The sequence below is a fragment of the Sturnira hondurensis genome, unplaced genomic scaffold (assembly GCF_014824575.4).
Source record: "Sturnira hondurensis isolate 20B ecotype Veracruz unplaced genomic scaffold, ASM1482457v3 Scaffold0017394, whole genome shotgun sequence".
NCBI classification, from domain to species: Eukaryota; Metazoa; Chordata; class Mammalia; order Chiroptera; family Phyllostomidae; genus Sturnira; species Sturnira hondurensis.
In genome coordinates, this window is record NW_028090025.1 from 7,194,483 (window position 1) to 7,266,571 (window position 72,089).

The 72,089-nt window shown below is 39.9% G+C and overlaps 1 protein-coding gene, 1 long non-coding RNA gene and 1 pseudogene across 2 annotated transcripts; 1 reads left to right on the forward strand and 2 right to left on the reverse strand.

The window, feature by feature from the left end:
• Positions 1–4,970: 4,970 nt before the first annotated feature.
• On the reverse strand, positions 4,971–7,503 carry LOC119002075 (uncharacterized). Its single transcript, XR_005069668.1, has 3 exons — positions 7,426–7,503; positions 6,468–6,477; positions 4,971–4,981 (listed from the first exon to the last, which is right to left on the reverse strand). It is a non-coding gene; the product is annotated as an uncharacterized LOC119002075 (long non-coding RNA).
• A 31,675-nt stretch (positions 7,504–39,178) lies between these two features.
• Positions 39,179–40,039, reverse strand: LOC119002008 (dynactin subunit 6-like). The gene has a single exon (XM_037067670.1). The coding sequence runs from the start codon at positions 40,031–40,033 to the stop codon at positions 39,527–39,529; it is 507 nt and encodes a 168-aa protein (XP_036923565.1). The 5' UTR covers positions 40,034–40,039; the 3' UTR covers positions 39,179–39,526.
• Positions 40,040–69,786: 29,747 nt separating this feature from the next.
• LOC119002057 (netrin receptor UNC5B-like) overlaps positions 69,787–72,089 on the forward strand; it is a 2,607-nt pseudogene continuing 304 nt past the window's right edge.

Below are 72,089 nucleotides of genomic sequence, written 5' to 3' on the forward strand. Positions count from 1 at the left end.
GTTTCTGAATTCAGATGTACTCAGATTTTAGACAGGCATTCAGATGCTTGCACTGTATATCACACCCTCAGCACAGGTCTGGACAGCACCCATCATCAAATACAGCAGGTCCTCAAATAGTACTGTTTTGTTCAACATTGTTTCACTATAATGTTGGTGACACAAAAAAACAACAACAAACCTATGCTTCACTGGGGCTGCTGTCTGGGTGGAGTTGGCATGTTCCCCTGTCTGCGTGGGTCTTCTCTGGGGACTCAGGTCTCTTCCCACATCCCAAAGATGTGCAGTTGTTGTGAAATGGCAGGTCTTTGTTGTCCCAGTATGAGCCAGTGTGGGTGTCTGTGAGTGGCCCTCAGGTGGAAGGGCATCCTGTCCAGGCTGGGTTCCTTCCTACCTTGCACCCTGAGCTGCTGATGCCTGGACAGGCTCTGGACCCCTGTGACCATGAACCAGAGTAAGTGGGTTGGAAAACAATGCTCTAACTTATTTTATTAAACTTTCTTAAATATATGTACAGCTCACATTTGTTTCAATCTTTAATACTGAATGTATTTTGGATCTTGTAAGTTTGGTCATGTTTTTGTGACCACAAATACACCCTAAAAGCTTAACTCTTATTTATATCAATTAGCCTAGGGTAAAACTGGTTTTGTTACATGTCATTTTCCTTAAAGCCACAGTTCTCAAGAACCTGGCATTCTGTTAGATGAGGACTTAGTGTATATTAATACGTCTGTGATGTTACTTTTAAACATTCACATTAAGTGGATTAAATAAAAACACAGACAATCCATATTATTCGGGTCAGGTTTTGCTACCAAATGGGTGTTAGCATCAAATGTATGATAACTCCTGGATTTCAGAGCTTTTTGGATTTTAGGATTATGAAGAAGAGAGTGGGGGCCTATGCTATTCTTTTTTCTGCTTTGGTGTGTTTGAGAATTTCCATAATAAAACGTTTTGGGAAATGAGATGATGCATATAACATGCTGAGCACAGTGCCTGGTGCATAGTAAGAACTTAAGAACTGCATAACCATTAAAATTAATTTCATAATGATTATTCTTACTGACAGGCAGTTAGGAGCTACTGAAAATTTTTATGCAAGGGAATGACATGGCCAGGGAAAAGAGATTCTAGAAGGATCCAGGGGCTGTGGCACAGAAAATGGATTACATAGGGTAAGGATTGCAAGGGAGGCTGATTAAGAGGTTGTTGTTTCCGTCCAGGTAGGAGACAATGAGGTCTTGATGTAGAACAGAGAAGAAAGCTTAAATTAACCCAACGGAATGTGGTGAGCATCCTGGGAGAGCAGAATGGATTCTTGTCAGCTTCCCTGACATGCTTCTGAGTGACAGCAGAAGAGAGACATACAAGGTGCTCTGCACATTTAGGAGGGGAAATACACATCAGTCAATTCAGAAATGAGTCCAGTAGGAATTTCATGGCTGACTCAGCCTCCCAACCTGGAAAATAGTTGTAGTAAGAGCAACATTTAGGTTGCAAGGGTTACCTGGAGGCAGAGGGCTTGGTAATCAGGTCCAACTGGGCATAAAGCATAGGCAAGTGGGGCCCCTTTGCAGAAACAATTCCACCCTAAATGCGATGATGCCATGTAGATTATAGGTGCTGAGCCAGAGCTTCTCAAAGATGGCTATTTATTAGGTTCACTTGGGGGAAGAGTATGAACGGCTCTCCACTGTAGACTAAATACACCAGAGTCTCTAGGAGGAAGGCCCTGGCATTATATTTTAAAACGCACTTCCAGGTGATTCTACGATGCAGCATGGAGGCCACCAGGTTTAGGGTTCATGAGGGAGGAGGAAGCCCAACATAGAAAATGCTGTCACCTTGAGTTTTGGTTAGTGTGCAAAGGGTGACAGACTAGAAAATGATCTGAAAAGTGACAAGGAGGGAGGAATAGAAGAGGAACACAAATTAGGTGATTTAAAAAAAAACAAGCAGGAAAAAAACATTGTGAAAGGTTTACATGGTAAGCCTGATGAGCTATCTTAAAGCTATAACTCTAGGGGCGCTGGAGGACGAAGGAGCAGGAAAAGGCCAGAGCAAGAGTACTGGTCCACAGGGGAATGGCAACACTTCTCTAATAAGTGTTGACTGTATTCGAGGTGTGGGATTAAGACGTCAGGGGTCTGACAAGGGGAGGAAAATACACTGCTGCAACAGAACGACTATTTCTGGGGAATCTCTCTGTGGCCTTTGGAAACATTTCTTGGGCATCCCCAAGGGCTCCTGGGGTGGAAAGTTGTGAACACACAGGGTCTGTTTCTTTGCACTTCACTCAAAGCCCTGGCAGGTTTGTATTATTTTCTTTAAAATGGTTTGGTTATTTAAGAAAGATATTCATCATAGAAAGACTTGAGAAATACAGACAAACAATAGCAACATAAGACCAAAGCTACATTCCATGGTCACTTGTAAAAACACCATGACTATGAATTTCTTTCTTTTGTCTTTTTCTACTCTGAGTGTGTAGTTTTTCTTTTTAGACAAAAAGAGGATTATACTACATCTAGCTTTATATATTTTTCCATTTAACAATAGATTGGAAACATTTTTAATATGTTTAAAAATCCCATGATCCTTTTAAATAACCACCTACTGTTTCATTGTACATATATTTCAACACTGCTCAATTCCCTCTTAGTAAGCATATAGGCGATTCCCGGTTGGGTGCCCCCTGCCTCCGCATAAGCATCATTACAGTAGCATCTTCATCCGTGGATCTTTATGCAGTTAGCTAATTTTTGCTTTAGGATAACTTGGTATATATAGCACCAAACCACCTTGTGGTTAGCCCTGCCTTGAATCAACTAGTCCAAACTTCTTTAAACATTTTAAACTCTTCCTGTCCTTGGGTACACAGTTCAAGCAGCAAATTCACAAAGGGGGCTATTACATCAACTCACAGAAAAATGAAACTTCTCCCATGTGAGTATTCCACTCTGCCAATAAGCAGTTTGAATCATTGCTTTCAGATCATTTATTTTATAATCATCAGACCTATTAAAGGGAACTTCCTAGAAATCAAGTAAGGAAGGACTGCAGCAAAAGCTTAGCTTGGTTTGGGTGGTTGTTCTGGCTAAGGGACAAAAGAGCTCTTTTGAAAAAGTGAAACTTAGAGCACTTCCAACCCTGTCACTCCACTGAATTTCGTGCCCTTTGGCCCTTGGTTTTCATCAGCTGATGTCCAACTCAGGCTCATGATCTTCCTCAAAAACCTTCACTCTCCTGCCCTCCAAGCCTTTCCTCAAGAGCTCTTTTTTTCCCAACTGGAATTTCCTTCAGGTGGTACCAGATTTGACCAATAAAATTATAGGATGCCCACTTCAATTTAAATTTCAGATAAACAGTAAATGTTTCTAAGGGTTCTGCAGGTTATTGAGTGTCAGTTGCATGTCTATTCCAATATACATTCCAGACGGGGGAAATAACCACAGGGTGGGCCCAGGGCCCCACTGGCCCCACTGTGAAATGGACCTGAGCTAAAACTCCCAAGGGATCACCTGACTTCCATAAGTCTGACTGGTGTACCACAGTCAGGTCCTGGGTCCCCTGGAGTTAGTGTCAATTTAGAGCCCATGTCCAGTAGCCCCTGAAAGGCCTATTTCCTTTTTTCTGATGCACAGTCACCCTGGTAAAAGGATCTAGGTCCCTTTGGGGAGAGTTTAAGGCTGGGAGAAAGATTATCAGTAGACATTTTTCAGCAGTATAGTGTTGTCCTTTCTCGAGGGGACTCAGTCTCCCTTTCATTCAAGAGGTTCTGGGTCTGTTAACTGGCTCAAGTCCAGGAGTTAATTGAGGAGCTGTGACCCTTTGTTTTGGTGATTCAAGTTAGACTTCTGTTTGTTCAACCTAAAACTCTTCTGTGTATATAGACCAAGTAAGAATTTAGTGGACTACCCTCCTCGTTTTCTAGTCACACTGTGATCAACCACTCAATGCCACATGTCTCTGTGAGTCAGCTTATTCTGATTACTGTTTTGACTCCACTGTCCATTACTACAACCATGCCCACTTTGCCTTTGGTGACTAAGTGCTGCCACTTGGCCCCTGACACCCCAGGATCCAATTATTCCCATTGCATTGAAGGATCTCAGCTTAGCAGGGGATCCCCACTATAATTTCTGATATACAGAGAAGAGCAACCACAGACTTTTCCATGGAATCTGTGCCTCCTCTCACAAATTTACTTCTCATGGTTGCGGTGACCCTCCCAGGCAGGTGAGCACATCTTACACGATAAATCCACTCTGATATTTCAATCTCCCTGAGCTTTTGAATACCTTCCTCTACAGTATACCAAAGCAGTTCTGGTGTTGGAACTTCATCTGGTATTGTCCCATGTTTCAGCCAACTAACCAACAAAACCATTAGAGCTCTTTTTAACCCCCCCTCCCCCACAAGAGGCAACATTAAACCCAGAATCTCTACTGAGTGGCTTCATATCAATAAATTTATGTAGTCTGATTCAATTCTGTATTTTTTCCTTCATGATCCTATACTCCCAATACCTGTTCCCATGCATATTCTCCACATTTCTGTCTGTAAATTAGAAAAAGTCATGTAGTTCTTTTGGAGTGTAGTGCCTCTTCTTATGGGTCACACTTTGAACCTTACTCTTTAGGGCCTGCTGGGATGTAAGTCTAGTGTTAGGTCTAAAAGCAAAGAAGGGTAGTGGGTGGGCCTTGAGGAGAATCAGTAGTGTCTTGCAAGGCAGCTACCTCAGGGGAGAGGGTTATAGCTTCCTGGAGGAAAGCAGGCTTAACCTCCCCAGACTGGTGGTGGGGTGTGGTAGATGGGAGCGGGTAGAAGGGTTAATTCTACTAGCAAAGAAAACTCAGCTAAATTTAGGGGTCTCATGTCCCTAGATTCACTGGAATCTGCTCATACACCCCTATTCCAATTTTCAGGATTTTATCCCTTCCAAATCAGCGTCTTCACTTAAACAGTATCCACCCTGTGACACTGCATGAATTCAATTTGCATTTAACTCAAGACAGACTCTGGCTATGTTTTCAGCAATCTCAGCCCTACAGGAGACACAGGAGATACAGGAGATAAAGAAACAAAAGCTTCAGGTCACTTACACAGAGCCTGAGTTGAGACTTTTAAGTCCTGAGCTCATCCTTTTCTTTTTTTTATTGTTGTTCAAGTACAGTTGTCTCCATTTCCCACCCCCCCACTACTCCCCACTCCAACCATCCCTACCTCCCACCCTTGACCCTAACCCCCTTTGGTTTTGTCCATGTGTCCTTTATACATGTTCCTGAAAACCCTCCCCTCTTTCCCCTCCATTATCCCCTCCCACTTCCCCTCTGGTTACTGTCAGTTTGTTCTTAATTTCAATGTCTTTGGTTATATTTTGCTTGCTTGTTTGTTTTGTTGATTAGGTTCCACTTATATGGTATTTGTCTTTCACTGCCTGGCTTATTTCACTTAGCATAATGCTCTCCAGATCCATCCATGCTATTGTGAAAAGTAGGAGCTCCTTCTCTCTGCTGCATAGTATTCCATTGTATAAATGTACCATAGTTTTTTTATCCATTCATTTACTGATAGGCATTTAGGTTGCTTCTAACACTTGGCTATTGTAAATTGTGCTGCTATGAATATTGGGGTGCATAGGTTCTTTTGGATTGTTGCTTCAGGATTCTTAGGGTATAATCCCAGCAGTGGAATTGCCAGGTGAAAGGCAGTTCCATTTTTAGCTTTCTAAGGAAATTCCATACTGTTTTCCATAGTGTCTGCACCAGTCTGCATTCCCACCAACAATGCACTAGGGTTTCCTTTCCTCCACATCCTCTCCAACACTTGTTTTGTTGATTTGTTTATGATGGCCATTCTGACTGGTGTGAAGTGGTATCTAATTTTTTTAAAAATTCTTGTTCAAGTACAGTTTTCTGTCATTTTGGTTTTAATTTCCATCTCTCTGATGGCTAGTGATGCTGAGCACTTTTTCATATGTCTCTAGGCCCTTTGTATGTCCTCCTTGGAGAAGTGTCTGTTCAAGTCCTTTTCCCATTTTTTAATTGGGTTGTTTGTCTTCCTGGAGTGGAGTTGTGTGAGCTCTTTGTGTATTATGGAAATCAAACCTTTGTCCGAGGTATCATTGGCAAATATATTTTCCCATACATCTGGTTCTCTTTTTATTTTAATGCTGTTTTCTTTAACCATGCAGAAGATTTTTATTTTGTCTGAGCTCACCCTTTTCTTTCCTCACCTTCTCCATCTCATTTAGGAGCAACCAGCCAATCGCATGATACTCTTTAGTTTGATAAGAGTCTTGTAAGGTCTCAAATACATGGTCTCCCAGAACCTTGCCTTTTGTAAGTATCTGATTAGGGGAATTTGATAATTGGGACAGACTTAACACTCAGAAATTATTCAGCTTATCTGAGATTTAAATTGAACTAGGTGTCCTGTATTTGATCTGGCCATTCAACCTAAGGAAATCTCCTTGTCCTCCAAAATCTAAGTCCTACATTCTTTACAGATTGCCCCAGGTGGAAGTTTTACTTTTTTGATTTATTTATTTGTTTGTTTGTTTATATAATTTGCTGACAACTTATGATGTGCCAGGCACTTCTCTAAGTGCTTTATATGAACGGACTCATTTAAGCCTAATTATAGCTCAGAGGTGGATACTATTACTACCTCTATTTTTATAGATGGAAAACTGAGCCTTAGAGAGGAAAAATAATTTGCCCAGAGGAGTTGGGATTTTACTCTAGACAGTCAGGAACCTGGGCTCACATGGATAACACTGTGCAACTCTGTGGTCTCTTCTGAAGGGTCCATAGAGCTGTGTGTGTACATCTCATGCCTTGCTATCTGCCTGTACTATCAGCTGTGGGATCATTGGTTGTCAGCAACAGTTATGTTTTACTTCTCATCACACCCCCAGTGTCAGGAAACTGTTATTTAAAAGATTATGCTTATTATTCAGCCTTAAAAAGGGATGAAATTCTGACACATACTGCAACATGGATGAACCTTGAAGATATTATGCCAAGCAAAATAAAGCAGACACAAAGGATCAAATGCTTTATCATTCTGCTTATATGAGCTTCCTAGTATCGTCAAAGTCATAGAAGCAGAAAGTAGAGTGGTGGTGGCCAGGGGCTGAGGGAGGGGAGAGATGGGAAGTTATTGTTGCACAGAGAGTTTCCGTTTTGATGATGAAAAGTCCTGAAGATGGATGGTGGTGAGGGTTGCACAACAAAGTGAAGGTACTTAATGTCACAGAATTGCATACTTAGAAAGAGTTCAAATGATAAATTGCACGCTATGTATATTTTGCCACAAAAATGTTACAGACTTTATGGAAGACAGCATGGAAGGTCCTTTAAAAACTGAAGAAAGAACTACGTATGATCCAGCAATCTCTATCTATCTGACAACAAAATCAGGATCCTGAAGAGATATCTGTGCTCCTATGTTTACTGCAGCATTATTCACAATAGTTGAGACATGGAAACAACTCAAGTGTTTATTGAAGGATAGACAGATAAGGTGTAGTATATACATACATACAATGCAATATTATTCAACCTTAAAAAGAAGAAAATCCTGACATTTACAGAAACATGGATAAACCTGGAAGACATTATGCTAAGTGAAATAAGCCAGCCCCAGAAATGCAAATACTGTACAATCACTTATATGTGTAATCTAAAAATGTCAAACTGAGAGAAGCAGAGAGCGGAACAGTGGCAGAGAGTAGTAGGGGTTGGGAAATGGAAAGATGCTGGTCAAAGGGTATAGAGTGTCAGTTACACAGGATAAATAAGCTCTGGGGGTCTAATGTACAGCATGGTAATTATGGTTAATAATAACTGTGTTGTATACTTGAAATATGCTAAGACAGATGTTAATTGTTCTCATAAAAATGGCGACTGCATAAGGTGACTGGTGTGTTCATTAGCTTGGCTGTGGTAATGACTTCACACTGTATGTTTATCAGAATATCACCCTGTATACCGTAAACATATACAAGTTAAAATTTTCAATTACCTCATTTTCAGACCATAAGACGCACCCAGGTTTTAGAGGAGGAAAATATGAAAAAAAATTGAAGCAAAAAATGTGGTAAAATATTTAATAACATAAATAATATAATATTTCACCAATGTCAATGTAAACAAAACTCAACAGCAGCATTAACAACCATTATTCCTCCCAAATTTGGGGGGACGGAAGAGAGAGAAGTGCATCTTATATTCTGAAAATACGGTACATTTCAATAAAGATGAAAAAAAGTTATACTTTAACTAGCACAGGAGGTAAAAGACCCAGGTTCAGAGTTCAGGTCCATCTGTGTTGGATTGTAGCTCAGCTACTTAGCTGTGGGAGTTTGGGCTTGTCATTTCATTTCAATTTCAGGGAGTTGATGGGTGATAATGCACACATCTTAGGCTAGTTGTGAGGAATGAATGACAAAGTCTACAGAGCACTTTGCCCAGTGTTCTCACCCTTGACTGCACAATAAAATTACCTGGGGGGTCGGGGGATGTTGGCTACTGATGCCCACACACTCACAGACCAATTAAATCAGGTATCTAGTATTATGTCTTTAAAACTCTACTATGAAAAGTTTCAAAGCCCTAGCCAGTGTGGTTCAGTTGTTGGAGCATTGTCCCATGAACTGAAAAATTATAGGTTCAACCTCCTCTGATCAGGGCACATGTATAGGTTGTGGGTTTGAGCTCCAGTTGGGGCATGTGAGAGGCATGAGATTGATGTCTTTCTCACATCGATGTCTCTTTCTTCCTTCCTTCCTCTTTCTTTCTTCTTTTCTCTCTCTCTAAAAGCAGTGAAAAAATGTTCTTGGGTGAGAATAAATTTTTTTTTTAGTTTCAAAATACATAATAATATTTCCCATACACCATCAACCACATCCAATATTTATTAAGATTGTAGCATTAGAATATAACTTTTTTAACACTTAAAAATTATTAGGATAGCATAATACCTGGGGCATAGTACTTGTTCAACAAAGTAAGCTATTATTATGACTTTTATTCTCCTTCTCATAATGAATTTGGTTGCTTAGGAGCCTTGTCTTGAAAAATGAAGCTCTGAATAGGAGAGGTGCCTATTGATTTCACTGGTAATCTATGGCCCCTACTTAAATGTTACTGAGAGGGTTTGCTTCTTCTGTGAACCATCCTTGAAGCATTCTTCTTTAGAAATGGAAAGAAATCCATTTGAACTGGTAATAACTTTCGTTTTTTAACTACCACACTGCAGTGGAATCACACAGTAAGATAAGATGAAGAGAAATAAGTAGCACGGGGAATATAGAGAGGAGAGAGAATGTGCTAGGCCCCTGGAAAAGTGCTTTTAATCTAATAATGACCAGTTCTGGCATTTCCCTACCCACACACCCAGGGAAGACATTACTAATCAGTCAATGCTCTCTTTTCCCACTGAACCCTGAGGCTGCATTGAAATCCTTCTTAAGATGATGCTCCAGGTACCCACCCAAATCAATGTGAGGTGGCTTAACAGAAAAGACCTACTTGTTATTCCTTTTGTACCCTTTTTTTTTGTGTGTGTATGTCTTAGGTAGGCAATACTATATACTGAGAAAGAAAAAAGAACGTTCTGAGAGACAGAAACAACAACTCAAATTCCACCACAAAAGACAAAGTCATTCCCATGATGTTATCTAAGACAGGGAGTCACAGAATCCTTCCAAAAGTAGCAAAAGGGAATCTGTAAGACCCCAGGTTGGGCCTGGCTTGCTGCTCAGTGTTCACAGCTGGTTTGAAATAAAAGTGCTCCAATGCTCTTCTGGTTACAAAAATTAGCTTTGCTTCATGCTGCTAAGCGGCTCTGAGTCCTAATGTGTATTTCTCTATCTTTAGGTTGAAGCAGTTAAAAAAAAAGGAAAGAATGTTCAAGAAGAGATTAGGAGACATGGGGGTCTATGGAACTAATCTGACCAGGGGCTGAAGATGACAGTAACAGTAATAGTGAAAATGCCCCACGTACTTTTTCTTTGCCAGGCCCTGTGCAAAGGTGATCTATATGGATTTTCTCATTTCTGCCTTACAAAAAACCCTTGGAGTTAGGTCCTATATTTCTGCCTTTTACAGATGGAAGGCCTGGAAGCTCAGGGGAGTTAAGGAACTTGCTTTGGGCCACACAGTTTGCATATCATAAAGCTATGGGATTTGAACCTGGGTATGTCTGATGAAGAAGCTGTGATCTTCAAACTATGCAATTTAGACCAGCAGTCTTTTGTTCAGCAAGGAAAAATGACTTCAAGTATTAAGCATGTCTCTTATCACCTCGCTGGGGGCAAAGACTAATTCTTTGCATTTCCGACTGTATAGCACAATTGGTTGAATAAAATCCATGCACATTTGGTTGAATTAATATTTGGTACAATTTGAGGCTTTCAAATTCAGTGAATATGCTTGCAGAGCAATTGTGGTTTTTTTTCTAAATCTTCTGTTGCTTAATTTTGGTTTTAGATTCCACATATAATTGAAACCATATAGTGTCTTTCTCTGTCTGACTTTTCACTTAGTATAATACCCTCTAGATCCATCCATGTTGCTGCAAATGGCAACAATTCATTTTTTTAATGGCTGTGCAATATCTCATTGTGCACATACACATCTTCTCTATCCATTCATCTATCAACAAACACCTAGGTAGCTTCCATATCTTGGCTATTGTGAATAATGCTGCAATGAACAAATGGGGAACATGTATCTTTTTGAATTAGTATTCTTGCTTTCTTTGGATAAATATCCAGAAGTGGAACTGCTGGTGATACAAACAGTCTGTCCAGACCACTGGGAATGGGATGAAGGCAGGGAAATAAGAGAGGTCTCCAGGGAAGATACAGCTAGGCCATAGGGATGGAACTTGGAAGTCTTCTTTCAAGATGGAACTCTTCTGCACTGAGCCACACTCCCTGGGCACTGAGGGAGTGGCATGCAGACACCTTCTCGAAGGGCCAGGGCCATGGCAAGGACACTGAGTTTCCTGGCACCTCTGTGTTGAACCAAGCACATACTCCCCCCACCCTCAGGCAAGATGTCGGCAGGAGGAAGTTCTTATACTGAGCACTCACAAGGCTAGTAAGACAATTGGGTGTGAGGGGGAAAGCCCTACTACCCTCTTCCTGTACCAGATTAGGGTGGGACCATGGGTACATGTGCAGTAGAAGTTAAAATGGTGGCAGGGGGAGGTTCTGACCACAGAGGCCTGTCAGCCTCACCAGGGGAAAGAAGGGATTGGTTGGGAGATGGGCCCCCTCACAGTGTGCAGAAGTTTAGGAAGTTAATTGTTCTTTGTGAGAAAGCATCTAGTCTGTCCCACCCACACCCAAGCTAATATAATCCAAGAACAAAGAAATCTCTCTTTTGCTGTTGCTAGCTGATTGGGATCTGCACTCAAATGGTGCCCTCACCTGTCCTCTCCACAGGCCACCTGACCTACCCACCACGTGGCCCATGGCTTTCAGAAGGAGTCTTTCTCTCTTGCTGACCTGATGGAGCAGTCGTGGGTACCTTCACTCATTCTCTGACCTTGGAGCACAGGACCATGTGGCTTTAGAAGCTTCATGGCCAATGGCAGCACTGGCTCCATAAACAGCCCCCAGGAGTGAGCCCGAACAAGCTAAGCTATCTGGATAACTGCTTAGCTGCCTTGGGCTCCAAGGAACAGTCTCTTAATATGGGGCAGGGATTTTAAGCAGTGCCTTTTGTTTTGGTCTTGGTGGGGACAACTGGGTTCTGTTTGGGTTTTGCAGAGGAGATGAGCTTTGAAACAGGGAGTTCCCCATTCTCTGAGATTCTTCAGTATTAAAATAAAAGCCCTTTTCCTTTCTCACCAGACTCTGCCTCTACAGTTTGCTTTTTGGTGGCAGTAAGCAGCTGAACTCCACTTTGGTTCAGTAGTGCTGGGTCATATGGTATATCTATTTCTGGTGTTCTGAAGAAGCTCTATACTGTTCTCCATAGTGGCTGCACTAGTCTGTAGTCCCACTAATAACACAGAGGGTTCCCTTTTCTCTACATTAACATCAACACATGTTATTTGTTGGCTTCTTGATAAGTGCCCTTTTGACAGGTGTCAGATGGTATCTCATTGTGGTTTCAATTTGCATCTCTCTGATGATGGTGATGTTGAGCATCTTTTCATATGTCTGTTGACCATCTGTATATCTCTTTGGAGAGATGTTTTTTTCAGGTCCTCTGGATGCTTTTCAGTTGGATTGCTTATTTATTTATTTTTGTTACTGAGCTGTATGGGTTTTTTAACAAATTTTGGATATCAATCCCTTCTTGGATATATCATTTAAGAATATGTTCTCCCAGTTAGTAGGCTGCCTTTCATTTTGTTGAATGTTTCCTTCATGGTGAAGAAGCTTTTCAGTTTTATATAGTCCAATTTGTTTATTTTCTACTGTTTCTATCTTTTCTACTTGAAAAGATATGTCCACAAAACAAAGAAATAAAACAAAAATGGCTCAGAAACAGAGGCCAAAGAAATGATTCTCAGAAGGGAGGCGGTGGAGGGATGGGTGAAAAGGGAAGGGGAGTTTAGTCAATAGTATTGTGGTAAGTTTACACAGTGACAGGTAATTACTAGAATTAGTGGAATGATCATATTGTAAGGTATAAAAATGTTGGGTCACTATATTGTATACCTAAAATGAATGTAACCAATAGAAGATTGTATACCAACTTACTTAGATAAAAAATTAATTAAAAAGAATTAAATGAGAGGAAAAAAAGAAATCTTCCATTGCTTATCCCAGAACTAGAATGGGTATTGTTCCAGTGGCAATGTCACTTGCACTATTGGCTCATGCATTAACACATTTATTGAGTACCTACCAAATGCTAGGCAGTATGGTAGTAAGACAGCTATAAACTGGATAGACCCAGTCCCTGTCTTTAGGCTTGAAGACCAGAGGGAGAGACAGACTTAAGCATGATAATGGTAACATGGGACAAAATTAAGAGCAGATACTACAGAAATGGAAGCTCACAGAGAACACTCTGGTGAAGCTAGCATAATGATATCTATCTGCACATATAATGCTAGCCATGCACCAGACACTGATCTTAGAGTGTTACAGAGACCACCTTTTTAAACCCCCTTATCCATTGTCAGCTCATGAATGGACCTCTCACCACCAATGCATAGATGAGGAAATTCAAGCCCAGAAATAGTAGGTAACATGCTCATGCCAATAGTAGATAACTTGATCATGCCAATAAGTGGCAGAGCTGGCTTCAATGCCAGGCAATGACTATAATTCAACTCCCATCCTCATCTGCTGCCCTAATATTTTTTCCTCAGTGAGATCTGAAAAATGAGTTGGCATTAGCTTGGAAAAACAGGAAGAGAAGACTGTTCAAGGAAGAGGTAGTGGCAGCTGTAAAATCCAGATTGAACAGTGCATCTGGTTCTGGAACTATGGGAGGGGAGAGAGCTGGGAGGGGAGGGATTGAGCTAGGTAGGAGTCATATCTGAAGGGCTCTATAAAGACCTACCAGGGAGCCTAGCTTCTATCCTGAGGCTACTGAGGAGCCATACATCAGAAGGTTTTCATCAGGGGAGTAGCATGATCTGACTTATCCTTTAAAATGATTCCTCTGGCTACTGAGGAGGCTAATGAGGTAAGGAAGCACTCCATATAGAGGTAGAGACTAGTTGGCAGGGGTGGACTGGAGTGAGGCAAGTGAGGTGCCTAGGGCACTTGCACAGCCCCAAGAGCAAATGTCTCCCTAAACTGTGTGCCTTTTGTCTCACCTTGGGCCCAGCCCTGCTATTTAGGCAGCTGTTGTGTGAATCTAGGACAAAGTAGCATCAGCTAGGCCCACAAAGGATATCAGAGAAGCTGGAAACTCATAAAAATGGAAAATCCACTTTACCTCTTGGGTATTTATGTTCATTTTTGTCTGTTAACTCTTATCACTACTCAGCTTGTTTTAGCTTTGCCATTAGAAAGGGTGGGAAGTTTTATGTGATGGAATCTCCTTAAGGTTCAATAGTTCTTTTTTTTTTAAATGGCATTGGAGTTGGGGGAGGCAAGAGGGAGGGGTGAGAGCAGTAGAGAGGAAGGGAGAAGTATAGGATTAGATAAGAGAAAAAGACTTCTAAGAGTGTATGGAGCCAATGGGTAAATAATAAAAGCAAATTCCAGCACAGTGGAAAGATAGCAAAATGCTACTTTGAAATGGAAGCTCCACTCTAAAATGTGTTAACTGTGCATTTCCATCATCACTACAGTGGGTCTAAGGTCCTTCTGCATTGTCCATAAACTGTGCTTTCCATCTTTAACCACATTTTATCCAAAGGCCTTAGGAACCTGTGGGATTTGCTCAGACTCATCCAATTTAGACACCCTTTCAACAGAAAGTACAATGGAAATTGTTCTCTGTAAACCCTGGAAAGTTCCTAAAAATCATAAAGATTACAGTGTTTTTGAAGCTGATTTTATTTTTTTTTATTTTTAAAAATATTTTATTTATTTATCTTTAGAGGGGAAGGGAAGGAGAGAGGAAGGAAACATCAATGTATGGTTGCTTCTTGAGCATCCCCTGCAGAGAACTGGCCCCTGCCGGAAACTGGCCTGCAACCCAAGCATGTGCCCTGACTGGGAATCGAATGAAGCTGATTTTAAATATGTGCATTAAAAGTCCTGGTCCAGTGGCCCAGTTGGTTGGAGTGGTGTCCCATGAAACAAAAGGTTGCAGATTTGATCCTCAATCAGGGCACAAACATAGGTTGTGGGTTCAATCCCTGATTGAGGCAAGTATGAGAAGCAACCAATCAATGTTTCTCTCTGTCTCTCTCCCTCTTCACCCCCACCCCTCTCTCTCCCTCTCCCTCTCTCAAATGAATAAAAACAAATCCTTGGGTGAGGACAAAATAAATTAAGTACACATATCATGAAAATAAGGAGCCAAGTACAACAGAATTTAAATCAATATTCTTTGGAGATGCTGACACCAAAGTGTGTGGGACTGTAATTTAGGATTTTGAACTATGGAAGCTTCCAGACCATGGGTTTCTTAGGAAAAAAATGGGACCTGCTTTTACCTCTTCTTATTTATTTTTGTCCCTCTGGGCTGGGTCCTGTGGTTGACCACCCCCCTGATTGGACCAAACCTCAGTCTGCTTGTTTCCTGGCTGTAAACACAAACACACCTGTATTTTGGAGATCAACTCTGCCAGCTCTAAAGTCACACCAGTATGGGTTAGAATTCAGCCCATCCATCATAGCATCTGCATGAACTTGAACAAGTTTCTTGCCCTCCCTAAGTGTAAAATGGTGAATAATTATAGTAGTGTGTTCCTGAGCTAGTGTAATAATTAATTTAATCATAAGATAGTGCATGTCAAATGCTTAGAAACATTCTTGGTACATGCAAAAGGCTCAATAAATGATAGTTTTTAATGACATTAACTATTAATTTGATAAAAGTTTTTTAAAAACCATGAAGCTTTACTTTGGTAAATTAATGATGAAATATTATGGGGTTCGAGATGTAAAATTTTATTAATGCAGCATAAATATTAAGTATTAATAGATAAATGTTTAACATGTTAAATGATCAGATTGATTATATTAGACATATATCTCTGACAATTAACAATTATACACTAAATGATTAAATGGGTTAAAATGAAATCAAATGAGTTAAGACACCAAGCAGTTAGAACAGCACTCAATACACAGTAAATACTTGATATACTAGTTATTATTATAAAAACATGATTATTCTTAACCCATCTGGGTACCTCCCTCAAAATCACATCATTTGGTGGGAGGAGGTTATTAATCAAAGAAAAAAACTTTGCATTTCTTCACATTAATAATTTTCCTTCAACCCATATTCTCTCTGTATTCTCATCTGGTTTCTTTGTTTTTATGTTTTATCCCTTAGTTGCTGTTAGTTCTAAAGAGGGAGACAGGGCAGAGCCCTGGCTGGTGTGGCTCAGTGGATTGGGCATTGTTCTGCAAACCAGAGGGTCACTGGTTTGGTTCTCAGTCTGGGTGCATTTCTGGGTTGTAGGCCAGGTCCTGAGTTGGATGTTTCTCTCCCTGTCTTTCTCTCACACCCTCTCTCTAGAAATAAATAAATAAAATCTTAAAACAAGAGAGAGAGAGAGAGAGAGAGAGAGAGAGAAAGGGTAGAGGTAACCTGAGGTTTCACCCTGCAGTAGAAGTGCTTATTATACCTAAGTTGGGGGATAATTTTTTATTTTGCTATAGTTTCAAATGTAAAGAACATGTTGTGTTTGTGTGTTTCTAAAGCATTTGAGAATGCTTTTTCACTCCTAAATACTTCAGTGTGTATTTCCTAATAAAGTAATTCTTTTACATAACCACTGTGCAATTATCAAGGTCAGGAATACTGACCCACTCCTATTATCTATTCCATAGTTGTATTCAAATTTCACCAAATGTTGAGCTCTTGTCCCTTCCCATTCCAGGATCTAATCTAGGGTCATGAATTTTATTTATGTGTTTGGTCTCTTTAATTTCCATTAATCTGGAATAGTTTCTGATTCTTTCTTTCTGCTTCTTGACCTTGACATTTTTTAAGAGCATGGCCAGTTATTTTGTAGAATAACTAGCAATTTGGGTTTGTCTAATGTTTCTTCACGATTATATACAGGTTATACATTTTTGGCAGAAATACCACTGAGGCATCACCTATTGTTTTTAGAAAGCATCTTGGAGCTTAGATCCATAGGGGTTGTATTTGGCTGCAAATAACAAAAGATTCAACACACAGTGGCTACAGAGTGAAAAGTGTGGGGATAAGCTGACCCAGGTTGTATCCTGAGATCTCTGTATTTTCTACTCAGCTACCCTCTCTATATTGTTGTATATGGCAACATGATAATTCAAAATGACAAGAGGCTTAAAGAAGAATTGAGGGAAAGGTAAAAATCATTCCCTATGCTCATCTTAACATGATCAACTTGTTCATTAGAATGAGGAAAAAAACTGTAATTAATATAGCGATATGTTATATAGCCAACATGACTAAGAGTGGATGGTTTTTGAGCTCACGTTCCCAGAAGCAGAAACTAAGACAAGAATTTGGGAAGGGATTAGAAGAAGCATCAGTCAGGGAGAGGGGAAGTGAAGCAAAGAAGGTATAAGAGCCAGTACAGAGGTGCTGCCGAGCCAATTACCTCTGTAGGCTACTAGGCTTGGTCCCACTGGGAACCCCCTGGGGCCACTTAGAAACATGCCTCAGAGTCACACCACCAGAAGAACCAGGAAGCTGGGGTATTGATGTTCCCGTCCCTGCCATTCATTGGCTGAGGGCGGGTCCAGGGCACATGCACAAGCTGAACACACCTGGAATGTCCTCTGGTGGAGTCTCAATGCTGCCAGTCTGAAACTGGAGGCCTGCATGGGAAGAGGAAGTGATGAGGGGCCATGGTGGAGCTCAGACAGTGCCTGCTCTTCCTCCAGCCCAAATGGATGCTGCTTTACATGACCACAGAGCTCCCTCTTCTTGTTACAACCAGCCTCCATTGGGGGAGCATTTATCACTGTATACAGTGAGTCCTTGTCTTTTTTTCTCTACTTGCTTTCATTTAGACTCAATTTCAACACCTAAGACATAAAAGGCCAGGGCCTTTCCTTTAAAAGATGTATTTTTGTCACGTATATGTGCCTTTTCTGTGTTTCTTCGGTGGAGGTAATACTGTCTAGCGGTCAGTGTGTGTGGGCTTGGAGCCAGTCAGACTTGGCTCTGTTTTCCAGCCTGTGCGAATGTGGGCAGGTTAGTCTCACCTTTATGAGCCCAGTTTCTTCATGTACATGTTTTAAAATGACCAGGAAAGCCCCCTGAGTATTTATTTTGGGGTTACAAGTACACTTTAATAAGCAAACAAATTCACAAGTACAGAATTGTGAGTACGGAGAATGGACTGAAAATCAGTAAATCAAATATTTATGCATCATTTGCTATGGAATATGAAAATATAAGGCTCACCTCTTGTGGTTCTGTTTTAAATATTACTCTTTATTTTAACTTTATCTTAAGTTTTCCCAATTTTTAATTTTCAATGTAATGGCTGGAATGATTTCATGAATACATATTCAAGGCAAAAACATTAAAATGATACCCAGCTACAAAGAATAAAAAGTAAAACTATTCTTCACTTTCTCTTTGCACTAGATTCCAGTTTTTTTCTACAGAGGTAACCATGGTTAATAGCTGGTGTGATCCTTTTGAAATTTAAACACACATGTGTGTGCACAAAAACACACTATTTTAAAAAGTAAGTGGGTCACACAAGGATGCACATCCTTAATATCCTACATATGAATGTTTTCAGCAAATTGCCAAAACTGAGATGTCCTTCAGTAGGTAAATGAATTAATAAACTACGGTACATTCAGACAATAGAATATTATTGGGTGTTAAAAAGAAATGAGAGAATGAGAAGATGGCAGCCAAGTAGGTAGAAGTTGAATTCACTTGCTTGTGCCCCCAATTTGGATTCTCAGCTGATCTTGTGACAAATAACCTGAACAATCAATGGAATTTTAGCTGATATGAAGTTTGGAAGCCAAGGAGTACAGAAGATGCTTCACAATGGGTAGTAAGGGAGATTTTATGGTTGAAGGGGAAATACCCTATATCTGGTCCAGGGTCCAACCGTGGACCCTGAGCTTGTAAAAAACCAGAGGCAGAACCAGAAGGAGGCAGAAACTTAAGGCAAACATCAAACTCTACTGAGATGAATTCCACCTCCTTCTTCAGAATTTGTGTTACTTTTTTCTCTCACATAGCCTTTTAACATTTCTTCATTTTCTTCAATTGTATGCTAACTAATTCCGTTTTTTGTCTTTTACTCTTTATTCTTTTTATTTAGATTTATGTATTTTTATTTCACTTTTATTTCAAATCTCTCATTGTACCTTTCCTCTGTCTTACTCCATTTTACCTTCTTCCTGCCCTTTCTTATTTTCATTTTCCCTTTTCTATGCCTTATTCCTATTACTTATCCTAATTTTTTCCCTCCATCCTCTCAAAACTTTTTTCCTTTAGTCAGCTCATATTTTTTCCTTACTTATAATATTCTTATTTTCTTTCCACCTTTAAAATCATTGCTTGTTTGGCATGGGTAGTGTGGTCATTGCTGTTTTTGTTGGATTTTACTCCTATTTGTTCACTATTTTTTAATTCTGAATCTCATAGGTTACTCTCCCCATCTTACTACATTTTGCCTTCCTCCTGCCCTTGCTTATTTGAGTTTGGAATTTTATTTTTTCCCTCTCTTAGTGTGAATTCTATTCCTTACTCTTATTATTTTTTCTCATGCTATCCTCTCAAAATCATTTTCCCGTACTGTGGACATCTCATATTCTCTTTTTCTTATAATATTTTATTTACTTTCCACCTTTATTAATCTTTGTTCATTTGTCATTGTTATTGACCCTGTTTTAGTATTTCTTCAATTTTGTTCCTATTGGTTCATTATTTTTTATTTTATTTCAAACCTCATATTATACTCTTCCCTTATCCTACTCCATTTTGCCATTGCCCTCCCCTGTTTTACATTTTAAATTTTATTTTCTCCCTTTCTTTGTCTTGTTTCTATCCCCTACTCTTATTTTTCCTCCCTATTCCCTCTCACAATCATTTTTCTCTTCTTTCTTCATCTTATATTCTTTTTTCCTATCTTACAATATTGTTCATCTCTTTCCCCTTTTATTAATTTTTGCTCAGTTGCCATTGCTATTGTTGATGTGGGAGGGGAAACTTGTTGTTGGTGTGTCTGGTTTTCTGGATAGTTTTGCTTTGTTTTACCAGCACCTATAAAATAGCATGAAAGATATGGTGGGGTTGTGACTCTCAGCCAACCAGCCATCAATAATAAACACCCAAGCACAACAAGAGAGCCCACATAAACTGAATAAAGGGTATCCCTAGGACATCCAGATCAGGAGATCATAGAGATTACACCACCGAGTCCCACAGAACTACTGTAGAAGGCCACCTCATGAAGACAAGCAGTCAAAGTACAGCTACCTGAGATGCAGACACAAACAAAAAGTCACCTAAAATGGGGAGACTAACAACCTTCAGCTGACAGGAAAGGAGGAAGTCCAAGAAAGAAAGCTAAATGAATTTAAGGCACACAATCTATCAGACATAAAGTTCAAAATAATGGTTATAAGGACGTTCAAGGAACTCAGTGAGAACTACAAGGAACTTAATGGGACCTACAGCAACATAAAAATATAAAAACTGAATAAGAACCAGGAGGAAATGAAGAAACAACATCAGACATAAAGAATATACTAGAAGGAATCAAAAGCAGGCTAGATGAAGTAAAGGATCGAATGAATCAGTGAGCTGGAAGACAAAGTAGAAATAAAACACCCAGTCAGAGAAACAAAATAAAAAAAATTTAAAAAGAATGAAGGTAGTTTAAGGGAGCTTCAGGACAAAATGAAACATAACAGCATTTGCATCATAGGAATATCAGAAGAGAAGAAGAGGAGCAAAGGATAGAAAATCTGTTTGAAAAAATAGTGACAGAAAAATTCTCTAACTTGGTGAAGGAAAAAGTCATGCAAGTTCAGGAAGCACATAGGGTCCCAATCAAGATGAACCCAAAGAGGCCCATTCTAAGATACATCATAATTTAAATGGCAAAATTTAAAGACAATGAGACTCTTAAAGGCAGCAAGGAAGAAACAGCTAGTAACATCCAAGAGAGCTCCAATAAGGCTATAAGCTGATTTCTCAACAGAAACACAAGCCTGAAGGGGATGGCATGAAATATTCCAAGTAATGAAAAGCAAGGATCTGCAACCAAGACTACTCTATCTAGCAAGGCTCTCATTTAAAATGAAAGGTGAAATAACGAGCTTCCAAACAAAAGAATGCTAAAAGAGTACATTTCCACCAAGCCAGCACTACAAGAGATGCTACAGGCACTGTATGAAGAAGAAGAAAGTAAGAAGAAGAAGAAGAAGAAGAAGAAGCAGAGATGAACACAGGTGCAAAGGGAAAAAATGGCAATGAACAAGTACCTATCAATAATAACCTTAAATGAAAATGGATTAAATGGTCCAATCAAAAGGCAGGGGTAGCTGAGTGGATAAGAAAACATGATCTGCAGACTTCCGCCAAGATGGAGGCATAGGTGGAAACACTGTGCTTTCTCCCACAACCAAGTTTGAATACAACAAAGGTTTGGAGAACAAAGACACAGCCACAAAACAGAAAATTGAATTATACGGAAGTCCGACAACCATTAACTGTTCGATGGGGACGGTAAGAGGGGCAGAGCCAGGAGCGGAGCTGGGTCAGGCAGGAAAGATCTTCAAACCTAGGCACGCAGGCAGCCCGGACCCAGTCAGGGTATGGGGCAGACTGACCGTGGTCACACATTTGCACACAGTGAGACGGACTACGCAGGCCCCAGGGGGCGAGAGCTGACGGCGGTGGCACACTCGAGTGCAGTGGGACGAAACGCTTGGGCCTGGTGACAGTGGCAGCTGCAGCGCCTGTGGGGGCTGCGGCGGGAGGCGGCAGATGGGACACCATAGTTCCTCATTGACCCCGCCCCCACACACAACGTCACAACCCAGCGACTTAGTTGCCCTGCTCTAGTGAACACCTTAGGGCTCCGATCCTGCTACGTAACAGGCACAAACAGCCCGAAAGGTGGCACAAGAAGAACTCAAAGTCCCAGAGCCAATAACTCTCAGTGACCGAGAAATTGCCAGCCTCTCAGAAGCACAATTCAAGACACTTTATCAGGATGCTCACAGAACTGGTTGATTATAGTCGCAAATTAGAGGACCATATGAAAGCTAAACTAATTGAAATGAAGGCAGATGGCCAGGAAACCAATAGCGATGGAAAGGAAACTGGGACTCAAATCAATGGAATGGACCAGAAGGAAGAACAAAACATCCAACCAGAAAGGAATGAAGAAATGAGAATTCAAAAAAATGAGGAGAGGCTTAGGAACCTCCAGGACATCTTTAAACGTTCCAACATCCGGATTATTGGGGTGCCAGAAGGGGGAAAGAAACAGCCATGAGTGGAAAACTTATTTGAACAAATAATAAAGGAGAACTTCCCCAGTCTGGCAAAGGACATAGACTTCCAGGAAATCCAGGAAGCTCAGAGAGTCCCAAAGAACTTGGACCCAAGGAACACACCAAGGCACATCATAATTACATTAGCCAAGATTAAAATGAAGGAGAGAATCCTAGAAGCAGCAAGAGATAAGGGGACAGTCACCTACAAAGGAGTTCCCATCAGACTGTCAGCTGATTTCTCAAAAGAGACCTTGCAGGCAAGAAGGGGCTGGAAAGAAGTATTCCAAGTCATGAAATCCAAAGACCTACAGCCAAGATTGCTTTATCCAGCAAAACTTTCATTTAGAATGGAAGGACAGATAAAGTGCTTCTCAGATAAGGTCAAGTTCAAGGAGTTCATCATCACCAAGCCCTTATTATATGAAATGCTAAAGGGACTTATATAAGAAAAAGAAGATGAAAAATATTAACAGTGAAAGGACAGCAAACACACAGTTATTAACAACCACACCTAAAACAAAAGCAAACCAAGAGGACAGCTAGATCAGGAGTGGAACCATAGAAATGAAGAACAGATGGAGGGTTAGCAACAGGGGAGTGGGAGGAGGAGAAGGGGCGAGAAGGCACAGAAAATAGCATAGAGGGTAGGTAGAAAATAGATAGGGGGGAGGGCAAGAATAGTGGGGGAAATATAGAATCTAAAGAACTTGAGACACGTGGTTGTAAACTAAGGGGGGGAGAATGGTGGGAGAGGGATTGTGCGGGTGGAGGGGAATAAAGGAGGGGAATAGAACAACTGTAATGGTATAATCAATAAAATATATTAAAACATAAAAATAAAAAATAAAATAAAATCACAAGTCACCAAAAAAGAGTTCTTTTTTCATAAAAATGACATTTATGGTAATACATAATGCCTCTTTTATTGCTATTTTAAAGTAAATTAATCAATAATATACTTTTAAATTACTTAGATTTCATTTCCAATATCAGTAAATATAATTCACATAAATAAAAAAAAGAAAGAAAACATGATCTGCATATATGCTGCCTATAAGAGACCCACCTCAAAACAAAAAATCTACACAGGCTGAAAGTGAAGGTATGCAAAAAAATTTCATGCAAATGAACAAGAAAAAAAAAGCTGGGGCACCAATACTTGTATCAGACAAAATAGACTTCAAAATAAAGGCCAAAGCGAGAAACAAAGAAGGTCATTACATAATACTAAAGGGAGTGGGCCAACAAGACAATATAATCCTTGTAAACATATATGCACCCAACATAGGGGCATCTGAAACATAAGATAAGTCTTAGAGGACTTTAAGAAGGAGATCTACTGCAACACAGTCATCATACAGGATTTTAACACCCCACTGTCAACACTGGATGGATCTTCCAAACAAAGAATCAACAAGATTATTGTGACATTGAATGACGCTCTAGATCAAATGAATTTAATTGATATTTACAGAATATTTCACCCCACAGAAGCAAAGTATACATTCTTTTCAAATGCACACAGAATATTTCCAAAGACAGACCATATGGTAGGACACAAAACAAGCCTTAACAAATTCAAGAGAATTGAAATCATATCAAAGTATCTTCCTGGATCACAATGGCTTGAAACTAGAAACCAACCTCAAGGGAAAAAAACCCAAAACATTCAAATACATGAAGACTGAATAGCATGTTATTAAATAATGGATGTGTTAACAATAAAGAAATAAAAAGAAAGCAATAACAAAAAAAAAGAAATAAAAAAGTATCTGGAAACAAATGAGAATGAACACACAAAGATGCAAAACCTACGGGACACAGTGAAGACAGTCCTGAGAGAGAAGTTCAGAGTGATATGGGGCTACCTCAAGAAGATAGAAAAATCTCAAATGAATAACATAACCCTACATCTACAAGAACTGGAAGAACAAAAATAAACAAAACTTAGAACAACTAAAATAAAGAAAATAAGATCAGAGCAGAATTAAATGACATAGAAACTAAAAAAACAATCCAAAGAATTAATGAATCCAGGAGCTTGCCCTTTGAAAAGATAAACAAAATTGATAATCTTTAGCCAGACTCATCAAGAAAATAAAAGAGTAAATAAAATCAGACAAAACAGAGAAGTAACAACACAAACCACAGAAATCTAAAGGATTATAAGAAATTACTATATACAATTATGTGCCAAGAAACTGGACAACCTAGGTGAAACAGACAAATTTCTGGAAACATACAATCTCCCAAAACTGAATCAAGAAGAAGTAGAAAGCCCGAACACTGACAGATAACACAGTGAAATTGAAGCAGTAATAAAAAAACTCCCAGTACATAAAATTCCTGGACTGGATAAATTCACAGGCAAATTTTACCAAACATTCAAAGAAGAACTAATACCTATCCTTCTCAAACTATTCAAAAAATTCAAGAGGAGGAAAGACTCTAAAACTCTTTTTACAAGTCCAGTATTATCCTAATTCCAAAATCTGGTAAAGCACAACAAAGAAAGAAAATTACAGGCCAGTATCTCTGATGAACATAAATGCTAAAATCCTTAACAAAATATTGGCAATCCAGATCCAGCAATACATTAAAAAGATCTTACACCATGATCAAGTGGGAATCATCCCAGGGATGCAAGGAAGTTATAACATTTGCAAATCAATAAACATAAACATCACATAAACAAAAGACAAAAACCAATGATTATACCCATAGATGCTGAAAAAGCATCACACAAAATCCTGCACCCATTTGTGACCCCCCCAAAAAAAAACCTCAGCAAAGTGGGAACAGAAGGAGCATACCTCAATATAATGAAGGCCATATATGAAAAGCCTACAGTCAACATCATACTCAACAGCATTTCCTTTAAGCATTTCCTTTAAGATCAGGAAAAAGACAAGGATGCCCACCTTCACCACTCTTATTCAAAACAGTACTTAGCCACAGTGATTAGAGAACAAAAAGAAATTAAAGGCATCCATATTGAAAAAGATGAAGAAAAACAATTATCATACACAGGCGACATGATAGTGTACATAGAAAATCTTATAAAAAATACTTGACCTAATAAGTGGCTCCTCAAGGTAGTGGGATACAAAGTCAACATCCAGAAATTGATGGAATTCTTATACATCAATAATGAAGTATTGGAAAGAGAAACTAAGAAAAAAATCCCATTTACTATAGTAACAAAAAAAGTACCTAGCAATAAATTTAACCAAAGATATAAAAAACCTACACTTGAAAAACTATAGAATGCTGAAGAAAGAAACAGAGGGAGATACAAATAAATGAAAGTATATACCATGTTCATGGACTGAAAGAATTAACAACATTAAAATGTGCACACTACCCAAAGCAATCTATAGATTCAATGCAATTGCTATTAAAACACTAATAGCATAGATCTAGAAAAAATTCCAAAAATTTATATGGAACTAAAAGAGACCCCAAATAGCCTCAGCAATCCTTAGAAAGAAGAACAAAGTTGGGATCGCAATACCTGATATTAAACTATACTACAAGACTACTGTCATTGTAGTAATGACAACAGACTGGTACTGGCATAAGAACAGACACATAGATTGATGGAACAGAATAGAGAGCCCAGAAATAAACCCAGGTCTCTATGGTCAATTAATATTTAAGAAAGGGGGCATGAGCATACAATGGAGTAAAAATGGTCTCTTCAATAAACAGCATTGGGAAAACTGAACTGGCACATGCAATAAAAATGAAACTAGACCACCAACTTACATCATGTACCAGAATAAACTCAAAATGAGTAAAGGACTTTAAATCATGATACCATAAAAGTCCTGGAAGAAAACATAGGCAGTAAAATTTCAGACATCTCATGTAGCAATATTTTTGCTGATATATCTCCTAGGGCAAGGGAAATGAAGGCAAAATCAAACAAATGGGACTATAACAAATTAAAAAGTTTCTGCATGGCTAGACACCATCATCAAAATGAAAATGGAATTGACTGTATGGGAGAACAAACTTGCCACTGATACATCAACAAGGGTTTAATCTTCAAAACATATACATAACTCACATGACTCAACACCAGAAAGACAAACAACCCAATGAAAAAATGTGAAAAAGACCTGAATTGACACTTCTCCAAGGAGGATATAGGATGGTCCACAGACATATGAAAAAAACCCTCAATATAACCCATCAGAGAGATGCAAATTAAAACCACAATGAGGTATCATTTCTCACTGTTCAGAATGGCCAGCATCAACAAATCAACAAGCAAGTGCTGGAGAGGACGTGAAGAAAAGGGAACCCTAGTGCACTGTTGGTGGGAATGCAGACTGGTGCAGCCACTAGGGAAAACAATATAGAATTTCCTCAGAAAATTAAAATTGCAACTGCCTTTTGACCTAGCAATTCCACTGCTGGGATTATATCCTAAGAGTCCTGAAACACCAATCCAAAAGAACCTATGCACCCCAATGTTCATAGCAGCACAATTTACAATAGCTAAGTGCTGGAAGCAACCTAAGTGCCGATCAGCAAATGAGTAAACCAAAAAACTATGGTACATGTGCACGATGGAATACTACACGCAGAAAGAAAGAAGGAGCTCATACCCTTCATGACAGCATGGATGGAACTGGAGAGCATCATGCTAAGTGAAATAAGTCAGGTGGTGAAAGACAAATACCATATGATCTCACCTATAAGTGGAGCCTAACCAACAAAACTAACATTTCTTGAAGATTGTTTCATGTCAAAACATAAAGATCTACAGGGTTCTGCACAAAGTAATGCCCCCTTTTATTACAAATATTTTATTACAAAATCATAAACATGTAATTCTATAACATAACAATATCATACTCAAGCACAGCATATAGCATTTTAGGTGAAATGTTCAAGTTGCTGTCCATCTCATGCGAGACACTCACATACCTTCCAACCACAAGCAAGCCTTATGTCTGCTGGACCCTGTATATATTTCTTTATTATAGCTCCAAACTTGCGCAGCATGGCCATACTTGATCTCCCACTGATGGCTTTGTAGACGGCTCCTTGTGTGATAGCATGCTAAGGTGTTTAGTGGGGGGCAACTTTATGTGCACATTGTTGGGGCACTTTGGATGGAGGTGGAACTGGGCAGGGGTTGAAAGCTAGCTTGATGCCATCCCATAATCTGGGTTTGAGTTCTAATTTAGCCACTTGCTATGTTATCTTGTCCCAATGAATTATCCCCTCTACACCTCGTCTCTCTTATCTGCAAAATGGGGATATTGATAGTCCTTACCAAGTTGTAAGACTGTGAGAAAATCCACCCCTTAGCACCACGCTTAACACACAGTAAGTACTCAGTACTGGATAATATGTATACTTTTTCCAGGTAGGGTCCAAGGGGAAGGATAGTATTGTTATGACATCATAGACTCTTCAGAGGGAGTTAATATGTATATTGTGCTTTAAATGGTGTCTTTCCATGTCCTAATTGCTATGTAAGAATTGTTGATTATTTCCAATATAGTAAGGGTAGAAGTGCTGGATCAAAGTATGTGCATTTAATACTTTAGTACCTACTGCCAAATCTATCACCCCCTCATCCTACCCTCTAAAACCTTATAGAAGAAAGGTTCTACCAATTTCCATTTCTCCAATGAACCAAACTGCCTGTTTCCATACACACTTGCCAGTACTGGGTGCTACCAATCAATTTAATTTTTGGTAATCGATAGGCTCATTTTCCTTCAGCAAACTCTTACACCTGGGTCCTGTCCTCAAATCAGCATAGATGGCTCTTTGAGAAAACTGTAGGTGAATGGAAGCAGAAGGAACCATTGCATTGCTCCTTCCTTCTAATTTGCCACATGCTCATTTAGGCTCTTTGGAAGATTGACAAATGGTTATCAGGGTGATTCTGTAAAGAAGTGGGAGCAGAGATCTCAAATAGAATCCAATGATTTCTGGTGGGGGTGCGGGGGGAGGCTTTCATTTGGCAAAAAGACCCCTCTGCCAGATGTCAGCAAATCATGACATTCACCCAGCTGAAAGCGAGCCCATTTAGCTTTTCTGGGCAATGTATTCAGACAGAACCTGGCATGCTTGGCTTAGGGTGGTGAACTAAATAAGACTTAATTTATACTTTAAAGTCTTTTATCTCTCTTTAAGTCCCTGTGCTTGACTGCAATAAAATTTGATCAAGATGGAGAGAGGGGAAAATGCAGCTTTAATAATGCATAATCTGTCATCTTGGCCCTTTCTTTCTTAACTTTCAGTTGGAGGCTTGCCATGTCCCTGTGTCTTGTCTACATGCTTCTTGAGCCACAGTCTGGTCCCTCTTCTAAACCATATTGCCTGAGCAGCATTCAGATGGTTTAAGGTGGGTTTGGCAGGTTTAATATCCACTTCACCCAAAAAGGGACTTTGGGGGCAAACTGGGGTCCTTACCCTTCTCTCTGGGAGCCACTATCTGCCAGTCAGCTGCCATATTGATAAGATTAGCTGGTAATTAAAAGCCCAGCCAAGCAGAGGAGATGACTCAATTAGCAGAACGTCACTGCATTTAATTTACTTTGCTTATCAGGGATTTATTCTCTAATGACTACAGGAAGAAGAGCAGGGCACCTTTAGTGGAGGGATCTGAGGGGTTTAAAAGCTTAAAGGTGGTCTAACCTCTCTGTCTGCTGGTTTGTCTGGGAGCAGAGAGGCTGCTAACGCCCGTCTGGTGAAGTGACTGCATTGATATATGTGCCTCCAGTTGACAAAAAAAAAGAGACTGGATGACTCTCAGCATGAAAGTTGGTGCCTAGATTACAAAGCCTTTATTCCTTGTCATTTAAATCCCCCTCCTTTTAAAAGCTGACCTGTTTATTATATTTATTTGATAAGAAAATGCCTTGTTTGGCTATTTAGCTTTAGTTGTTGTTGTAGTAGTAGCAGCAACAGAAAAACAACACCTGAAATAATGTTATTTATTGAATCCTTTGGCTATACCAGGCATTGTATTCAACCTTTTACACTGATGAATTGCACTTAATCCTTTACATCAGGGGTTGGCAAACTTTTCCTTAAAGGAACAGATAATAAATTTTAGCTTTGCTGACCAGATGTTTTCTGCTGCAACTACTCAACTTTGCCACTGTAACAAGAAAGCAGTAATCCAATATCTGTAGATGAAGTATGGCTGCATTCCAGTGAAGCTTTATTTACAGAAAAGGGCACTGGGGCCAGTTTGCACCAGTGTACCAACACCTACTATATACCAGTGTTTCTCAAACTTCAGATTGTGATCCACTAGTCACAGAATCAACTTAGTGTGTTACAAAAAATTTTTTTAAACATGAAAAAAGCCAAAATAAAATAAAAACTGTGATTGCATCACATCTAATATGGATAGCTCCTACTTGGTGAAACTTTAATTTCAGGTATGTGCATATATATGTACCTATGTAGGCTCACATGTGTGTGTATTTGTACACGTGTGTTTTGGGTTTTGATATAAAATACATATATTATGAATTACAGTCATAAAAGTTTGAAAAATACTGCCCCTAAAGTAAGTTTCATTATTATATGCATTTTACAGCTAAAGGAACAGAGAGACAGAAAATATTAAGTGACTTGCCCAAAGTCACACAAGACTGAAGGGCTGGGATTCAAATGATACAAAAATACTTCATCACTCACACAATAACAGATTGCTGGTGGTGGAGGGCAGAGTCTAAGGGAAGGAACTAAATTCACAGGCTAGTTTAACAGGTGTTTTATTCTAAGATAAGAAGCATTTGAGATGGGTTTTTCCCTTGTCCACTTTGGAAATGTTAATGAGCAAATGATTAAAAGTCCTTCCAGTGGGAGGAAAACAAAGGAAAACAAGGGACAGACATAATTCATAAATTTAATGGTTTCCTGCTGCAGCAAACTGAATGTCTTTTTCCTTTTTTGGTCTTTCCATCGCAATTGCTATTTACCACAATGTGTGTTTCCCCCAACACATTTTATGTATTTTAAATTTTTTTGTAATTGTTGATCAAGTACAGTTGTCTCCATTCCCCCCATCTCTCCCCCCAACCCCAGCCATCCCCATCTTCCAACCCTGATCCCACCCTCCCCCTTGGTTTTGTCCATGTGCCGTTTATAGATGTTCCTGCAAACCTTCTCCCCTTTCCCTCCTATTATCCCCTCGCACCTCCCCTGTAGTTACCGGTAGGGAACCGCTTCGAGAGAAATGGAAACGTAGCTCAGCACTCATGTGGAAAACCAGTGGGGAGCTTGTCAGCACACAGGACCACACACGTGAAGAAGCTCTCCTGTGGAAAATCAGGCCTGCATTATACCTAGGCTGTTTTGAGATTTGCTCCTGCTAAAACTGCCTTACCCTGAGTTCAGGCAGCAAGCCCTTGCTGCATATGTTTAAAGTAACTTCCTGAAGCCTGTGCTAATTCTCCCAAGAATTGAAGTGTAACCAGACCTGTTACTCTTATCGTTCCCTTGCATTTGCAATATTTTTCCCTTGTTAATCTGTAAGAAGCAATCAGTAACATCTCTTCTGTTGCTATCTGTAAAAAGTAATTACCTAAAGCAAACCTAAGTATAATAAATGAAAACATTCTTTGATGTATGCTATTAGAAAACCAATAAAAGCTTGTCAAGGCAAGGGTCAGCACACTCTCCTCTTGAGAGGGTGGCTAGGCCACTCCCAGGTGCTCTCCCCTTGAGAGAGTAGCTGTCCCAACCCTTTTCCTCCACAGGACTCAGTAGTCCATGTGAATTTACCTCGTCTCATCCATAACACCTTGGACATTGCAGGCTGGTGTCCGAATCAGTTACTGTCTGTTTTTAATTTCATGTCTCCAGTTATATTTTGCTTGCTTGTTTATTCTATTGATTAGGTTCCACTTAAAGATGGGACCATCTGGAATTTGTCTTTCACTGCCTGGCTTATTTCACTTAGCATAATACTCTCCAGTTCCATCCCTGCTGTCATGAAGGGTAGGAGCTCCTTTCTTTCTGCTGTGTAGTATTCCATTGTGTACATGTACCATGGTTTTTTGATTCACTCATTTGCCGATGGGCACTTAGGTTGCTTCCAGCACTTGGCTATTGTAAATTGTGCTGCTATGAACATTGCTATGTCCTCCTTGGAGAAATGTCAATTCAGGTCCTTTTCCCATTTTTTAATTGGGTTGTTTGTCTTCCTGGAGTGGAGTTGTGTGAGTTTTTTATGTACTCTAGAGATCAAACCCTTGTCTGAGGTATCATTGGTAAATGTTTTCTCATATAGTTGGTTCTGTTTTAATTTTAATGCTGTTTTCTTTATCTGTGCAGATGTTTTTTTTATTTTGATGAGATCCCATTTGCTTATTCTCCCCAACACCTTTTAGAAAGTCAGTTGGGCCCTGGCTGGTGTAGCTCAGTGGATTGAGCATGGGCCTGCGAACTAAAGGGTCCCCGGTTCTACTCCCAGGCAAAGCACATGCCTGGGTTGCAGGCCAGGTACCCCTATTGAGGGTATGGGAGAGGCAACAACACATTGGTATCTCTCTCTCTTTCTCCTTCCTTTCCCCTCTCACTAAAAATAAATAAAATCTTTAAAAAACACTATTCTTTACAAATAAAAAAGGAAGTCAGTTAGAATTTATTTGAGACTTGTGAATTAAAAAGCAGAGTGTAACCTATTAAAAAAGCCCCTCTTTCTTAATTTAGTAACATGTGAGATGGAATATAAATAATAATGTTAACCAAAATACAAGAAACACAGTGCTACACTATAAGAGTGTGTTTTTTAAACCCTCAATGCAAAGACAAATGGCCAAGATATTTGTATCTGCAGTACTTATTAAGAAAAAAATGCTCAATCCATTAATTTTATTGCTGTGGTGCTGAGTATGAAGTGAGAATGAAGTTTCTGAATGCTATCACAGGACATCCACAGTTCATACAACATGGCAGCCAGCAGAGAGGGAACCTAAGGTGAAATCCAAGATTTTAAAAGAAGATCACTCTCCTAACTTTCATCTCAGGGTTGCAGAACAAGTGTTTCTCTAAGTGAGACTCCTTGGAACATTTTCTCTTACAGTGAGACTTGAGAGTCATTTTGCAAGCTTGTGTTTTTAAGGCCAGCCTTCCTAATGCTGTTTGCTGATCAATTTATAGACAGGTCTTCCTGGCAACCATCTTTTTCATGGGATATGGATTGTGCATACAAAAAACAGAACTTAGAGATATCAGAAATATTGTAAGTAAATGTTAGTTTCAATATGAAAAAAATCAAATATGAAAGGAAACACATTAGGATTTAAAAATAAAGTATTCCTAAATTAAAAAGCATATATAGGAAGAAAATAAATGACCTAATAAGACTGCTATTTTTTATAATAGTATTTTTTCCAGCCTTTTTTTCTTTTTAATTCTTGTTCAAGTAGTTTTCTGTCTTGTATTCCCAGCCCTGCCCCCCACCAGTGCTCTCCACCTCCCTCCCATTTCTGCCCCTCACCTTAGTTATTGTCCATGTGTCCTTTATACTTGTTCATGTGATTCCTTGTTCAAGGAATTTTTACTTGAACAAGTAAAAAGTCTATCACCCCTTCCCCTGTGATTTTCTCCCCTCTCCACTCTAGACCCTGTCAGCAGGTTCTGTATTTCAGCGTCTTGGGTCACATTTTGCTTGCTTGTTTGTTTTGTTGTTTAGATTCTTGTTAACGGTGATATCATATGGTATTTGTCTTTCACTGCCTGGCTTATTTCACTCAGCATAGTGCTTTCCAGTTCCATCCATGATGTTGCAAAGGGTAGTACCTCCTTCTTCCTTTCTGCAGCATAGAATTCCATTGTGTAAATGTACCATAGCTTTTTGATCCAGTCACTGATCGATGGGCATCTAGGTTGCTTCCATCTTGGCTATCATAAATTGTGCTGCTATGAACATCGGGGTGCATAGGTTCTTTTGGATTGGTGCTTCAGGGTTCTTAGGATATATTCCTAAGAGTGGAATTGCTGGGTCAAAAGACACGTTCATTTTTAGTTTTCTTAGAAAGTTCGATACTGTTTTCCATAGTGGTTGTACCAGTCTGCAATCCCACCAACAGTGAACTAGAGTCCCCTTTTCCCCACAACCTCTCCAGCACTTGTTGTTTGTTTCTTTGTTTATGATAGCCATTCTGACTGGTGTTAAGTGGTATCTCATTGTGGTTTTAATTTGCATCTCTCTGATAGCTAGCGATATCGAGCATCTTTTCATGTGTCTCTGGATCCTCTGTATGTCCTCCTTGGAGAAATGTCTGTTCAAGTCCTCTGCCCATTTTTTAATCGGGTTGCTTGTCTTCTTTGAGTGGAGTCGAGTGAGTTCTTTGTATATTTTGGAGATTAAACCTTTATCTGAGGTATCATTGGCAAATATGTTTTCCCAAACAGTTGCTTCTCTTTTTATCTTGATACTGTTTTCCTTAGCCATGCAGAAGCTTTTAATTTTGATGAGATCCCATTTGTTTATTCTTTCCTTTATGTCCCTTGCTCTAGGGGACGTATCAGTAAAAATATTGCTGCGTGGAATATCTGAGATTTTCTTGCCAATGCTCTCCTCTAGGGCTTTAATGGTTTCACGGCTTATATTTAAGTCTTTTATCCACCTTGAATTTATTTTGGTGTATGGTGTAAGTTGGTGCTCAAGTTTCATTTTTTTGCATGTAGCTGTCCAGTTCTCCCAACACCATTTGTTGAAAAGGCTGTCTTTACTCCATTTTATGTTATTGCCCCCTTTGTCGAATATTAATTGACTGTAGAGAGTTGGGTTTATTTCTGGGCTCTCTGTTCTATTCCATTGGTCTATGTGCCTGTTTTTGTGCCAGTACCAGGCTGTTTTGATTACAGTGGCCTTGTAATACAGTTTGATATCAGGTATTGTGATCCCTCCTACTTTGTTCTTCTTTCTCAAAATTGCAGCAGCTATTCGGGGTCTTTTCTGGTTCCATATAAATTTTTGAAGTGTTTGTTCTATGTCTGTGAAATACGCCATTGGTACTTTAATAGGTATTGCATTGAATCTGTAAATTGCTTTGGGTAGTATGGACATTTTGATGATGTTAATTCTTCCAATCCATGAACACGGTATATGTTTCCATTTATTTGTGTCTTCCTTGATTTCTTTCTTCAGTGTTGTGTAGTTTTCTGCATACAGGTCTTTTACCTCCTTGGTTAGGTTTATTCCCAGATATTTTATTTTTCTTTTTGCTATATCGAATGGGATTTTTTTCCTGATTTCTGCTTCTGCTGCTTCATTGTTGGTATACAAAAATGCCTTTGATTTCTGGATATTAACTTTGTATCCCGCTGTTATGCCAAATTCATTTATTAGTTCCAGCAGTTTTTTGGTAGAGGCTATAGGGTTTTCCATGTACACTATCATGTCATCTGCAAACAATGCCAGTTTTGTTTCCTCCTTTCCGATTTGGATGCCTTTTATTTCCTTTTCTTGTCTGATCGCTGCAGCTAGAACTTCTAATACTATATTGAATAGAAGTGGTGAAAGTGGGCAACCTTGTCTTGTACCTGATCTTAGTGGAAAAGCTTTTAGTTTTTGCCCATTGAGTATGATGTTGGCTGTAGGTCTTTCATATATGGCCTTTATTATATTGAGGAATGTTCCCTCTATTCCCACCTTGCTGAGTACCTTTATCATAAATGGGTGTTGTACCTTATCAAAAGCTTTTTCCGCATCTATTGATATGACCATGTGGTTTTTGTCTTTGCTTTTGTTTATTTGGTGTATTACATTTATTGATTTGCGTATATTGAACCATCCTTGCATCCCCGGGATGAATCCCACTTGGTCGTGGTGTATGATCTTTTTGATATATTGTTGGATGCGATTTGCCAATATTTTGTTGAGGATTTTAGCATCTATGTTCATCAGTGATATTGGTCTGTAATTTTCTTTCTTTGTTGTGTCTCTATCTGGCTTTGGGATTAGGGTGATGCTGGCTTCATAGAAAGAGTTGGGGAGTTTTCCCTCCTTTTGGATTTTTTGGAATAGTCTGTGAAGAATAGGGGTTAGCTCTTCCTTAAAAGCTTTGTAGAATTCTCCTGTGAAACCATCTGGCCCAGGGCTTTTGTGTGATGGGAGTTTTTTGATTACTTCTTCAATTTCATTTGCTGTTATTGGCCTGTTCAGGTTTTCTGCTTCTTTTTCATTGAGTTTTGGAAGATTATATTTTTCTAGAAATTTGTCCATTTCACCCAGGTTTTCAAATTTCTTGGCATACAGTTCCGCATAGTAATTTCTTACAATCCTTTCTATTTCTGTGGTATCAGTTGTAATCTCTCCTCTTTCATTTCTGATTGTGTTTATTTGTGTCCTCTCTCTTCTTTTCTTAATGAGCCTACTTAAAGGTTTGTCTATTTTGTTTATCTTTTCAAAAAACCAACTCCTGGATTCATTGATCTTTAGAATTGTGCTTTTAGTCTCTATGTCATTTAATTCTGCTTTGATCTTGGTTATTTCCTTCCTTCTACTTGCTCTGGGCTGTCTTTGTTGTTGTTCCTCGAGTTCTTGCAGGCGTTGGGTTAGGTTGTTTGTTTGAAATGTTTCTATCCTCTTTAGGTGAGCCTGTATCGCTATGAACTTCCCTCTCAGGACTGCCTTCACTGTGTCCCATAAGTTTTGGGTTGTTGTGAGTTCATTTTCATTTGTTTCCAGAAACTTTTTGATTTCTTTTGTAATTTCTATCTTGACCCATTCGTTGTTTAATAGCCTACCATTCAGTCTCCATGATTTTGGGTGTTTTGGGTTTTTTTTCATTGGGGTTAGTTTCCAATTTCAGTCCCTTGTGATTAGAGAAAATGCTTGGTATGATTTCTATTTTCCTACATTTGTTGAGTCTCGTGTTGTGTCCTATCATGTGGTCTATCTTTGAAAATGTTCCATGTGCATTTGAAAAGAATGTGTATTTAGTTTCTTTGGGATGAGGGCTCTCTATATATATCAATTAGGTCCATTTCATCTAGAGTGTCATTTAATGCTGCAATATCCTTGTTGATATTTTGGTTGTAAGATGTGTCCATTTTTGACAGTGGGGTGTTAAAATCCCCTACTATAATTGTGTTGCTGTCAATATCTTTCTTGAGGTCCTCTAGGATTTTCTTTATATATTTGGGTGCTCCTGTTTTGGGTGCATATATATTTATGATGTTAATGTCTTCTTGGTGGATTCTTCCCTTGAGTAATATGAAGTGACCTTCTAGGTCTCTCTTTATGGTCCTTTTTTTGAAATCTATTTTGTCTGATATGAGAATTGCTACCCTGGCTTTTTTTTCTTGTCCATTTGCTTGGAGAGTTTGTTTCCATCCTTTCACTTTTGGTCTGTGGTGGTCTTTTGACCTGAGGTGGGTCTCTTGTAGGTAGCATATGCGTGGGCCATGCTTTCTTATCCATTCAGCTATTCTATGTCTTTTAATTGGTGCATTTAAACCACTTAGGTTTAAGGTTATTATTGAAAGGTACTTATTAATTGCCATTTATATACCTGTGTTCCTTTCTGTCTCTCTCTTTTCCTTCCTTTCCTTAAAGCAGCCCTTTTAGTAATTCTTGTAGAGCTGGTTTGGTGGAGGTGTATTCTTCTAGACTTCTTTTGCCTTGGAAGCTCTTTATTTGGCCTTCTACCTTGATTGAGAGCCTTGCTGGGTACAGTAGCCTTGGTTGTAGGCCTCTGTTTCTCATTACTTGAAATATTTCTTGCCATTCTCTTCTTGCTTGGAATGTTTCCATTGAGAAGTCAGTAGCCAACCTTATTGGGAACTCCTTGTATGTCACTTCCTTTTTCTCCCCTGCTGCCTTTAGGATTTTCTCTTTGTCTTGGAGGTTTGCCATTTTAATGATGACGTGTCTTGCAGTAGGCCTGTTTGGGTTCCACCTGATTGAGACTCTCTGCGATTCCTGGATTCGTGTGACTTTATCTCGCCTCAATTTAGGAAAATTTTCTGTTATTACTCTTTCAAGTAGGTTTTCTATTCCTTGTATTTGTTCTTCTTCTTTTGGTATTCCTATTATTTGGATATTATTACGTTTCACATTGTCTTGCATTTCTCTTAAATTCTCCTCATATTTTCTGATTCTCTTTTCCATCACTTGGTCCATCTGGGAGATTCTTTCTACCCTGTCTTCTATCTCATTTATGTGGTCTTCCGCCTCATTGATCCTATTCTTCATACCTTCTACTGTGTTCTTCAGTTCAGAAATTGTATTCTTCATATCCTCTTGGCCTTTACTGATGGTTTCTATTTCCTTTTTCATGTTGGTATAGTTTGCGGAGAGTTCATTGCAGCTCCCCTGTAGTTTCTGGTAGCTCGTTGTAAGCTCTTTGAATTTCCTGATAAACAGTGCTTTGAATTCCCTATCTATTTCATCTAACATTCTTTCTGAGGCTTCTATTTCATCTAACATTCTTTCTGAGGCTTCCTCCTTTTCTTTCATTTGGGGATTGTTTCTTTGTCTTCCCATTGTGATACTCTTCTTGTTGTCCTCAGCTTCTGAGGTCAACCAAACAGATGTTCTGGTTCCCTGGGTTTATGGTGTGAACTTCTGTGGTAGGATACCTGTGAAATTCAGTGGTGCAGTCTTCTGCAGGTATCTTGGTGTTCTCAGCTTCCACCTACTCCTTTCTTTATTGTGCGTGTGTGATCAGTTGGAGGGGGAGGCAAAATGGTTTATGATAGCAGAAGATTATTTTATGTTATTTACAGTCATAGTCGGTAGAGAAGAAATAGACAATCTCTAGGCTATCTATAGAGTTAACCGTGCTCTTCGACCCAGCTTGCCACTTTTAAGAAAGGATGGACATAAATTAAGGCTCTTGTTGGGAAGGGGGCGCTTGTGAGTTGTATCTAGAAAGCAATGTGGTTGCGGGTGGTCAGATTTTGAGGTAAGGTGCAAGTACAGTTTAGTAACTAGGTGTAGCATGTGAGTAAATAGAGTAATAGAATTCAGGAACCTGTAAGGTGGTCTAAGGTCCAAGAGATGTGTTATGAAGTATTACCGTTGTATAGAACAGCTCTTATTTACAATAATATTAGAGCAACATTAACGTGATAGACTCTATGCGATCTGTCTAAATGGGGGTTATAGAGCTTGGGTAGTATGGCAAAGGAAAGCAAGTGAAGTATAGAAAATTAGCAATACACTGTGGAGGAAAGAGCATTGGGGACCTGTCAGGTAGTACAATATAACCAGCCAGGACTAAGAAACCTGTACAGAAAGGGGAGGAATACAAAGATATTCTTAAAATAAAAAAAGAAGTGAGAATAATGCAAAAAAATAATAATAAAAAGAAGTGAGAATAATGCAAAAAATAATAATAATAATAAAAATAATTTCTTTTAATAAACCTAAAAGAAAACTAAGCAACACACAAACAAACAATCCAACACACACATACACACAAAAGTCAGGAGAAAGGAGAAATAAGCAGAACATTTGGGAAGAATGGAAGGACTAAAACCAGACAAAAAGAAAAAGAAATGAGGAACAGAGTATCGAAAGATAGAGCAACAATACAGTTTAAAAGATATAAGATTACCTAGAAAAGAAGTTGAGAAAGAAGAAAAAAAAAGGAGAGGGGAAAAAAACCACACACACACACACACACACACATTTTCCTCTGTTCCGTATCAAACTGTCCAAACCGTTTTTTCTGGTTGCGGCCAGGCCTCTCTGAGGGCAGGTATGCAGGTGTGCGCGAGCCAAGCTACTGGATTGGGATGTGGGTCCCCCAACCCCTGGCAGGCTGCCTAGGTCCCCCAGTATCTGGCACTGTCCTTCTCAGTCCTGTGGCGGGACCCAGGTGTTCCCACCCCTCCCCTGGATAGCTGCTGGGTGGTTGGGCCGTGAGGCAAGCTACTGTCGCAGAACACCTCAGTTCACTTTTCAATACAGACTTCTCCACAAAGCCTGCCTCTCAGCCCAGCCCAATCCCAAAAGACTGGCAACAACAGTGTCCTTCTTAAATCCCCTGTGCTGGTGGGCTGGCAGGCTAGCAACCACAGAGTACGCAGTTGAACAGGGCCCTCTGCCCCTGCCACCCTTTTTTTTTTCTTTTCTCCTGTTCTCAATGTGTTTATTTAGTGTAGTACATGGCAGAATATAAACACATAACAATATGCCTTTTCTTGTCACAGGTAGTCTTTTGCATAACTAAAATTTTATATAAAAGAAAACTAAATCTGTGAATTATTGGGAAAGGAACAAGGATATGGGAAAATAATATATTTTATATAAATTATAGAGGACAGTTACGATGAAAACCCATCACTCTCCTTCCTAACTCCATTTTACAAAACAAAGCCAGCTGGCACCATGCTGGGACCTGCTGAGAGAACGAAACGCGGTGGCCCTGTCCCAGGCCAGCGGTCCCTGACAAAATGCTGTCAGGACGTCACGGCTGGTTCTCAGTTCTTAACTGGAGTGGAGCTTCCTTTTGTGGTCTTCTTCAAGTGGTGGTAGTTGGGCAGGATTTTCGTCAGGAAGTCCAGCTGCAGCGTCTGGGGCTGTGGCCGCTCAGTCTGCACCAGACGGAGACAGTCCACGCTGTAGATCACTGTGTTCTCAGGGATGACCTCAAATGTATTTAGGTTGCAACAAGCCCCAATGATGCAGCCACTTGTCAAAATTACGTTCCTGCCCACGTATGCTTTTGACTCAATAACATTATTATCACCTATTTTCATGGCTTGGGAATAACAGCCAACTTCAAACACGTTATTGGTGCCAATGACTATAGGTTTGGGGTCTGGCTCTTCGGTGTCAGGGATGATGTTATCGGGGTGAGCGTTTGTGATCAGCACCTGCTCTTCTATTAGGTTTCCTTTGCCGATGACGATGGGTCTGGCCTCCGCAATGATTCGTGCTTTAGGGTGGATCACCGTCCTAGGTCCTATAGTTACATTCCCCCTCATTTCACCCTGCCATCCTTTACATTAACTTAAGCCCACAGGTCTCTGCCCGGTATTACCCAGCCTGCCTAGATGGGGAGTGGGGGAGTCAGTTCTCCCCCAGGGACCCTGCAGCAGGCCCACGGCTCCCACGGAGTCTGTTGCCAGCCCACCAGGTGCTGGGCCTCTGGAGTTCCCTCAGCCACAGGCGCCCCAGCACTGGTTCCAGACCAGGCCTCTGTTTCTTACTGATGCCGCCCGCCTGATCGCCCGCTGCTTTTCTCCGTACTCATGCACTGCCAGAGGTTGCCCGCATGGGTGTGCCGTGGGCGAAGCCCACCTCGAAGGAGGCCAAGGGCGCAGCTGCTTTTGTCCTCACTCGCCTTAGGGAGTCCTCGCCGACCTGCAGCTGTCTGGTTCCTCTGTCACACTCTCTTGTCTCTTATTTTCATAAATGTTGGGGAATTGTTGGTTGATTATGCTGTTCTTCAGTAGATCCGCCTGGATTTTCTACCAGTTGCATGGGAGCTGGGTTCCCTCTGTGGTACTCTGTCGCCATCTTAATCTCCTTCTCCCAGGCTTTTTTTTCCGTATGTGCTTCAGATATACAAGCTTCAGAACTCTCATCTGAATTGTGAGATGTTAATCTCACAATTAATATCTTCATAAGGAAAGCAAAAATATAAGACAGGAAAGATACTTGTCAGCATTTAACTTTACCTTGTGTTGTGCTCCAGAGTCTGGGGTTTACATTCGACAATCAGAGGTGATTAGAAGAGGAGGCCCAAGCCATCTCCACCCCAAAGCCTCCTCCAGAGCTCCGTAGTGATACCATGCCATCAACCTCTTAGACGTGCCTTGCATGTTTTTCATATCAAGGCTTTGTTGGCAAGAAATCCAAAATAGAGAGACCCCCACTTAGTCTATAACCTCTAGGGCTATGCCTTCAAGTCTCAAGCTTTTCTAACAACAAATTCTCATTATCCAACAAACTCAGTTTCCCCCATGACCACCAGGTCATGTGTGGCTCAGGGAAACTTAAAAACTTCCTGGACTATGCATACCTGTTGATTAATTTTATATATATATATACACATTACATATGTGCATACACCTATACAGATATTATTTTGTACATGTATATATCATATATACAAACATGCACATATGGTCAAAGCTATATATGCATGTAGTTTAAAAAGTCAAGGGTTCTACAAAACTTGTTCTGAAAACAGAACAGAAACTTGCTTTCCTTCATTTCTTCCCATTTTCCTTACACCAGAGTCAACCACTGTTGACTCTTTTCAGTGACCCTTTTGGTACCTCCAGATATCTAAATAACATGCTTATAATGTTACATATTGATCTGCCATGTTTAGGCACTATTGTATTTCCCTAAGAAAAATGAGAATTTAGTAATCTGGTTACCCACTTCCTGCTGTCACCACACACACACACACTATACTCACTTCCTGTCTCTAAATCTCAATGATTTTTGATAGTTCAATATTCATGTTCTTCTATGTCATGACCATACCAAATGGCTTCCACAGTGGAACCCTGTAATATATATTCAGTGATTTTTGGTGGCACTTTTTAATTGATTTTTGAGAGAAAAAGGAAGGAAGTGGTGGGGAGAGACAGACAGACGGAGACTGATTTATTGTTCCACTTATTTATGCATTCATTGGTTAATTCTTGTATGTGCCCTGACTGGGGATTGCACCCATAACGTTGGCACATCAGGGAGGTGCTCTAACCAACTGAGCTACCCAACTAGAGCAATTCAATGATTTTTTTTTGTGCTCCCCTGAGGATGTATTTACTGATTTGAGAGAGAGAGGAAGGGGGTGAGAAAAACACTGATGTGAGAGAAACATCAACCAGTTACCTCCTGTATGCGTCCTGGCCAGGGATCAGACCTGAAACCTAGGTATGTGCCCTGACCAGGGGTGGAACCCACAAGCTTTTGGTGTACGGGACAATGTTCCAACCAACTAAGCTGTGTAGCCAGGGCTCAATGTTTTTTCAAAAAATTTGCATTTTAAAATTACAATTGATGTACAATATCAATTATTGTGATTAGACATTTACTTAAATTATAAAGTGATGATCACCCTGATAAACTGATAACAATCTAGCACCATATATAGTTATTAAAATATTACCGACTATATTCCCTATGGTGTATTTTGCATCCCCATGACTATTCTGTAAATCCCAATCTCTACTTCTAAATCCCTTCACTTTTTTACTCACGCTTCATGCCCCGCTCCCATCTGGAAACCTGCCCCAACACAAAGATGTGCGGGCACCCAGTGGGAAGCAGCTGGACTTGGTAAACCTGAGGATGTGGCTGAGTGGCTTCTGACCCAGCAATGGCACCAGGTTTGAGCCTGTAACAATCTGGGGAATACCACTCACTCCAACCTAGTGACACACTGACAACCAACCTACCTCATACAACTTGAGTACTGCAGAGGCTATTTCAATTACTGAGTCTAACAGGCAGCCGGCAGCCAGAGGCAGGCAGAGGCAGATCTCAGGGTGCTTTGAGACTTTTTCTGAACTGCCTCTGGCCCCCAGCTTGTAAAAGCTGGCCTTGGTGTGTACTTTGGTCTTTCCCTTACACTCTCAGGCCCATCAGAGGCCACCACAAATTGTGGATTGCTTTATAGCTCCAAACAGGTTGCCCAGGGCCAGTCACAGGCAGCATCTGACATTGGTCTATGCCAGAAGCAACACATCCAGTGGCCAGCTTTAGATAACATCAGCACAGGATTGAATTAGCTTCACAAGCAGCATATCCAAAGGGAGATGTTGGCAGGCTCCAGACCCTGCCAAGGTGAATTCCACTTTGTGTGGTCTGTATCTGCACAGTACCTCATATATTGTAGTTGGAATTGATGCTCACCATCAGCCAGCCTGAGGGTTGATCCCATGAACAAATGCACCTATAGCAATCAAGACTCAATTATAGCAGAAGGGCCCACAAAACCCACACAATGAACATTTCTGGAGAACCCACCTCAGGTGATCAAGGGCACTGCACTACTGGAGCCCACAGGACACCCACTACCTAAGATGACCCCACCAAAACTGGGGGTCATGTCAGATCTAATACATAGATATAAACACAAAGAGACAGCCAAAATGTGGAGACAAAAAAACATTCCCCAAATGAAAGAACAGGAGAAATCTCCACAAAAAGAGCTAAATGACATAGAGGCCAGTGACTTATCAGGTATTGAATTCAAAGTAATGGTTATAAGGATGCTCCATAGCATGAAAAAGGACATAAAAAACATAAACAAAGAATCAGTCAGAAATGAAGAATGTTGAGGCAGAGTTTATCAGGTCCAAAAGACCAAGAACTGTCTGTGTGAAGAGAGGGCTCTGCTCTGCTTGGGGGGTGTAAAGGAAAATGGTCCGTCCTAGAGCCACACAACTTGTCCCAGACATTTGGCCCCATCCTCAGCAGGGCAGAGCCACTAGGAGTCAGGCTGGTGTGGCCTCTAGAACCAGGAGGTCGGGTGGAGCCTGGAGGGTGAGGCTAGTGGATCTTCTGTGAGACTGAAACACCAGTCAGGTTCACAGGAATGTGGCAGAAATGGCCCCCACCTAAAAGCCACACAACTCATTCACTGACACTACCTGAGTCTTCCCAGAACTCTACACCCTGGACAAGGCAGCCAACTCCAGAGCAAGGCATAAGCTCTGCAGGGTGGGGCAAGAGGGAGTCCAGAGTGTGGGGGTATTGCTGTCCCCCAGGCTGATGTTGTATGGAAGAGAGTGCTCCACCCAAGAAAGATGCTGTCTGCAAGTGCAGGAGAATGACTTAGCACAGGGATCCTGGCTAAGTCATTGGTCCCTTCAGCTTTCTGAACAGAGCCACAAATCCCAGTCTCTCCTCACATGACTGTAGTCTGCTGTGCTCTCCCTCCACTGGAGCCCAGGGTGAGTGGCTGCAAACAAAACTTTGTGCGTTGGCCCTTTAAGAGGGCACCGGTGTTTCTAGTGGATTGCTGTTTCCCTGACAGACAGAAAACCTTCTCACAGCCAAAAGCCTTGCCAGCTTTGGTGCTCTGGGCTGGGGAGATTGTCTTGGGGTTAAGACCCTATGCTTCTCAGGGGAAGCTCCTGCACCTGAGAAAAATATCACTCCAGAACCTCAGGTGCCACTGGTGGGAGAGGGGTTACCCATTTTCGAATCTCTGCCCTTCCAAGCAGTCTCAATATGGCTTCTTCTGTAAATCCTTAGTGATAAGGCTTCTCTTCAGCTAGTCTTCAGTTGGTTATTCAGGATGGTTGTTTTATAATTTAGTTGTAATTCCAGTTTGTTCCTGGGAGGAGGTGAATGTAGCTTCCACCAACTCTACTGCCATCTTGGATCACCTCCTGCCCCAGTGTTTCTGGTGCCAGAAACACCAGCTCTCATTCTGGATCTTCCTTCCCCTCCCTCCTGGGCAACTCCATTTGTTCTCTGCAGTGGATACTCTATTTCTCAGATCCCACGTGTTCAACGTTCTTGATTTATTCTCTCAACTTAGTTGAATACTTCTTTCACTAGGTTTTTGAGAAAGAAATTATTGTTCTTATTTTTGGCAATGATGTTGTATATAGATGTTGAACATAGAATCTTAGGTTGGAAATCACTTTCCTTAAAAATTTAAAGACATTATATTACTCTGTCATCTTCTAGCTTGTAGAAGTCTGAGAAGTCTAAGCCATTCTGTTCTGACTCTTTGCATAGGACCTTCTTATTCTTTTAGGAACATTGTAAAAAAATTTTTGAACCACCTTTCTGAAATTCCATGACCATGTACCTTGGTCTAGAAGCTATAAACATATGCTGTTTAGTTCCAAAGAATTTTCTTGAATTATCAAATGGGCAATTTCTTCTCTTCCATTTTTTTTCTTTCAAAAACTCATCTAGCATAATGCTCTCCAGTTCCATCCATGCTGTCACAAAGGGTGTAAGATCCTTCTTTCTCTCTGCTGCATAGAATTCCATTGTGTAAATGTACCATAGTTTTTTGATCACTTCATTTGCTGATGGGCACTTAGTTTGCTTCCAGCACTTGGCTATTGTAAATTGCGCTGCTGTGAACATTTGGGTGCATAGGTTCTTTTAGATTGGTGTTTCAGGGCTCTTAGGGTATAATCCCAGCAGTGAAACTGCTAGGTCAAAAGGCAGTTCCATTTTTAGTTTTCTGAGGAAATTCCATACTGTTTTCCACAGAGGCTGCACCAGTCTGCATTCCCACCAGCAGTGCACTAGGGTTCCTTTTTCTCTGCATCCTCTGCAACACTTATTTGTTGATTTGTCTATGTTGGCCATTCTGACCAGTGTGAAGTGGTATCTCATTGTGGTTTTAATTTGCATCTCTCTGATGGCTAATGATGCTGAGCATCTTTTCATGTGTCTCTGGGCCCTCTGTGTATCCTCCTTGGAGAAGTGTCTGTTCAAGTCTTTTGCCCATTAAAAAAAATTTTTTTGTCTTCCTGGAGTGGAGTTGTGTGAGTTCTTTATATATTTTGGAGGCAGTAAGGGACAAATACCATATAATCTCACTTTTAACTGGAACATAATCAACAAAGAAAATAGCAAACAAAATATAACCAGAGTCATTGGAATTAAGAACAATCTAACAATAGCCAGAGGGGAAGGGGGATGGGACAGAGGGGAGAAGGGTTTTCAGGAACTACTATAAAAAACACATGGATAAAACCAAGGGGGAGGGTGGAAGAAAGGAGGGAGGTGGGTTTGGAGGGTGTGGCAGGAGGGTTGGGGAGAAAATATAGACAACTGTAATCGAAGAACAATAAAACAATTTAAATAAAACACTCATTATCTAGATGTAGGTTATTTATATTTTAAAAAATTTCTCTTCTATTTTGCATTTCATCTTTTTACTGTATTCAGGAAATTTTTATCAATCTAATCTCCCAATTCTTTCACCAAAGTATGGTATTTCTATGTGCTATCACATCTTTAACTTCCAAGGGCTCCTCTTTCCACTCCTAATTCTCACACTAGCAGGGAGAACAGCCAATACAGTGACCTAAAAATATTAGAATAATACCAATGAGGTTAACATGTCTGGAACAAAGTAGACAGGGGTAATTGTTGAGTCAAAAAGGTGAGAAAGGTAATAAGAGGGACCTACATCATGTAGGGTCTGATGGAGCCCTGACTTGAAGTCACGAAAGTGGCACCTAAGCTTAGCTTCATGCCTTATTTGGAAGGCTCTCTTGGGCTCTCTGAACCTTAGTCTGCCCATATGTAACATCTGCTGTTTGGTTCTTTGAGAAACATTACATCTATGATATTCTCATGGATATTTATTTAACTGCATCAATATTCTTTCCCCTAGGGAGAAAAGCCACAATACTTTGATTTTGCATGTAGGTACTTTGTCCTTTTCTAAATGCCCATGCATATCTGATCTCCTCCTCACCCAGCAGGACAGAATTTTGACCTCTGAAGAAACCAGATTTACAGTTAAATCCCTCGTCCAAAGTCACATGAGAAGGAGTTAGTGGAAGGGTAAAATGAGGGCTTATAGTCTCCCAAACTGAACTTTGATGCAGAAGCCATGGGCAAATCAACCCTTTCAGTCATGACCAAGAAGAAGTTAATTTAGAAAATGCTGAACCCACCTTCAGAGTCCCTCAAAGTAAACCTGCTGCAGGAAAGGGCCATGCTGGGAGTTAGTATACCAGAAATACATCATTATTCAACAGCGACTGACACTTGTATATTGTCAGCCCTTGTGCAGCTACAGGAATGGATCCTATGAGGAAGAAGCCTACCTAGCATGCATGGGTTTTGCAGCCACCATGAACCTGGAGGACTGAACATTTGGGTTGGAGTAGTCCAGCTTTATTTGCTGTTTGAAACAGATTTGTCTTACCAAGAACTAGCCTTAAACTGAGCCTTCTCTCTTTTAAAGGACTGTCCTCTCTAAACTTATCTAGTAGAGAATTAAGAGGCCATATTGATAGCACCTAAATACATTGGAGAGAGATCAGAAAGTACCAGGAACATCATAATTTGCATAATTAGAAAGTATGTTTTAAGGGAACAGGGATCAGGTTTTTCCATTTCAGAGTTGAAATGTCCAATGATTAATTCCTCCAGCCTGTTCCTTAATGATATGAAAAGTAATCCAAGTAATCAAGAAAATCAAAGTGTCATAAGTACTTTAAGATAGTAGCGAAAATAATACCCAATAACAGCAATAAGAAGTTATATTTTACTTTTGTATTTTTATCTATGTGCCAGACACTGTCAAAGCCTTATCTCATTTCATACCCAGAAAACAGGAAGTATTCTCTCCATTTTACAGATGACTTCAGGAGAGGTGCTTAAAAGCTTAACCGGATGCCCAGTCACATAGCATGCAAGAGGCAGCTGAAATTTGAACCCAGGTGTCAAAATGCAAATTCCAACCTTTCTAACTGGTATGTTATAAAGCCTGTTACCAGAAAGCCTTCTTAAAAAAAAAAAAAGAAAAAGAAAGAAACAAAGAAAGCCTCCTATACTATTGTCAAGTCTGAGTGTCTTGTTGAGGATGGAAGTTCGTCTTTTCTTCCCTAGTCAATAGAGTAGGAGGTCATTTATTAGGCAATTTTTTAAATGTGGTAAAATATGTGTGACACACAATTTATCATTTTAACCATTTTTAAGTGTGCAATTCAGTGACCTTAAGTACACTCATAATGTTATACAACCATCACTACTCCCAGAACTTCTTCATTAGCCCCGACAGAAACTCTGTACCCACTAAACACCAGCTTCCACTCCCTTTTTCCACCAGGCCCTGGTAACCTCTATTCTACTTTCTGTCCCTATAAATTTGTCTGTTCTAGGTACCTCATTTCAGTGGAATCATATCATACTTGTCCTTTTGTGACTGGCTTATTTAGCTTAACATAGTGTTTTCAAGGTCAGAATTCCATTTCTTTTTATGCTGAATAATATTCCATTATATGGATGTATCACATTTTGTTTATCCATTAATCTGAAGTTGAGTGTCTGGGTAGTTTGCACCTTTTGACTACAGTGAACAATGCTGCTACGAACATTTGGTGAACCAGCATCTGTTCCTTTAGCAGTACCTTTAGTTCTTTAGGTGAATACCTGGAAGTAGAACCACTGATTCACGCAGCAGTTCTATAGTCAGCTCTGCCAAACTGCCAAACTGTTTCCATAGTGGCTGTACCATTTTACAACCCCACCAGGAATGCACCCAAATTCCAGTTTTCCTCATCCTTCTAACACTTGTTTCACTTGATAATAGTCATCCTAATGGGTGTAAAGTGATATCTCATTGTGGTTTTGATTTGTGTTTCCTTAGGGACTAATGTTGGCCATGTTTATTGGCCATTTATATATCTTCTTTGGAGAAATACCTGTTTAAGTCCTTTGCCTATTTTTGAATTGGGTCAATTATTGTTGAGTTTTAGGAATTCTTTACATATTCTGGATTCAGATATATGATTTACAAATATTTCCTCTTTGTGGGTTGTTTTTTTTACTTTCTTGTTAATGTCCTCTGGTGCCCCAATTTTTTTAATTTAATGAAGTCCAATTCATTTATTTTTATTCTTTTGTTGCCCGTGCTTTTGGTATTATATGAAAGTCCATTATATTATATGACAAATCCAATGTCATAAAGACTTCTCCATATGTTTTCTTCTAAGTTTAAGCTCTTCTATCTAGGTTTTTGAAACATTTTGAGTTAATTTTATATGTGGTGTAAAGTAAGAGTCCAACATCATTACTTTATTTTTTTAAAGATTTTATTTGTTTATTTTTAGAGAAAAGGGAAGGCAGGGAGTAAAAGAGGAAGAGAAATATCAATGTGTGGTTGTGTCTCACATGACCCCCACTAGGGGACCTGGCCCACAACCCAAGCATGTGTCCTGAGTGGGAATCAAACCGGCGACCCTTGGGTTCCCTGGCAGACACTCAACCCATTGAGACCCACCAGCCAGGGCCATTATTTTGAATATGAATATCCAATTTGTCTAGCACCATTTGTTGAAAAGACTGGCCTTTCCTCAAAGAATGGTCTTGACACCCTTACCATTTGACAATATATGCAAAGGTTTACTTCTGGGCCTTTTATTCTATTTCAGTAGTCTATATGTCTGTTCTTATGCTAGTAACACAGAATTTTGATAACTGCAGCTTTTTAATAAGCTCAGAAATCAAGAAGTGTGAGTCTTCCAATAAGTTATTTTAATTCACATGACATGAAAATTGAAATATGAGTTAATCTCACCTTTGTTAATGCAGAGGTGGTGGCAACCAGGCCGGTTTGAAGACAAAAGTTCCTGTTAACATTATCCAAGCTGCAGAATTCTTCACAGGCTTATGCCTACCACACATTAGTCTTCTAGATAGAGGAAGGGTACAGGGATGGAGACCAAGGACGATATTGGCAAGGGTGTGAATTGGTCCAATCGTTCTTTTGGCACTTGAAAACAAGAATCATAACCCTCCTAAACAGGCTACCATTTAACCCAGGAGCCATATTTTCAGAGAGATTAAATAACAAATGGGCTTAAACAAAAGGTTTCCTGTAAAGATTTTCAACCCAGAATTGTTATATATGATAAACAACAAAAATTTTGAATAGTACAGATTAAATTGTAGTACAATCATATAATGGGATATCAGGTAGCTATTAGAAATTATTGAAGCATATTTGTAGATGTGAAAAGATGCTAATAACAATTACTTAAATTAAAAAAAAATTATATGTACTGTGCAACTTCACAGTCACCAGATTTGGAGATCATAAAATATCCATACACATGTGAAGGTTAGACACTGTTATTAATAGTGGTTATATTAGATCTGGCTCTCCAGAGGCAGTCCTGAGAGAAGGATTTGCATACAACCAATTTACTAGGGATGTGCTTCCAGAAGAAACTGATAAAAGATAAAGCAGGATGGAAAAGGGAGGAAGGGAAGGAAGGATGCAATTTCAGGTCAACTCCCAACTCTAGCCTGACCCCCTCCCAGAGAAACTCTGGGTGTAAATTACATCTCAGGTTTGTTCTAACTCATGGCAAGGAAGCTGGGCTTTCAAAACTCCCTCACCCAGCAGTCACTGGCTAAAGACCACCCTGGGGGAGGGCTGTAGGTATAAACTCCCAGGATTCTGGATAAAGCTGCTCTGGTAGCCTAAGGGCAGTCCCTCTCCCTCCAACCCCTTTACTCCCCACCCCCCAGTCACAGGTGCAGGCCACTGGGCTCAAAAGCTTACCAAAATTGAAGTGTGCAGAAATGGTAAAAGAGGTCCTAGGGGTAGAACACCCTATTTAGCATTCTCTAAATGTGGTAGACAAGGAAAAGGCAACATTTTTGTTGTAACAACATGCTATTTAAGAAAATTATACACAGGAACAAACAGCTTTCAAAATCCTCCACAATCTCACATCTATTTCATAGAATGATTCTTAGTATTCTGTGACAATAGGCTCTTTCCTGTGGTCATGTAGCACTGGTTGTTCCACCAATGTTCTAGTAAAGCTATGAGACTGTGAAATCCTCATTCCAGGGCATAATATTTGCAAACCATATATCTGATAAGGGATTAATATCCAAAATGTATACAGAACTCATGTAACTCAATAGCAACAAATAATAATAATAATAATCCAATTAAAAATGGTCAAAAGTGCCCTGGCTGGTGTAGCTCAGTTGATTGCGTGTGGGCCTGTGAACCAGACGATCATGGTTCAATTCCCCGTCAGGGCACATGCCTGGGTAGCAGGCCAGTTCCCAGCAGGGGACGCACGAGAGGCAACCATACATTGATATTTCTCTCCCTCTCTCCCTCCCTTCCCCTCTAAAGATAAATAAATAAAATCTTTAAAAAAATGGTCCAAAGTTTTGAATAGACATTTTCCCAAAGAAGACCAATAAATAAATTGCCAGTAAAAACACTAATTGTCAAGTAAATGCAAGTCAAAATCACAATGAATTATCACCTCATACTTCAGTTAGAGTGGCTATTATAAAAAAGACAAGAGGTAACAAAGGGAACCCTGATGCACTGTTGGTTGGAATGTTTATTGTTATGGCCAACAGTATGAAGGTTCCACAAAAATAAGAAATGCCACTTCCATATGACCTGGCAATCCCACTTCTGGGTATATACACAAAGGAAATGAAATCTATTTCAAAGAGATATATGCACATCCCACAATGTTCATTGCAGCACAACTTACAATAACCAAGATGTAGAAACAATTTAAGTGTCCACTGACTGGTGAACAAATAAAGAAAATGTGGTATATACATACAATGGAATATTATTCAGCTATAAAACAAATCCTAACATTTGCAACAATATGAATGGACCTTGAGCACATCAGGCTAAGTAAAATAAATCAGACAGAAAAAGATAAATACTGTATGATTTCACTTACATGTGGAATCTAAGGATAAAATACTCACAGAAACATAGTAGATTAGTGGTTGGCAGGGACTGGAAGGGTGGGAAAATGGGGAGGTGTTGGTCAAAGGATGGAAACTTCTAGTTACAAGATAAATAAGTTCTGAGGATGTAATACACATCACTGTGACCACAATTACCAGTACTATTTATGTGCTGGAAAGGTGCTATGAGAGTAGGTCTTAAATGTTCTCACCATAATAACAACAGATAGTAATTATTTAAGGTGAAGGGTGTGTTAACTAAACTCATTGTGGTAAATATTTTGAATACACACTTGTATCAAATCATCATGTTGTACACCTTAAACTTATGCAATGTTATATGTCAAATATGCTTTAATAAAACTGGAAAAATCCTCATTCCAGGGACCAACATTTATTATTAATAGTAATGAATACAATGGAAACAATAACAACATTGATGACTTTTGACACCATTAATGTTGGTAATAAATAGTAAAATGTACTGGACCTCTCTATGGGCTGAGTCCTGGGTGAAGCGCTTGACATGCTTCAATAATTTAATTCTTATTAAATCCTTATATTAATCCTATTAGTTAGGTGCAACTGTCATCCCCATTCCCCAGAAGGGAAAACCAAGGCCCAGAGAGGTTCAGTAATTTGCTTCAACAAAATCAGTATAAGACAGAGCTTAGACTCAAGCCAGGTTTTCCTGGTGTCAAAACTCACATTCAGAATCATTGCAGTGTGCAAGGTCCCAACCCATGTGCTTCTCCTCTTATAAGAAATGTAAATCTCAAATTCTGATCCTGGCCCATTTCTACTGTTGTGCTCCTTCTTTTTATGTAATTCTGAGAATAACTCCCTCTTGGTTTCCTGGCCTCTTTGGACAAGCCATTTAGCTTCTTTCTGTTCATAATCTCTTGGGAGAAGTGCTGATGTATTTGTAAAATTATGAGCAAAACCCATCATTGTCTATGAGGAATACTGGCCCCAGTGCATACTGTGTTGAGGATTTTACAACACATTCACACTTCAATCATTGCATTCTCTAAATGATAGCCTTCTCTGATCTAAGGCGAAACCTTACCTTTTTGTCTGTTGCAAATAGCACGGTAAAAATGGCCAGAGGCCAAGAGGCATATTATAATGTGAGAAAAGCATTTTCTAGGACAGTAGAATAGGGCGATAATTTTAGAAATTGCCAAATAGGGTAAATGAGCGGCTTCCTTAAGCATTCTATCATTGTCAGTTTACGTATGAATTCCTGGTACAGAACTCTATATGACACAGGCTGAAATAATAGAAATAAACAGTTCAAAAGACACAGAGGGGATTTAGTTGACTTCCACAGGTTACAATTCTACCCAAAGATTAATGGGCTCATTCAACACTCATAACTTTCCAGATTTGTTTGTTTATTTTCGAGAAAAAAACAAGTTCAGCTAGACTGAATGTAGCAATTAGTTAACTCAGACATCCATTATAGAAAAACCTCAATTCCACTTGGAGTTGGGGTTTGCTTAGTGCTGCCTGATAGTAACTTTCTGCTTGACTGATAGCTATTAATTCTGACAGCTGTACATGAATGTCAATCACAAATGGGAATAGACGTGAAGACTCTAGGACCCATTAAACCTGTTGCTAGGATTGTATTCCCAAATGTGTGTTGATTCAAGATCTAGGCTAAAGAGATTTAATTGCATTCTGGATGGGAAACATTGATGCTTTAAGTTTGTTCTGTTTGGGGCATGCAAGAGAGAAAAGAGAAGGAAACAAAGCACAGAGACTTTGGGGGACTGAGAGCATCACACCCTGCTGACCGGTGCAGAAAACAGACCTCACATCTGTGAAAAGGATGTGGAGTACTTAGGAACAAGGAAGTAGGCAATTAAAGCACCAAGAGATGGTTAAACTGCTCAAAGAAATGGGCCGGCAAACCAATTGTGTTTGTCTCAATCAAGAGATGGCTGCACCTCAACATAAAAATGGAACCTACCAGACATCCTTTTCTTCCTACTTTTTCAGCTCATTGGCATTGATTTGGTCTAAGGGCAAGGAAGGAGGCCTCACAGAGTTCACCCACATTGTCAAGCAGTGAAAATGAGCACTTAAAATGTTAACAGTTCTCCCAATGGTATATGTCCAAGGCAAATGGTTTGGAAGCATTGCATCCACTGTTCTCATGGAGTGCTTGCTCTGTGGGGTACCTCTGGGACCAAACCAGGTTAGGGTTTTTGCTTTGTTGGTTTGTGTTTTTTTATTTTATACTTCGGATAAGCACACAGAGGCTTACAGAGGATGAAGAATTTGGGTGGCAGTCTAGTGTTATGCTTCAGCAAATGGGCTCAAAGTCTAGATTTGCTGCTTGGCAAATCGGTGATTTGGGCACATTTCAAACTCACTAAGCTTTTGCTGATTTTTCTGTAAAGTGGGAGTGATGATAAGCATATTGATGACATAGCATTTACTATTAGGATTAAATGGGATAATACATGTAAAATATACTATATTCATTTAATGTAAACTTATTAAGTGCATTCTATATTCAGGTAATCTCCTAGGTACTACATAACTTTGTTTTTTGCCTCTGGGCTTATCTTTCACACACATATCTCGTTCTATCTGATGGCAACCTGAAAGGGGCAGGTACTATTTTTATCTCTACCATGAAGATAAGGAAACTGAGGCTTAAAGAGTGAAATTGAATAACTTGCTCAAGGTCACACATTTGGTGGGTGAATGAGCTGTGAGTCATTCAATCTTTTCTTTCAACAAACATTTAGCACCTACTATTATGTGAAAGGCAGGGAATGAACGATGAACAAATAAGACAGGCTCTCCAAATGGTGCTTGTATCCTAGTTGGGAGGCAGGAAATGTTAACTATACAACAACAATTTAGTTCTGACTATGGCAGGTTTTAGGAAGGCCATGAGTAAGGCTAAGAGTAGGATATGACCTGGTTTTAGAGAGTGATATTTAACTGAGATCTGAAAGAGAGCAGGAATCAGAGAGAAAGGGTGGGATGTGAAGAATGTTCCAGGCTGGAGACCATTTTCATGGTACACTTGCGCCTGAAGCCTGTCCTTTCAGTCTATTGAAAAACAGTGCTGGCTCCAACCCTAGCTGTGGGTGACTCCCGTTCCAAACTTTGCCAGCTTGCCTGCCAGCCCTGGGCCCTGACAGATGGGTTTTCTCCATTAAGAAGGACCTTGAAATCATTTCCTAGAATGAATCTTTTTCCTGACAGAAGGCTTGTGATTGGTCCTTGGCAAGTTTCAATACTAAAGGCACACGTCTCGTGGCTGTAAAAATGCCATTTCCCATTATATCTCTTAACCAGCCCAAGCCTCAGCTCTTTTTCAGTGAGCAGGAAGTAAGGATGGTTGTTGGGTTTTTTTAATTTTAAAAGCCCTAAGTTAATTTTATTTTTATCAGATTGAATATATATTTAGGACCTACCACAAACTTTCACCAGCCTTTAGCCTAGCTTAGCAAGAAAGGAAACTTTTAAATCATTTTGAGTAATGTGCTTGTGCAGGATGCAGTTGGATCTCCCAGAGAGAACAAAGTTGCTCAGAGCCAGAACTCGGAGCGTGAGTCAGTTGCTGCAAACCACTTGGCCTGTGAAACAGCGTATGATTTCTACTGGTGGTAGTCATATGTCTGCTGATGTTACTGGGGTTCATTGTTGCTTACATTTAGAATTAAAGGATATGCAAGTTTTTCATTAGAAATATTCAGAAATCTAAACGTGGACTCCTTGTGGGGTCCATGGACCCCAGTTTAAGTCAGGTTCAACAAGTCCAGAGGAAATTTCATGCCACTCAGATTTACACAGTCATCTTGTTTTTCACATTCCTTTAAAAACACGGCTGCATGGTTCCTTAGCTCTTTTTAGTTTAAAACTTGCAATGGGTTACACTTGTGGTTCAAGCAATTACCTAAGGATCTATAAAAAAAAAAAGGATGGTTGTTTTGAGTGACACAAAGAAAAGCTGCTGAGCTCCTGGTGCTGAAACCTGAATTAACACTCCTCCCTTCTTAACCACAAACAGACAAACCCACTCAGCATCTGTCCGAGCCGAGGAACACTAAGTGGTCAGACATACTCAGGAGAATATCAGGACTGTTTCCATGTTTTTTCTTTGAGGAGGAAGATGGTCAGCATTCCTAGACCTGGAGAACTTTGAAGTAAAAATGGGGTACGAGGGGGCACAAGAATTCTTTTGATATTTTTCCCATTCAATTCTATTAGGCATCTTGTGACTCCTGGCTAGAAATTAGGGTCTCACATATTTAAGAAGCTGTTCCTCTCCCTTTCCCTTCCAGGAGCTCCCAATCTAATGCAGAAAACTGATGAGTGGTACTAAGCAACTTTAACAGGAAGGAAATTGTGCTCAGTGACCACCACAGTACAGTGCCTGTCCTGTAACAGACTTAATAATTGTTGAATGGCTGAGGGCCTGCCTGCCTGCCTGCCTGCCGGAGTGAATTAATGAAGTTCTATGAGGAGAAACCAGATAGACTCCTGGTTTGTGATTCAGGAAGTATATTGCTCAAGTTTGCACTGAAAATTGAGGGTTGATGTATATAGGACTTGACTAATTAAAGAAGAAAAAAAGAAAAAGAGATATGAAGTCATGAGAAAACCTTGAAATTCAGGTTTGGGGGCTGATTTTAAAAGCCTGACTAGTCTCTACCTGCCTTAGACTATTGTGGTGGATAGAACAGCCTTCTACAGTGGTGCTCAAAATTTACTGTCCATTGGAATTGCTTGGGAAGCTTGTTAAAACCCAGATTTTGGGGCCCTATCCAGCTGCTGACACAGTAGGTCTGTGTGGAGCCCAAGAATTTGCATTTCTAGCCATTTCTCATGTGATACTGATGATGTTTTCCTGGGACCACACTTTGGGAACCTCGGTAAAGGGCCTAGAGTATGAGCTCTGGTTCCATACACTTGAGTTTAGGGCTGCCAGATAAAATATGGGACCTCAGGAAGTTTGAATTTCAGATAAACAAATAATTTTTTAATATTGTTGTGTTCCCTGAAAGAGGCATCTGTATTCTTATACGTTACGTCTGGCAACACTACAGGTTTAACTCTCAGCATTGCCACAGGAGAGCCATGATATTTAAGGCAGGTCTCTTAATTTCCTTGAGTGTCAGTAACTCCATCTACAAAACAGACATGGTAATAATGCCACCTGTCTCCTAAAGTGGTCGGCATGATGACATGGTCATATAAAGGGCTTAACACAGAACCTTGCATCTAGCAAGCACTCAGTAAATGTTAGCAATTATTATTCATCACTAACCTCAGGTGAGTAACTTCTTGGAGGAAAAAACACTATGCAGGGAGTACTTTGTGAAAGGATTCTATGATTCAGCCTTTTTTATTTTACATGAAGAAATATTTCTGTTCTTTGGAAAGGTCCTTTTGGCTGCCCCTCTGATTTCTTTAATAGTAGATTATAAAAAATAGATTGATTGCATCTAAAAGTGCTCCTTGGGACAACTTCCACCCTGGCCTAAGAAAGGATTTGGCTGTCCTCTAGGTGTTTTGCCAGGATATTAAATTGCTGAGACCTGCTGGCAAAGGTAGGTCTCCAAGGGTAGGGCTAATACTGGCCTCTGAGAAGCCAATATAGTCCCAACCTGCTGCTTGCTTTAAAAAAGAGGGGAGGGGATGAAGGGGATGAAGGGGAAGGATGGAGGGAGGGATAGGGAGAGGGAATACCTTGAATGTGAAATCAATTTCAGTGTGATTCTATCCCTTGCTATTAAACTTTTCCCCTCTATTATTCCAAATTCTTATCTATCTGGTTAAAAACTGTCTTAGCATTACCAAATCACAAAGTTGCAAGGGTTCTTGGATATTACCTACTCTTTATGACTTCCATGTAAATGTGTGTATATTTATATTTATTACGCATATATATGTGTATCCAAAGCTAGGAAAAAGTGGGGATGCTGATTCCCCCTGCACTGCATGGGATCTGGACCAATTTTGGAAGCTGGAGGCCTAGTAAGGGTGCTGAGTGAGAAGGTGGGCCTGGCATGGGCATGGAATGTCTGGACATTTCTTTGGCCCTTGGTAAAATAAAATTCAGTAGATTAGTATTTTTTCAACCTGTAGGTTGTGACCTATAAGTGGATCATGAAATCAATTTAAAGGGTCATGACCAGGCTGCATTTTTTTTAAAAAGAAAAGGAATAGAAAACAACAGGATGAAAATAGAGGGTATTACATTGTGCACCCTAAGGGTATATGTTGTATTGGGAACCTTTTTGATACATATATGTATGATAAACATGAATTCACACAAACTTACATGGGATGGGTAATGGGTCATGGGATATTGCTAAAGCATCTGAAAGTCATCAGAATAGGCAATATGTTAAGACCCCTTCCAACTTTGCAATTTGGTGGTGGTAAAACTGGTTTTTCACCAGGGAAAATTTTTCTCTCTAACAAAGATTTGGCAATGTTGAGACATTTTTGATTGTCCTAACTTTTTTTTTGGTGGGGGGTGGGGGGCTGTGCTTTTGGCATCTAGTGATGAGAAGCTAAGGATGCTGTTAAACATCCTACAATGCACAGACAATCAGTCCCCACAACAGAGAGTTGTCTACTCCTAATGCAGACAGTGAGAAGGCTGAGAAACCCTGTGTTAACAGTGTGTATGATTATGTGCCTGTTTTTATGCCAGTACCAGGCTGTTTGGATTACAGTGGCCTTGTAATACAGTTTGATATCAGGTATTGTGATCCCTCCTACTTTGTTCTTCTTTCTCAAAATTGCAGCTGATATTTGGGGTCTTTTATGGTTCCATATAAATTTTTGAAGTGTTTGTTCTATGTCTGTGAAATATGCCATTGGTACTTTAATAGGTATTGCATTGAATCTGTAAATTGCTTTGGGTAGTATGGACATTTTGATGATGTTAATTCTTCCAATCCATGAACATGGTATATGTTTCCATTTGTTTGTGTCTTCCTTGATTTCTTTCTTAAGTGTTATGTAGTTTTCTGCATACAGGTCTTTTACCCCCTTGGTTAGGTTTATTCCCAGATATTTTATTTTTGTTTTTGCTGTATCGAATGGGATTTTTTTGATTTTTGCTTCTGCTGTTTCATTGTTGGTATACAAAAATGCCTTTGATTTCAGGCTCATAGACCAATGGAATAGAACAGAGAGCTCAGAAATAAACCCAAATCTCTACAGTCAATTAATATTTGACAAAGGGGGCAGTAACATAAAATGGAGTAAAGATAGCCTCTTCAACAAATGGTGTTGGGAGAACTGGAAAGCTGCATGCAAAAAAATGAAACTTGAGCACCAACTTACACCATACACCAAAATAAATTCAAGGTAGATAAAAGACTTAAATATAAGCCGTGAAACCATTAAAGCCCTAGAGGAGAGTATTGGCAGGAAAATCTCAGATATCCCACATAGCAATATTTTTACTGATACATCCCCTAGAGCAAGGGACATAAAGGAAAGAATAAACAAATGGGATCTCATCAAAATTAAAAGCTTCTGCATGGCTAAGAAAAATAGTATCAAGATAAAAAGAGAAGCAACAGCTTGGGAAAACATATTTGCCAATGATACAATCTCCAAAATATACAAAGAACTCACTTGAATCCATTCAAAGAAGATGAACAACCTAATTAAAAAATGGGCAAAGGACTTGAACAGACAATTCACCAAGGAGGACATACAGAGGATCCAGAGACACATGAAAAGATGCTCGGTATCACTAGCTATCAGAGAAATGCAAATTAAAACCACAATGAGATACCACTTAACGCCAGTCAGATTGGCTGTCATAAACAAAGAAACAAACAACAAGTGCTGGAGAGGTTGTGGGGAAAAGGGGACTCTAGTTCACTGTTGGTGGGTTTGCAGACTGGTACAACCACTATGGAAAACAGTATGGAATTTTCTAAGAAAACTAAAAATGGATGTGCCTTTTGACCCAGCAATTCCACTCTTGGGAGTATATCCTAAGAACCCTGAAACACCAATCCAAAAGAACCTATGCACCCCGATGTTCATAGCAGTACAATTTATGATAGCCAAGAGTTGGAAGCAACCTAGATGCCCATCGGTAAATGACTGGATCAAAAAACTATGGTACATTTACACAATGGAATTCTATACTGCAGAAAGGAAGAAGGAGCTTCTACCTTTTGCAACATCATGGATGGAACTGGAAAGCATTATGCTGAGCTAAGTAAGCCAGGCGGTGAAAGATAAATACCATATGATATCACCGTTAACAGGAATCTAAACAACAAAACAAACAAGCAAGCAAAATATGATCAAAGACACTCAAATAAGGAACAGGCTGACAGGGTCCAGAGGGGAGAGGGGAGAGAATCACAGGGGAAAAGGGGATGGACTCATATGAACAAGTATAAAGGATACATGGACAGTAACTAAGGCTGGGGGTGGAAATGAGAGGGAGGTGGGGAGCACTGGGTGGGGCAGGGCTGGGAATATAAGACAGAAAATTGTACCTGAACAAGAATTAAATAAAAAAATTTTTAAAAAAGAGTGTGTATGATTAAAATCACTGATCAGTAGTAGCCTTATAACTGCTCACCAACATTTACTAAGCACTTACTATATGCAGGCATCTTTTAAGTGCTTACATTAATGAGCTCTTTGATCACCGATAGCATGTGGGAAATAAAAGTATGTTCTAATCCCCATTTTCAGATGGGGAAATTGAATGGGAAGATGAAGGGCTGTGTGATGTTACTCACAGTGTAGAATTGGGATTCAAGTCCAGGAATTCTGGTTCCAGATTCCCAAATCAGCATCTGGTATTTCTGGGGCTCTTTAGTTTAGTTTCCAAAGCCTTTTATGGGTGGTCAAGTGTATATAACATAAAGTTTCCATTTTTGACACATTTAAATGTACAGTTCAGTGACATTAGGGCATTCACAATGTTGTGCAACCACCACCACTGTCAATTTCTATACATTTCAACCACCCCAAACAGAAACTCTGTACCCACCAAGCAGTCACTTCACATTCCCTCCTCTCCTCAGCCCCTGGAAACCTCTAACCTCTTATCTGCCTCTATGAATTTGCCTACTCTAGATATTGCATATAAATAAAATTATATAACATGTGATCTTTTGTGTCTGGCTTCCTTCACTTAGCACACTTTCAAGGTTCATCTATTATGTGGCATGTACCAGTATTTCATTTATTTTTATGACTGATTAACATTCCATTGGCTGTATATACCACATTTTGTTTATCCACTTATCTGCTGATGGACATTTGGGTTGTGTCCACATTTTGGCTATTGTGGCTAATACTACCATAAAGTTTTACGCAGATTGTGGAAAAGGGTTATGTCACTGAGAACAGAGAGACGCTGAGATTGCTTTGGTGTCAGGTAGTGTGTCCTGTTATCTCAGACTATTCTCAACAACCCCATTATGCTTCCTTACTTTTACACATATGAAAAACAAAGGGGGTGAGTCACCTTCACAGGATCACAAGCCAGTCACGGCACATCATTTCTCATCACAAAGAAGAAGGGTATGTGTATATGACTCGATAGAACTCTGAATGGTGGCTGCCTTCTGGAGTGGGAGCTGAATTTAATTCTGATTTACACAGAAATTGTGGTGGGCAAAATTCTCTCAATACTCATATTGTACTACTTCCATATATATATATATATATATATATATATATATATATATATATATATGCCTTAAGAGGAATATATAGCATTTGCATTGTGAAAGAAGAAAACGATATTCAGTGTTATGACTTTCACACCTTAAACACTGATGGCAGGCCCTGCTTGAGGCATGGAATATGACATGACATTTAACATGGCAACAAAGTCCTGGGCCAGTGAATAAACAAATGAGCAAACACAACAGTGTTCCAGACATTGATAAGGGCATAGAATTACACTCTGCTCTTTAAACCTTTGTGTTGACTCTGTTGATGTCCACAAGAAGAGGATGCTGGGCCCTGAGACTAGAGACCAACCCTGACCCCTGTAACTTCCAAACTCATTGTGTTCCTAGAAAGGACATGTTTATTGCTCTGAATGGAGCGTAATATCTTCCCCTGATCCTCGAGGTCACTCTTGGTAGGAGGACAGAGCCTAAAGCTGAATATATTTGTGTCCTGCTTTGTCCACTCACACTTCTGGAGTGCTGTCTGTTAAGAAAAATACTTTTGAGTGTTTAATGTATCTTCCCTATCAAGAATCAGCAGACCTTTTCTATGAAGGGCCAGACGGTAAATAGTTTAGACTCTGTGGGTCACACAGTCCCTGATGTAATCACTTAACCCTGTTATTATGACATGAAAGCAGCCAGAGGCAATACACAAATGAGTGGATGTGATTATGTTCCAATGAAACTTTACTTATAGACCCTAAAATTAAATTTCATATCATTTTCACATGTCACAAAACATTACTTAAAATTTTTAAAATGGCTTTCACTATTTTTTCCTCATGGATGGAGGGCTGTTTTGGCCCATGGGTCATAGATTATCAAACTCTGCTCCATGTCATCCCTCATAAAGGGTCCTCTGGCCTCTGAATACCTGTTGTTTACTCCCGCCAACTCATTGTGTTCTAAGGGAGCTCATTTCTATTTTCAGAAAGGTATTGTTTTAAAAAATATATAGTCTTGCATTGAGTCAAAATATGCCTTCATGTATTCAACATTCATTCAACAGATTTTGCTCTGACCAGTGTGGCTCAGTTGGTTGGGCATTGCCTTACAAAGTAAAAGGTCACTGGGTCAATTCCCAGTCAGGGCACATACTTAGGTTGCAGGTCACAGTCCCCAGCCTGGGTGCAACTGATATATACATCGGTGTTTCTCTCCATCTCTTTCTTTCTCCCTTCTTTTCTCTCTAGAAATAAATTTAAAGTTTTAAAATATATATTCTTAGAAAATTGAAATATTTTAACTGTACATGATGGAAGTTTTGGAATATACCTGAAGGTAGAGAAAAAAGTGTAACACGTAGATATTAGCTCATCACCCAGCTATGCAATTATCAAAGTGTGTCCAGTCTTGTTTCATATTAACCTCTCTATATTCTACTCCCACCATGCATGGACTAATTTTTAAAATATTTCAATCATAGTTGACATACAATATTATATTAGTTTCAGGTATACAACATAAGGATTAGATGTTCATATAACATACAAAGAGGTCTCCTGATAAGTCTAGTACTAATGTGACACCATACAAAGTCATAATAATATCATTGACTATATTCCCTACATGCATGGGTTCATTTAAAGAAAATCTCAGAGATCATATCACTCAATCAGCTAATGATCTCAGTACACATCTCTGAGAGATCAGGACTAATAAATTTAATCAAGTTGTGATGATAACAGCCCCCAAAATTAACACTAATTTCTTAGTATCATTTCCATCCAGTGTCCAAATTTCCTTGACTTAGTTTCTTTTAGAGTTGATCTGTTTAAATCTAGATTTAAGTAAGATCCATGTGTTGCATTTAGTTAGTAAATCTTTTAAATCTCCTTTTAAAACAATAGGTTTATTGTAGTGTAATTGGCATATAATGGCCTGCACATAGTTCAAGTGTATGTTTTGATAAGCTTTGACATATTATGTAATCATGAACCTATCACCACAGTCAAAACAGTGGACATTTTCTCTCACCACAAATGTTCCTTTGTTCTTCTCTGTATTTTTTCTTCTGCACTTCTCTTACATCACTAACACCTATCCCATGAGAACACTAATTTGCTTTCTGTCATTTTAGGTGAGTTCGTATTTTCTCAAGTTTTATATAAATGAAATCATATAGCATGCACTGTTTATCTGGCTTTTTTCCACTCATCACTGGTTCAAGATTAATCCCCCTTTCTGGGAGTATCAGTAGTTTATTCCTTTTTATTAGAGAGTAGCCTTTTACAAGACAGATATACCATACTTCATCTACTCATGTGTTGAGTATTTGTGTTGTTTCTAGGTTCTATCTATTATACGTTTATTAAAAGAATGAAAAGATAAGCCACAGACTGGGAGAAAATATTGTAAAGCGTATCTCCAACACAATGCTTGTATCTAGAGTATAGAAAACACACTTAAAATTTAATAACCCAATTACAAATAGGAATTAAACAAGCACATCACCAAAGAAGATACACACATGGCAAATAAGCACATGAAAAGATATGCAGTATTTTTTTACTTAGAGAGAAGTGTAAATTAAAGCCAGAAATAAGATGCCATTTCTTACATATTAGAAATGCTAAAATTGAAATGACTGACCATACCAAGTATTGGTGAGGATGATGTAAAATGGTGCAACCACGTTCAGAAACAGCTGGCAGATTCTTAAAAAGTTAAACACATACCGTGATAGGCAGCATAAAGGCCCATAAAAGATGTTCATGTGCTAATCCCTGGAAGCTGTGAATATGTCACCTTACATATGGAAAGGGACTATGCAGATATGATTAAAGGATTTTGAGATGGGCAAATTATTCTGAATTATCTGGGTGGCCCAGTATAGGTCCTCACGAGAAGGAAGCAGGAGGGTCAGAGAGAAAGAGACTTAATGAAGAAGTGGAGAAGAGGAAGGAGTCACAAGTCAAGAAATGCAGGTGACTTCCAACAGCTGTCAAAGGCAAGAGAATGGATTCTTCCCAGGGTCTCCAGAAACAACGCAGGCCTCTGACACTTTGATTTAACCCAGTAAAATACATCTCAGACTTCTGACCTCTATAACTGTAACATACTAGTAACTTTGGACTGCCCCAAATTACTGCTTTTGTAGTGATTTATATAGCAGCCAAAGCAAACTAATTCATACACCTACATGTGATCTAGCCATTTCACACTAGTTACTCCTGAAAGAAGAGAACACATACATTTTTATTCAAATGTTAAGTCTTTAAAAATCTATAAAAGTTGCCTTTCCCTCTTTGATTTCTCCATTTTTATAGCAAATATCTATTGAATGTCTACCACATCTATGATTTGACTCTTTAGATATAAGGTAAATATATAGCACCTAATTATCTTTCTTTTTTAAAAAATATATTTTATTGATTATACCATTACAGTTGTTCTATTCCCCCCTTCATTCCCCTCCACCCGCACACTCCCTCCCCCACCATTCTCCCCCTCTTAGTTTATAACCACGTGTCTCAAGTTCTTTAGATTCTGTATTTCCCCCACTATTCTTGCCCTCCCCCTATTTTCTACCTGCTGTCTATGCTATTTTCTGTACCTTCTCCCCCCTCTCCTCCTCCCACTCCCCTGTTGCTAACCCTCCATGTGTTCTTCATTTCTATGGTTCCACTCCTGATCTAGCTGTCCTCTTGGTTTGCTTTTGTTTTAGGTATTGTTGTTAATAACTGTGAGATTGCTGTCCTTTCACTGTTAATATTTTTCATCTTCTTTTTCTTATATAAGTCCCTTTAGCATTTCATATAATAAGGGCTTGGTGATGATGAACTCTTTGAACTTGACCTTATCTGAGAAGCACTTTATCTGTCCTTCCATTCTAAATGAAAGTTTTGCTGGATAAAGCAATCTTGGCTGTAGGTCTTTGGATTTCATGACTTGGAATACTTCTTTCCAGCCCCTTCTTGCCTGTAAGGTCTCTTTTGAGAAATCCGCTGACAGTCTGATGGGTACTCCTTTGTAGGTGACTGTCCCCTTATCCCTTGCTGCTTCTAGGATTCTCTCCTTCATTTTAGTCTTGGCTAATGTAATTATGATGTGCCTTGGTGTGTTCCTTCTTGGGTCCAACTTCTTTGGCACTCTCTGAGCTTCCTGGATTTCCTGGAAGTCTATTTCCTTTGCCAGACTGGGGAAGTTCTCCTTTATTATTTGTTCAAATAAGTTTTCCACTCGTGGCTGTTTCTTTCCCCCTTCTGGTACCCCTATAATCCGGATGTTGGAACGTTTAAAGATGTCCTGGAGGTTCCTAAGCCTCTCCTCATTTTTTTGAATTCTCATTTCTTCATTCCTTTCTGGTTGGATGTTTTGTTCTTCCTTCTGGTCCATTCCATTGATCTGAGTCCCAGTTTCCTTTCCATCGCTGTTGGTTTCCTGTCCATCTCCCTTCATTTCAATTAGTTTAGCCTTCATATGTTCCTCTAATTTGTGCCTATAATCAACCAGTTCTGTAAGCATCCTGATAAACAGTGTCTTAAATTGGGCTTCTGAGAGGCTTCTTGGTCACTCAGAGTTATCGGCTCTGGGACTTTGAGTTCTTGCGCCATCTTTTGGGCTGTTCGTGCCTGTTACATAGCAGGATCAGAGCCCTAGTTGTTCACCAGAGCAGGGCAACTCAGTCGCTGGGTTGTGACGCTGTATGTGGGGGCAGGGTCCAAGAGGAGCAACGGCGGCTCCGTCTGCCGCCTCATGCTGCTGCCGCCACTGCTGCCACCGTCACCGGGGCCCGCGTGTTTCGTCCCACTGCACGAGAATGTGCCACTGCCGTCAGCCGTCCACCACTGGGTTTTCCCGCTGGGGCCTGCGCGGTCCGTCTCACTGTGCGCGAATGTGCAACCGCAGTCAGTCTGCCCCACACCCCTACTGGGTCTGGGCTGCCAGGGCGCCTGGGTTCCCTGGGTCGCCTGGGTCGGGGGATTTTTCCTGCCCAACCCTGCTGCACTGCTGGCTCCGCCCCTCTTACCAGTCCCGGTTGAACGGTTTGTCGTTGTCAGACTTCAGTTCAGTTTTCTGTTCTTTGGCTGCGTCTTTGTTCTCCAAAGCTTTGTTGTATTCAAACTTGGTTGTGGGAGAAGACAGTGTTTCCACCTATGCCTCCACCTTGGCGGAAGTCCTCTTTTTTTTTTGATGAGCCTGCTTAAAGGCTTGTCGATTTTGTTTATCTTTTCAAAGAACCAGCTCCTAGATTTACTGATCCTTAGAATTGTTCTTTTAGTCTCTATGTCATTTAATTCTGCTCTGTATTTGGTTATTTCCTTCCTTCTACTTGCTCTGGGCTGTCTTTGTTATTGTTCCTCCAGTTCTTGTAGATGTAGGGTTAGGTTGTTTAATTGAAATGTTTCTATCTTTTTTTAGGTAGGCCTATATCACTATGAACTTCCCTCTCAGGACTGCCTTTACTGTGTCCCACAAGTTTTGGATTGTTGTGAGTTCATTTCATTTATTTCCAGAAACTTTTTAATTTCTTCCTTGATCTCATTATTAACCCATTCATTAATAACATGCTATTCAATCTCCATGAATTTGAGGGTTTTTGAGTTTTTTCTTTGAGGCCAGTTTGTAGTTTAAAGACCTTGTAATCTGAGAGTATGCTTGATATGATTTCAATTTCCTTGAATTTGTTGAGGTTTGTTTTGTGTCCTATTTTATGGTATATCTTTGAAAATGTTCCATGTGCATTTCTTAAAAGACTTAAATATACATCATGACATCATAAAAGTCCTAGAGGAGAACACAGGCAGGAAAAACTCAAATATTCTATGTGGCAATATTTTCACTAATATGTCCCCTAGAACAAGGGACAGGAAGGAAAGAATGAACAAATGGGATCTCATGAAACTAAAAAGATTCTCCATGGCTAAAAAAAAAAACAGCATTAAAATAAAAAGAGAACCAACTGGATGGGAAAACATATTTGCCAATGATACTTCAGACATGGGTTTCATCTCCAAATATATAAAGAATTCACATGACTCCAGTCCAGGAAGACAAACAGCCCAATAAAAATGGGAAAAGGACTTGAACAGACATTCCTCCAAGGAGGACATACAGAGGGCCCAGAGTCATATGAAAAGATGCTCAGCATCAACAGCCATCAGAGAGATGCAAATTAAAACCACAGTGAGATACCACTTCAAACCAATGAGAATGGCCATTACAAACAAATCAACACACAACAAGTGCTGGCAAGGTTGTGGAGAAAAGGGAACCCTAGTGCACTGTTGGTGGGAATGCAGACTGTGCAGCCACTGTGAAAAACAATATGGAATTTCCTCAGAAAACTAAAAATGGAACTGCCTTTGACTCTATAGTCTCACCGCTGGGATTATATCCTAAGAACCCTGAAACACCAATCCAAAAGAATCTATGCACCCCAATGTTCATAGCAGCACAATTTACAATAGCCAGGTGCTGGAAGCAACCTAAGTGCCCATCAGTAAATGAATGGATCAAAAAGCTATGGTACATTTGCATAATGTAATAGTACATAACAGAAAGAAAGAAGGAGCTCCTACCCTTTGTGATGGCATGGATGGATCTGGAGAGCATTATGCTAAGTGAAATAAGCCAGGGAATAAAAGATAAATATCATATGATCTCACCTATAAGTGGAACCTAATCACCTAATCAAAAAAAAACAAACAAACAAGAAAAATATAACTAGAGATACTGAAATTAAGAACAAACTGACAGTAACCAGAGGGAGGGTGGGAGGGGTTAATTGGGAGAAAACAGGGAAGGGTCATCAAAGAACATGTATAAAGGACACATAGACAAAGCCAAAAAGGGAGTAGGATTGAGGGTCGGAGGCAGGGATCGCTGGGGTGGGTGAGGGTGGCTGGGGGAAAATGGAGACAATTATACTTGAACAGCAATGAAAATAATAACTAAATAAAATAAATCAGAGTAAAGGTAATTAGGTTATCTTCAAGGATGTTAGATCATGCTAGGGGAACCATTTTCAAGAGATACCGATGATGTGTTTCTCACTTGGGGACATATTTGGAGACAGCTTTAAAAAGTCTGGCCACTTCAAAAACTTTGTTCAATGGTTCAACCAGGGATAGAGACACATCAGCCTCATGTATATTAGCTGGCTTGTCACATGCATGAATCGGGACTGGTCTGAGTGCTCTGCAGTTCCCTTGCTTAGGTTTCCAAGGTCTCTGAATCTGACTCACTTTGCCTATGCAACTACTTCTTCCATCTCTTAATATTCAGACATAATCAGACATGTCTGCTTTACCAAATCCAGACAAGTGTTTTATCCCTGCTCAGCTTTTCTTGTCCACTAAGATTCCTCTGACTCTTGCTTTCACTTTCAGTGGCTCTTTCAGTCTAACCAGGCTGCAATTAAAGACAAAATTGTGACAAACATTTTCTCCTGTCTGCTACTCTGGTCTTTCTAACCACATTTCAGGAACTTGGAGGTCAGATGGACCTGTTGCTTATTTAGAGATCCTGGCAGTCCTTTGATCAGTATTTACTGTGTACTGAAAGTTCTGGACAGACAAGGTCTTTGTCTGCATGGAGGTTACAATATAGAAGTTGGGGAAAGGTAATAAATAAATAAGTAAATAAATAAATAAATAAGACTATGTCATAAAATGATGAAAGTGAAATGAGACAATGGCAGGAAGGACATCAATATGGTGGCAAAGAAGGCGTCTTTGAAATGGAAGCATTTCACTAGACACATGACTAATTGACTGACTGACTTCTTTCCTTCTTTTTGGTTTTAACTGGGTGGTTTATGGCAAGGACATTGACCAGCAGAATTTCTAACTTCCTTCCTTCTGTTTCCACCAGAATGTGGTAGACAGCCTGCATGATGCCCCAGTGATTCACACATCCTGGTACCCATGCCCTTGAGTGCTGGCTGGCTGCAGTGACTTTCTTCTAACAGAATATGGCAGGAGTGATGGGATGTCACTTCCAAGTTTAGTTTAGAAAATGACTATGACTTTCACCCTAGCTTCCCTCTTTCTCTCTGGCTCTCTCCTTCTCTCTCATCACTCAGTCCATGTGAAGCCAGCTTCCATTTCATGAGGCAGTTCTAGGTAGACACCCACATGTCAAGGACAGAGGGCTGTGGCTTGCCAAAATCCACTGAGTGACCTTGGACATGGATTCCCATACCTCCCTGCTAGGTTGAGTGTTCAGCTGAAATTGCAGCTTGGCTGAGAGCTTAACTACAACCCCATCAGCAGCCTTAAGCCAGAGGCACTAAAACATGCTACCTCCTGGTTCTTGAGCAACAGGAACTGTGAATGATAAATATTTCTTGTTTTAAGCCACTGAGGTTTGGGTAATGTGTTACACAGCAATAGATAACTTTAGAACCAAATGGGTGTGACCATCAGTGGGCATGAGTTTGCCTTTCTATTGATGAGTGAGGCTGGTACCATAGTATCCAGGTAAATATTCTTCATTAGACTAAATAGCCATCCCAAGGAGCCCATATTATGGCCTTTCAAGCAGTTTTACACTGGGTTGTGATTGTCTATGTAGTGGCTTATTGGCATTACTGGAATGTAAGCTTCCCGAGGAAACTTGAATGTTTTCTTTCTGTCCTTACTCCCAGTATCCATCTCACGATGAAAACTAACATGGTGAGAACTGAGAATTCACTAAGTTCCTTTACCTTTATAACAACACTTGAGAAAGGTATTATGATATCATCAATTTGTAGATGCAAAACTGAGACTAAAAGAGAGTCAGTTTGCCTAAAGTGATGTCAGTGTAAGTGACAGAGGGAGGAATTGAACCCATCAGTCTGGCTTCAGAGTTCATGATACACATGTGTGCTTAATTAAGGGAGCTGAAACTGACATGTGACTTCTGATTACTGTCCCAGCGAGTTAGATACCTCTCTGTTACTCTATTCATTGTTTTCATGACTTTTAAATGGTATTTGTTGTCAACAAGTTACAGTGTAATTCTGTTGCATATATATTTCTAAATATTCCAGAAGCATCCTGTTGCCTTTCCTGTCTCCCTATTCACTCTGCAAAGCCCTTGACAAAGGCTCGGCTTTCCTCTATCTTTTGGAGTCATTTATATTTTGAGATGCTCTCTCCACCAGGCATGTCAACGTGTGTGTGAGATGCAATCAGTCTCTCAAAGGCAAAATGTGGAACAATGATCAGTTTAGGGAATTGTGCAACAATAAACTTCTCTTTCAAAAATCAGAAAGTCCCATAGCAAAAATCTTTAAGCTCCTCCTTTCATCTGAGAACCTCAAGAAGCTTCTCTGATTCTGGGTTGCCACACAGAGACACATCAAACACAGACTCTCTTCACTAAATCTGGTCGCTGAGGCCCAGAGTTTTTAGAATAGGTAATGTGACTTCTATCCAGTCTTTGAATGTGCATGGAAAAGGATTACATGTCCTTTAAAAGTGCTAAGGTCCCTCCACCCAGTGGCTTCATTTAGGTTGTGATGTAGAAGAGAAGCATGGAACAAAACTTTCAAAAAAAAAATCTTACTCTTCATAAAGTCATAAAGGCTTGGTTTGGCCTTGATGAATTAATTCAGCACTTTAAAGGGTATATCAACACAATAAATTTTATGCCTGTGATAAAACTTGTGAGTGAGCTCAGTTTGAAATTCAAAGGTCTAAGAACGCAATTAATGTTTGAAATATATATTGAGTTGTTTACTGTGACATTTTATATGGCCACAGAGTGGTATCCAGGATGTCATGAGGAAAAAATTTTCCTGGGAAATGGAAGGTTCGCTTTTCAAATAACATTGACCTGTCAGATTACTCCCTGAATACAGAGGAATGTTAAGAAATGACTACCAATGAAAACTCAATTCTCCAATCACATCATATCATTCTTACTTTCCATTCCAGCTGGCAATAATCTCCTAGAGGGTATTTTTTGTCAACATTTTAGCAACTTAATTTCATTGAACCATTTTTATCACTGTTTATTGTAGTTCTACATGTACGGGGGTGTTTTTTGAATTGATTTGACTTGTGTTCCAACCCCAGCCTTACCTCTTAATCAGTGTATGGCTTTACATTGCCTCTTTGCCAGCACAGTAGCACCTCTGGCTGCCTAGGAAGGAATCTCAGCATCCCCGGCACAGTGATCAGTCTGTTGGTACCCAATAGAACCACCCCCTGGACAAGTTCAACAAAATGTACCTCCTGTTCAACAAGGGAGAAAACACCCTCCCTCTTTTTGATGGGACCCAGATAGTACTGAGCCCCTTGACAACCTGCAAGCCCATGGATCCCCTGCTTTGCACCCCGTAATCTTCATGTGACCCACTGTGCCAAAGTAAGTGCTGACAGCTGGATCTTCCAACTCAACCACTGGGAGAAGGTAGTGACCCTGGACAAGGAGACCCTGGACACCCCCTTGCTACTGCCAACTGGCGGCAAAGTCCTGCCACATCCTGTTATACCATCTGGGCACCTACATGTTCACAGGTGAGTCCTATTACTATTCGGCAGTCAAACAGGTCCAGCAGGGCATCTTCACCTCAGCTCTCTACACATCCCTGTGGTATAGACTTAGGCAATATTGCCTGGAGGATATCTGTAGTGTTGAAGGAGATAGTGGAACCAGAGTAGACCCCAGGCAACTACCTCAGGAGGAGCCCAAATCCCTGTTGTTTAAAGACAGTTACCATAATCTGCACTTCTCCCTCTAAGACATCCTCCACTGGAGGAGCAAGCTGCTGGCCAAGTACCAGGAGTCCCCTTGTATCACATTTGGAATGGCAGCCGGAAGGCCCTACACTAAACCTTCACCCTGAAGAGGCACAGCCTGGCCTCCACAAAGCTCACCTGCAAGATCTGTGTGTAGTATGTGGAAGGGGAAGGCCAGATATTCCGGCTGCACACCATACCAAGAGAAACACCTGCTGGCTCCCTGGATACCA

What these genes read in the sequence shown, in the direction of transcription:
- LOC119002008 (XM_037067670.1), bottom strand. Translation starts at nt 40,033, where the DNA reads ATGAGGGGGAATGTAACTATAGGACCTAGGACGGTGATCCACCCTAAA.